This window comes from Vulpes lagopus, chromosome 11 (assembly GCF_018345385.1).
Source record: "Vulpes lagopus strain Blue_001 chromosome 11, ASM1834538v1, whole genome shotgun sequence".
NCBI lineage: Eukaryota > Metazoa > Chordata > Mammalia > Carnivora > Canidae > Vulpes > Vulpes lagopus.
Window position 1 is genome coordinate 76,216,403 of NC_054834.1, and position 54,494 is coordinate 76,270,896.

Below are 54,494 nucleotides of genomic sequence, written 5' to 3' on the forward strand. Positions count from 1 at the left end.
AGAGAGGCAGAGACACAGGCAGAGGGAGAAGCAGGCTCCATGCAGGGAGCCCGATGCGAGACTCGATCCCAGGACTCCAGGATCACACCCCAGGCCGAAGGCAGGCACTAAGCTATTGAGCCACCCAGGGATCCCTCTCTTCCTATTCTCTTTGGATTGATCCCCATCAGATTTTTGTCCCTGTTACACCCCAGTCCCCAATGACCTCACTGCAGCTGCATTCGGTGACCTTTTCTGGGTTCCTCTTACTGGAAGGCACTTCCCTGGGCCCACAGCCTTCATACCAGCTTCTGTATCCTTCGCTGGTCCCCTCCCTTCTCCCCACACTCCTGGGTTTTGGTCCTCTTCTCTACTGTTGGTACAGTTAATATCTTCAAGGACCTCTCCTTGCAAGGCTCAGCTTTAATCCAACTGCCTGACCTTGCAGGCCCATCAGAACAACCTTCTCCACATCCCCACTGGAGCCACTCTGGCCCCAGGGGCACCGTGTCAGCAGACTGCAGGTAGGGTCCTGAGAAGACAGGTAGAGGCTGGCAAAGAGTGAGCATTCTCACCAGAGTCAGCTCTCCCGGATCTCTGTAGAGCCCTGTCGAAAAGGAGGGTAAAATTTCCCATGTCCTTTCCTTTCTAACTCCAGACTCTTGTAAATTCAGGTTCCCATTGGTTGTTTGTTGATCTTTTCTCTCCCAGGGACACTATAGCCTCCGTGTCTGTCTGGTTCTGTGTCCCAAGAACTTGCTTGACTTCCTGTCTACAAGCTGGGGTTGGGGCGCAGGTTATCAGTTCTTGCATTTGCAGGCAGCACAAAGTTGGGTTGGGGGCCCCAAAATATGGCTGGCCAGACAGAAGTGTGGCCATTTGCAGCTAAGGTCCTCTCGCCTCTTGCCAGCTCCCAGAGGGTTTATCTCAGTCTTTTTTTTTTTTTTTTTTTTTTTTTTTTTTTTTGTGGCCATCTTTGAGAGTGGCTCTGGATCTTGGGAGGGTAGTAGTAGCTTTTGCACCCTCTCTGGGGACACCTCTCGCGTCCCTGCAGTTGTTCGATACTGCCAGGAATCTTTATACCTTATCCCCACTGCAACTTAACAAGATATTTGAAAGGATTAAAAAGTAGCTCTACGATCAGAAGTTGGTCACGTTTGAAGCTGATATTCAGAGCCTGATAGGAGCTTTTTTAAAGGTCTTCTCCCCTAAGCTGAAATGAAACTATGTACCCAGAGAGAAAGAAGCCTTTCCAAAGACAAACTAAATTTCTAAATTTAGAACATAGGAATCTTTTGATCCATCTCAGCTGAGGATCTTCTCCCTGATAAAAGAAGCAAATGGAAGATAATATAGCTGGATGGGTGGGTCATCCCCTTGATATCATTAAGGCTGAAAGGCATTTCAAGTCCTGGACTGATGATGGGCTCACCTTGGAAGCGACCTTTCACAGCACAGAGATGAGGCTTGAAATGGAGCCCTTCATCTCCAATTTTTAGAGGTCAGGAAGGGGAGGATCCAGCAAAAGTGGGTGGTTTAGATTATGACTGGGTGAAGAGAGGGTCAAGGAGCAGAGGGTAAGGTGGATGAGCAGGAGCCAGAGGAGAGATGGCACCATGGAAAGGCTTGGGGTCTGCCACCCAGAACCAGCCTTGGGGGAATATCAGGTGTTAGCAGGAGATTGCATATGGCCCAAAAATGGGCACAGGTATGCTGTTTGTCAACACGGGTTTTTCTTGGACTGGGGGATGCACTGTGATCATCTTTCTGGCTGGATCGTGCAGCAGGTTTTTTGTGATTCCTCCCAACCCCCGATGTCCTGTGGTGACAGCAGCTGCCTCTGGTCCCAGGCCAGGCAGGAGAAAGGGCAGGCAGGAGTGCTCACTGTCAATGACTCAGCAGATTCCCCAGGCGGCTCGCAGGGCTGGCAGAATCAAGGCGGGTGACTGGAGGGGGTGCAGCCAGAGCCAGCTGGGTTTGCTCCTACCTCCAGGGTCCCCAGAACTCGGGACACAATATTAATGTGGCATCTGAGCCTCCACTCTCCTTCCTCCCTTCCCTCAGCTCCATGGGCTGAATTCTTTAAGGCAGGATGTCTGTCCTGGGGGAACGTTCTTGGTCCCTTTGAAGGTGTCTGCCAGCCTGCAGCTTGTCACCCTTTCACAAAGCCTTTGATGACACCCCAGTGCTTCTGGGGCAAGACAAGCCGCCTGGAGCCCTCTTCTCCCTGGTCCATCCTCAGAGCCTTCTCTGTGGTGCTACTTTCACGTGGCCCGGGCCTGGCCCCCATAGAACAGGACTCATTGCTGAAATGCCCGAATGCCGTCTTCTCTTGTTTGCTCTTTCTTCTGTCCGAGGGCCATGACACCAGCCCACCAGCACACCAGCCCACTGCCACTACCCCTCCCTCCAAGCTCCTCCCCTGCTGCCCTTGCATGTCCCCCTGATAGCTCTGCCTCTGCAATGGCCCTGAGCTCTTCCCTCAGTCAGATGACGGCCCCATGTTTCCTCAAGGCTGGGTCAGAGTCCTCATGTACCCAGAGCAGGACCGGCTCATCTGTGGAAAGAGCATCACACACCCCACTTCACAGGGATGTTTCCAGGACAAGAAGTTGTGGCTCTCAGAGGATCTTCACCTTCTCCTGACACCCCTACCCCAACACATGTGGTGGTGCCTGGAGTTCCAACTTCTCCAGAACCTCTGAACGTCTGGTTTCTTGAGTGTTTCTTGTTCCAAACTGCTATTCTGAGCAGTTCTGAAAGTCTGGAACTTTCCTTTCTGGAGAAACACGGTGGCCCCACTCCCCCTCACCACTAGCAAATGTGCCCCACATGGGACCATGGGATCAACTCAGATTTTCCCACAGAACAGCTGAGAGATACCTCAACATCTCATGATGATGGTGGTGGTGGTGAGGCTGATACCTAAGAATCATTGAGTCTTTTTCTTTTTTCTTTTTTTTTTTTTTAAGATTTTATTTATTCATGAGAGACAGAGAAAGAGAGAGAGAGAGACAGAGACACAGGCAGAGGGAGAAGCAGGCTCCATGCAGGGAGCCGGATGTGGGACTCAATCCCGGGTCTCCAGGATCACACCCTGGGCTGAAGGCAGGCACTAAACTGCTGAGCCACTGGAGTTGCCCATCATTGAGTCTTTATTGTGTGTTGGACACAATGTTAACTTCACTTCCTGTAGTAACTCATTTAATCCTTCCAACAACCCTTCTAATTAGATATTCCATTCTTTTCTTTTTTTAAGATTTTATTTATTTATTCATGAGAGACACAGATAGAGGCAGAGATACAGGCGGAGGGAGAAGCAGGCTTCCTGTGGGGAGCCTGATGTGGACTCGATCCTGGGATCATGGCCTAAGCCCAGGTAGATGCTCAACCACTGAGCCATCCAGGTGCCCCTCTTTTTATTTTATTTTTTTTAAGATTTTATTTATTCACTTGAGAATGAGAGAGAGCACAAGGGGGTGGTGGGAAGTGGCAGAGGGAAAGGGAGAAGCAGGTTCCCCATTGAGCAGGGAACCTGACACAGGGCTTGATCCCAGGACCCTGAGACCACTACCCAAGCCGAGGGCAAACGCTTAACCAGCTGAACCACTCAGGAGCCCCAATATTCCATTCTTACACCCATTTTACCGATGTGGAACCTGAGGCTCTGAGCAGAGTCCAGAGTACACAGCTACCCTGTTAGGATCGGGACTACAGCCCAGGTCTGTTCAGCTGTGGTAGCTCTGTTTTTAACTTCTGAGGTTGGCTGAAGGCTGCGGGCAGCAGGGGAGGATGCCGGGGAGCCGCTGAAAGCCTCACGGCTAGCGTCCCTGCCCCCTTGCTCCTGTCCCTCTCACTGGGGTCCCGTTCCCCTCCCATTGGCAGCACCTTCCCTCACCTCTCATTTTCCTTGAGCTCATGTGACTCCAATCTCCTAGCTCAGCGCCTCCCCAGAGCAAGCCCCAAGTGAGTCCCTGTCATCGCCCTTTGGTGCTCGGGGCAGGGATCCCTTTGTTTCTCCACGCTGCCAGCTCGGCCTACTCTCCCCCGGACCAGATTTTAGCTCTACTTTTGTGTGGCCAAAAGACTCAATAAGAGATTTCCTAGGACAGAGATGTGGCTTTCCCCAAGCTGACTTCCAGAGTCTCCCCCCAGAACAGCCCATGTCCCCCGTTGCCACACCACATGGGCCCAGCCTCGTCCCCAGCCCCAGGGGGCCCTTGTGCACAAAAGCCTTGCCTCCTGTCCCTGGCATGGCTCCGAACTCACCTCTGGCCTCAAGGCTGCTGACCCGGGGGAGCAGGTTGGGGGGCGTCACCCGCAGTACCCATCGCCCATGGGTACACCACTGGGTGTGGGGCAGGCACAAGCCGCTGGCTCCGTGCCATCGTTGGCAGGTGGCTGGGGCTCAGGGATGACTGTGCCGTGACTTTAATTGGCCCTGATCGGAGCCCCCCTGACTACAGCCCCCCAGACCACAGTCCCCTGCCCAGGTGTCTCCGGCCCCTTGAACAAATGTGCTCTAAATAGGTCAAGGAGAGCGCTGGGCGGCTTCCCTTTCATGTGCCCTGCGGCGCGGGCAAGTCTGGCCTTCCTTCACCAAAGGGACTTCGCTCTCCTTGCTGTGTCTAAAAGATATTTCATGTTAAAATTCAACGGAGAGATGTTAACCAGCCGTCAGAATAAGGCTTGTCAGAGCCCAGGCCTCTCAGACAGGCTGAACTTTGCCTCACTCTGGGAGGGTCTGGCCCACCCTGGGCAGCCACCGGCTGGCACATTTTAACAAGGCCGGATGCAAACACCGCTGCCAGGCCCTGGCGGGGAGCCCCGCGTCCTCGGACCTTCAAGGCGGGGGTCTAGAATCCTTACTGAATAAACCAGATGCTGCGTAGCTGCATTTTAGGGACACCTGGTCCTCCAACAGGGTCCCTGTCTCTTCTTGGTTTTGAGTTGCAGCCTGTTGTCAAGAGCAGTGATGTTAGGCTGCTGCAAGGACAAGCTGGGGGCTGGGAGCAGGTAGGGGTTGGGGGAGGACAGGGATTTTGGCAAAATCCCTCTCATTTTGCTGGAAAGCACAGTGGCGGGATTTGGCCAACAGTGTGCAAACACACTATGCAATCAGGAGTTTACTTTTCTGCTTCTGGGGATGAGAAATGCACAGTCAGAGTTCAAAGTAGCCAGTGCCAGCCAGGTTTATTAACGAACCCGAGAATTCGCCTGAAAGGAGAGACAGTGTGGCCTAAAGGTTATCACACAGACTCTGGAGTGGGTTTAAATCCCTGTTCTGCCCAAGCTGTGTGGCCTTGGGAAAGGAATTTAACTTCTCTGTGCCTCAGTTTCCTCCTCTGTAAAATGGGGCAATCATTGTTCTGATCTCTTAAAGCTCCTGTGAGGACACAGGAGTTGGCGAGTTGGCTATAGCAGCCCCCGGCGAGCAGTGAATGCCCATTACTAATGTTATTACCAACATCTTTTATTTTTCTGACAATGGGAGGAGGGGGGAGACACCTGGGCGCCCCAGGAAGCTAACTTGAGAAGGGTTCATGGGAAGCTGGGGTTGGCCCAGAGTCAGATCAAGCAGGGATAGAAGTTGTTTGAAGGACAGGCATCGATGGCACACCAGTCAGGCTGCTGTAAATCTGGGTCAAATGTGATTCATCTTTTCACATATGGCTGCTATTTGCTTGGCCGTTTTAATGAGGAACTCGTACTTTTTGAGAAAGAGCACCTGTGTGGATGTGAGGGGGGACTGGTCCTCTGGACTTACTCCCTGTCCATGCTGTTTGGACAAAATGCAGGAGGGTTTCAGGGAGACAGGTGGTGAAGGTAGGACTGCTGGGCTCCTGGTTACTTCCTGTCCCCACTGGAGTCTCTGTCACGGGGCTTGTGTCTCCCTATGTGTCTATACCCGATGGCCCTGTAGGCAAGAAATCAAAGGTCAGCCTCCAGCCTTTATATGCACACACTCACACATGTGCACACAGGCACTCACGCACGCACTCACGTGTTCACATATACTCCCGCACACACACACACACAGGCCCTCACACACAAATGCACACACGTGTGTTTGTACACACATTCTCATGTGCATGCACACACTTGCACATGCACACATGCATGCATGGGCATGCGTGCATATATTCACACATGGTGCATACACATGCGTGCGTGCATACATTCATACATGCACACATACACGTGCACTGGACACACACATGCACACATACATTCACACACACACTTGCACGCATGCTCTGCTGGCCTCAGTCGGTAAGATTTGAGGAGACAGAGGGCGTGTTTGCCCTGCAGCAATGAGAACATCCAGGCTTGGTTGGAACTGGACAGTCTTGCCTTCTCCCTCCTTCTCTCTCCTCTGCTTCCTCCTGTCCCAGAGGTCTGCTCTTATCTCAGGACCATTCTGTCCTCTCTTTTGCTGTAGTGTCTCCTGCCAAACCAGTGTCCTCAGAGTCTTGCATTCCGCCATGCGGCCTGGGTGGGGTGGGGTTCCTCACTGAGACAGGTGTATCCCTAAGGGGTCTGTTCTCAGGTCATGTGGGTGCCCCGCCTCCATTGGGTGCCAGGCTCTGGGCCCCAGCACAGAATCGCCAGGCACTTTGGGGTGGGACTTGAGGTCTCCTCAACTTCCATGAGCTGGGTGGGGGTATAACAACACTTAAGAGTGAAGCAAGTTAACATGCTCCTTGCCTACTGACTTAAGACCCTTGATCTGTAACAGAAGCAATTTGCTTTCTTTGAGACTTGCAGACCACTGGCCTTGGAAAATAAGGAACCAGAACATTCCCAGGCCACAGAAGCCAGCAAGTTGGCTTGAAGCTGCCTTGGCTCTAGGATGAGTCCAGCCATCTTTTAGCAAAACGTCTTTTTCTTTTTAAGGTCACACAAATGACTTCACTGACTTCCTTTTGCACATGCGTAGACCTTCCCCCCCCCCCCCCCCCCCCCCCCGCCCCGCAGAGAGAATAGAGTTGTCTTGCACAACCACCCCCAGGGCACTGAGGAACCAGACCTTCTTGCACCACCCTGAGCACCGGAATAACTCTGGAGGTGGCATCACCGAGTCTGCATGCAAGCCAGAAAAGCCACAGATCCCTGCACTCCCTTAACAGATTCACTCCCTTTAGAAATCTCTGGCCCAGGCAGAAACCTCAGAGTTGGCCTTTGGACAAGAGTACACCTTCTCCTGAGGTAGTCAGCCTCCAAAATAAAGCTCATCTTTCTTTCCAATCAAAACCTGTCTCCTTAGTATTGGCCTTTTGGGCCACCAGTGACCTAGCCCAAAGAACATGGTGCCTCCCAGTGATACCATGGGCAGGGACCCTGATCTAACGTGGGTGCCTGAAGCAGTGGTGGGAAGGAGGGTACTTGTGGAGAGGTGGAGATCCCTGGAGACTCTTGGCCACACTCTGGCTTGGGAAGGTGGGGCTCTAGGCTTTCAGCAGGTGGAAGCAAAGAGAATAGAAACACAATGGAACAATGGAATGTCCTCTTTGGCTTCTTCATGCTCTCTTCTCTCTCATTCAGTCATTCATTCATTCATTTATTCAACCAACAATTATTTTTAAAAATACCTGAGTCAGGCCCTGGAGCAAAGTTCTAGGGATGCAGCAAGACCAGGACAGAAGCATTCCTGCCTGTGAGATGGAGGGAGTGGGGAGGGCCAATGTCAGGAGGCCCACAAATTCTCTAAGTGTAATGAAAGAAATCAAGAGGGCATGGGAGTAACAGGGAGGAGTGGGAAGGGCCAGCACTGGGGACTTAGCCAGCAGTGAGGACTCAGCCAGCAGTGAGGATGGCCTCACCGAGGAGAGACAAACACTTACACCTAGACTGGGAAGGGGCCAAGTGGTGAGGGCCGAGCAAGCAGTAGGGCAGCAGTGTGTGGGAGATCCCTGCAGTGGGCAGGACCTGCTATGTTTCTGGTGCCATAAGGGGGTGAATAAGGGGGAAGCAGGCAGGGGATAAAGCCAGGTTACATGGGGTCCTGGGGGGTCTCGTGAGAATCCACAGAAGGTGAGAAGCCACTGGAGGGTCTCCTGTAGGGCAGTGACGGGAGCCCTGGAGAACACGTGGTGGATGGGTGTTGTGGGGGCAGCATTGGGAGCAGGGACCAATGAGGATCTCCTGTGGTGTCTGGGGAGAAGTGAGCCTGGCTTAGGTGGTGGCCTTGATGAGGACAGACACGGTTGGATGCGAGGTACATTCCAGAGAGGGAAGCAGTGAGTCTTGGTGACATGGGGTGAGAGAGGGAGGGTTCAAAGACAACTGCTAAGTCTCTGGCTTCAACACGACTGGAGCTGGGCCATCTTGGGTCTGGGGGAAGGTCAAGACTTCACCGTGGGCTGTGTTGAGATCCCGACGTCAGGAAGGCAGCACAGGGGTTGTTGGGTCCCAGCTGGCTGCGAGAAGGGTCCTGCTACTACACAGATAATCCCAGTCTTGGATAGTCTGGCTGGAGGGGCCTGGGAAAGTAAGAGGCTGGAACCCTGGTGATTGCTCCCACCAAGTGTCTTGTGTGGCTCCTGGTGCAACTGGAACATGAGAGGGGCTTGGCTCCTCCAGACACATTTTATGTGGCCCAAATGCTGTGTTTTATTATTATTTTTAAAGATTTTATTTATTTATTCATGAGAAACACAGGCAGAGGGAGAAACAGGCTACATGTCCGGAGCCCAATGCAGGACTCAATCCCAGGACCCTGGGATCACGACCTGAGCCAAAGGCAGACGCTCAACCACTGAGCCACCCAGACATCTCTTTTATTTTACTTTATTTTTAATGACTTTATTTATTTATTTTGAGAGAAAGAGAGAGAGCATGAGCAAGGGGGAGGGCAGAGGGAGAGGGAGAAACAGGCTCCTCGCTGAGCAGGAAGTGGGATGCATTCGGGGCTCCATCCCAGGACCCTGGGATCATGACCTGAGCCCAAGGCAGAGACACTTAACTGAATGAGCTACTCAGGTGCCTCAAAATGCTGTTTTATTTATTTTTTTAAAGATTATTTATTTATTTATTCATGAGAGACACACAGAGAAAGGCAGAGGCATAGGCAGAGGGAGAAGCAGGCTCCATGAAGGGAGCCTGATGTGGGACTCGATCCTGGGACTCGAGGATCACACCCTGAGCCAAAGGCGGATGCTCAACCACTGAGCCATTCAGGCATCCCCCAACGCTACGTTTTAAACAAGTGAGCCAACATTGAATATTTTGAAGATTTCACATAAAAATTGTGGCCTCTGATTTAAAAACACTCGGGAGATTTGGCCACCCTCGGCTCAAGCTTCAGGGAGATGCTGTCTGGGCCTGAGTGGCCTTGGGGCTGAGCCCCATATTGCCCCTGCCAGCTGGGCTCCCCACAGATGTTTGCAAGCTCACTCCTTACTTGGGGAAAAGGTGTTCCCATGTGGTAAACCCCCATCAGGTGGGCCATTCAGAAAACATCAGTCTTCTTGGGCTCTTCCTATTTTTCAAGCTCCACTCCTGACCTTTCAGCAGATCCAAGGGACTCCATCCAAATCACACCTTTCCTCCAACCACATCTCCGCACAGGTATCCGTGGGCACCCTGGTCGAACCATGTTGTTTCTTGCCGGGTCACGACAGCCACCTGTCAAGGCTCCCCGCCCCCAACTCCCACAGCCCTGACATGGATTCTCTGCTCCGGGACAGATCAGGGCCACCTTTCGGAATCCCAGTCAGATCATGTCAGCCCTCGCTTAAGACCTTACAGGCATCCTTCTCACCCAGAATCCAGTCAACACTTTCCACCACTGCCACTGGCCCTGGAGGCCCAGCCCTGCCACTTGGGTGGCCACAGTGCCACCCTGTCTTCTACACTCACGGCCCAGGAGACACAGGCCTCCTGCCAAGCACGCCTGGCCTTAGGGCCTGGGCTGGGAGCTGTCTTCCCATAGAGGCTCTGCTCCAGGCTCACTTTCATTTTTTTTTTTAAGATTTTATTTATTTATTCATGAAAGACACACAGAAAGAGGCAGAGACACAGACAGAGGGAGAAGCAGGCTCCATGCAGGCAGCCTGACGTGGGACTTGATCCCGGGTATCCAGGATCAGGCCCTGGGCTGAAGGCAGTGCTAAACTGCTGAGCCACCCAGCCTGCCGTCCAGGCTCACTTTCAAACTTAATAAACATCTAAGGCAGTGAAGTACCATAGCCATCAATGATAAGGATGTGTCATATAATATTGAGTTGGAAGAAGTAAGTGGCGGAAGACCATGGAATTCCACGCTGGTGTTGCTACAGCATATTGCTGAGGGATGTGTAAGTAGCAGACACACATACAGGAAACAAGAGGATGCGGGAAGACGGTGTTGGTGGGGCCACACAGGGGCTTCTGAGGACAAGTGAGGCCCCATTTCGTGTACAAAACCATTTGTTAATACTTTTTAGAAGATTTTATTTATTTATTTGAGAAAGAGAGATCGGGAGAGCACAAGAGCACGAGTCAGGGAAGTGGCAGAGGGAGAAAGAATCTCAGATACCGTGCTGAGCATGGAACCCAACGCAAGGCTCAATCCCTTGACTCTGAGATCACCACCCTGAGATTATGATCTGAGCCGAAATCAAGAATCAGATGCTCAAATGACGGAGCCACCCAGGCACCTCGATAATAATTTTAAATTTGATTACCTTTTTTTTTCTTTTTTTTAATTTATTTGTGAGAGAGAATGAGAACATGCACAAGAGGGTGGGAAGGGCAGAGGAAGATGGAGAAGCAGACTCTCTGCTAAGCAGGGACACCCGCACCGTGCAAGGCTCAATCCTAGGATCCTAAGATCATGACTTAGTAGACAGAGCCACCCAGGCACCCAGATTAGTTTTCATATTTAAGTCAATAATTTAATGGGTTTTTGACATAGGTACATACCAATGAAACCATCTTCATAAATAAGATAATGAAATATCCATCACCCCAAAGAGTCCCTGCCACAACTTTGAAATCCATCCTTCCCTCCTTTCCTCTTATTTTGAACAACCACAGATCTGCTTTTTGTGCTAAAGAGTAGTTTGCATTTTCTAGCATTTTATATGCATATATTTTATATGAATTGTAAACCATTGCATAGATACACCAAAAATCTGTTTATCTACTCATCTGTTGATTGACATTTGGGTAGTTTCTAGCTTTTGGAAGTTACAAATAAAGCTGTTGCAACCATTCACGTGCAAGTCTTTATGGGCACAGTCTTCCATTTCTTCTGGTAAATATTTAGAAGTGGAGCAGGTGGGTGGTAGGATTGGCTGTGTATAATTTTTTAGGAAATTGCCACACTGTTTTCCAAAGAGGTGCCATTTTACATTCCCACAGTTGCCCCGCAATCTCGCCAATACATGGTCTTTTAAATTTTTGCCATTCTAGTGGGTTTGTGGTGGCATTTTGCTGTGGTTTAAATATGATGATGTGGTTCATATTTTCATACACTGACTTGCCATTCATGTATTCTCTCTGGTGAAGCATCTGTTGAAACATTTTTAAGTGTTTTAAAACTTGGATTATCTTTTTAATTGTTAAGTGGTAAGAGTTCCTTATATTTTGTGGATAGAAGTTCTTTGTCAGACACAGATTTTTCAGATATTTTCTCCAAATTTGTGGCTTGCCTTTTTGTTTTTGTAACAGTGTCTTTTGGAAAACAAATGTTAGTTTTTAGGAAGCCCAGCATATCATTTTTTCCCTTTTTAATAAAGTTGCATTATTTTTTAAATATTTTATTTATTTATTCATGAGATACAGAGAGAGAGAGGCAGAGACATAGGTAGAGGGAGAAGCAGGCTCCCTGTGGGGGTCTGATAGGGAACTCAGTCCCAGGACCCCAGGATCACAACCTTAGCCAAAGGCAGGCACTCAACCACTGAGACAGCCAGATGTCCCAAGCTCATATTCTTATGTCCTATTTAAGACTTTTTTGCCACGTTGTTTTCTTCTAAAAGTTTTATAATTGTAGCTCTTACAGGTCTATGATACATTTAAAAGTTAATTTTTGTATATGATATGAGTTAGGGTTGAGCTTTCCCCCCTCTTTCTTCCCTCCCTCCTCTCTCCCTCCCTCCTTCCTTCCTTTCTTCTTTTATATGACTATCTAATGATTCCAGCATCATTTGCTGAAAAGATTGTCCTTTATTTATTTGATTCAGCACCTTGGTTGAAAATCAAGCAACCATATACACATGGCTCTATTTCTGAACTCTTGATTCTATCATATCAAACAAAAATTACCCAATGTTGCTCTTCTTTTTCAAAATCAATTTGGCTGATCTAGGTCCCTTGCATTTTCATATACATTTTAGGATGAATGTGTCAATTTATACTGAAAAACAAAACAAAACACCTATCTGCTGGCATTTGACTGAAATTGCATTGAATCTATAGATTAATTTGTGAAGAATTGACAACTTGATGGTATTGAGTCTTCCTATTCATGAATATGGTATATCTCTTGATTTATTTAGGTCTTCTTTAATTTCCTTCTGCAAAGTTTTATATTTTTCTGTTTATAGATCTTGTCTTTCTTTAATTGGGTTTATCCCTAGAAATCACATTTTCCCATGCTGTTGTTAAGTGGTATTATGTTAAACATTTGATTTCTGATTGCTACAAGTATATAAAAATGCAACAGATTTTTGTATCTTGACCTTGTCTCCTGTAACCTTGCTAATCTCATTTATTAGTTCTAGTAACATTTTTGCATATTTCTTAGGATTTTCTACAATTTTGTCATCTGCAAATTAAAGATACTTTCAAGTCTTCCTTTCTTGTCTAGATGCCATTTATTTATTTATTTATTTATTTATTTATTTATTGCACTGACTAGAACCAATATTGAATAGAAGTGGTGAGAATGGGCATCCTAGCTTCCGTCCTGACCTTGACAAGAAAGCATTCAGTCTTTCACCATAAGATATGATGCTACCTGTAGGTTTTTCATAGACATCCTTTGTCAGGTGAGGAAACTCACTAATTTGCTGAATGCTGTTTATCAGGAATGAATGTTGAATTTTGTCAAATGCACGTTCTGTATCCATTGAGATGATCATCTGGTTTTTCCTCTATAGTTTTTTTTTTTTTAAGATTTTATTTATTTATTTGAGAGAGAGCACAAGCGATAGGGAGGGGCAGGAGAAGAAGCAGACTCCAGGTTGAGTGGGGAGCTCAATGAGGAACTCAATCCCAGGACCCTAAGATCATGACATGAGCTGAAGGTAGATGCTTAACTGACTAAGCCACCCAGGTGCCCCCTCCTCTATAGTTTGTTAATAATTTAGTTTGTTAATCTTGATTTTTGAACGTTAAATCAACTTTGCTCTCCTGGGACAAACTCCACCATTGCCCTTCTTAGCGTAATGTTGGATTTAATTTTCTAAATGTTTGTTAAGAATTTTTGTGTCCGGGCGGCCTGGGTGGCTCAGCGGTTTGGCGCTGCCTTCAGCCCAGGGCCTGATCCTGGAGACCCGGGATCAAGTCCCACGTCGGGCTCCCTGCATGGAGCCTGCTTCTCCCTCTGCCTGTGTCTCTGCCTCTCTCTTTCTCATGAATAAATAAATAAAAATAAAAATAAAGAATTTTTGTGCCCATGTTTGTAAAAGATATTGGTTTATAGTTTTTTGTTATATCTTTTTCTGACTTTGGAGTCAAAGGTGATGCTGGCCTCAAAAAATGAGCTGGAAAGTGTTATCTCTTTTTCAATCTTCTGGAAGATCTTGGGCATAACATAATAACTTGGGCATTATTTGTTATTTTTTTGCTTAGTTTGGCAGGATTCACCAGTGAAGCCATCTGGGCCTGTTGTTTCCTCTGTGGGAAGGTTTTAAACCACAACCTCAATTTCTTTCACAGATATAGGGCTAATAATGTTATCTATTTCTTCTTAAGCAAACTTTGCTAGTTCATAGCCTTCAGGAAATTTAATTTCACCTGTTGTCAAATTTATTGGTAAAATGTTGCTCATAATATTCTTTTATCATTTTAATGTCTGTAGGATTGATAGTGATGCTTCCTTTTTCACTCTTGATATTGGTAATGTGTGTCTTTCCATTTTTTTCTCCTAATCAGTACATCTATAAATTTATAATTTTATTGTCTTCTCAAAGAACCATGGATTTTCTTGATCATTTTCTATTTTTCTGACTTCTGTTTATTGTTTCCTTTCTTTTACTTACTTTAGTTTTAATTACCTCTTTTTTTTCTGGTTTCTAAAGGTGGAAGCTGATATATTGAATTTGAGATTGCCTTCCTTTCTAACGTAATCACTTAATGAGATGTTTCTCTTGAATCTCTAGCTTCATCCCACAAGTTTTGATATGTCATTTTTTAAAATTTTCATTCAATTAAAAATATTTTATATTTCCTTTGTGATTGTTTCTTTGGCCCAGGGGTTATTTAGAGTGTGCTGTTCAGTGTGAAGGAGTTTTCTAGATATCCTTCTGCTACTGATTTCTAATTTCTCTCCAAGAGGATCCAAGTACATACTTTATATAATTTGAATTTTTAAAAGTTTATTACACGTGAAGCAAGGCTAGAGATCCATGGGATCCTGTTGATGGAGAAGTGTGATCTTTTTCATGAGCCACTAGAGGGTTTTAAGCAGATAGGGGATTTGATTTGAATTGTGTTTGATTGGTCTAGTGTGCATCGGATTTAGGGAAATGGGGATATTTGTGGCTTGAGGTTTCCCTCAATCATCCAAAGAGAATGGACAGTTGTCTAGAGGGTCTGGCTCTCCAGGGAAGGGTGTGGGAGTAACTCTGTGACATGGCTGCAGATGAGGGTGAGGAGATTGAGGTTCAAGAAAGAGCTTTAGACTGGGAGCCCAGCCAGAGCTCAGCCGTGTGATTCCAACCAAGCATGTCACTCCACCTCTCTGAGTTTTTGTTTCCTCACCTCTAAAGTAGGTGGTCAGTCTCAATGATCCCACAGTTTTAGCAGCATGGGCTGCTGTCAGCACAGGGAGGATCTTTGTGTGAATTAGGCAAAGGTGTGACTACTTGAGACAGACAAAAAACCAAAGGGTCCCCTGTGTTGTGAGGCCTCAAATAAAGGCCTAATACTGTATGCTGCCTTGACATGTAGGGAAATCAGGAAGGTCTTGAGTGATAGAATTGCAAGCCCTGCCCCAACTGCTCCTGTCGTTAAAGTTCCCATAGCAAACAACACTTTTAGCAACCAGGTGCCATTCCTGTTACTCCTGAGCAGGGGGCTTCAGTTCCCTGTCCATGTGTGGGATTCCTTGGACAAGCCAATCACATCCTCCCTGGGGAATAGGGGTCACTCTGCCTTCTTGGTGTTACAAAGTCTGCCTCCCACAGCCCCTGCTAGTTCACGCTGTTTCTGTGTGTGGCACTGCTTCCCCTGGGCTGTGAGTACCTGTAAGTAATGAACACAACAACTGGTCTCAGCTGTCCAGTGTTAGACCATCCCATAATCACAGGCAGGAAGCTCTCCCTTGCCAACGGGTATGTAGGAGGCGATGAACACAACTTCTGGGCCATTGCAGCCTAGGTGGATTTCAGCCTCCACAGGTCTCCTCAGCTAGTGCCTTGGGCAGAGGACAACCTGAACACCTGTACCAGGCAGTTCTGTTGGCAGGTTCTGTCTGTTGGACTCTTGTCTGTGTTAAGATCTGTTAACCCTATCACCCTCCCCCTGCCCCCACGGGTAGGTTCCATGATTATTTCCATTTTACAGATGAGGACTCTGGTAGAGGAGAGACCGGGACCCAGATCAGTCCAGATCCTTCCCCAACACCCCCCCTTTTTTTTTTGTTTAAAGATTTTATTTATTTGACAGAAAGAGAGAGAGAGAGCACAAGCAGGGGAAGCAGTAGGCAGAGGGAGAGGGAGAAGCAGACTTTCTGCCAAGCAGGAAGCCCAATGTGGGGCTTGATCCCAGGACCCTGGGACCATGACCTGAGCTGAAAGCAGACGTTTCATCACCTGAGCTTCCCAGGTGCCCCCGGATCCTTCCCTTTCTGTCCTATGATCTGCTCTGGTAGATCAGAGGTAAGAAACCTGCAGCTCCCAGCTCAGTGAAGTGAGTCAGGAGTTCTGAATGAAGGTGTGAAGATGAGAGCCTGGCAGGGGTTAACAGGCCATCCTGTTAACCGGCCAGGGTCTGCAGGCCTGAGGTTGGGGGAGCATCTGACCAGGATGTGGGGGAAGAGAAGTGAGTCAGCCTCAGTGGATGGCAATGCTGGCGCTCAGCCCAGCAGCCTGGCACCGGCCACGCCAGACCCTCAGGAGTCTCCAAAACGCTTCCACCCTCCACTGGAGAGAAGGCAATTCCCTTCATAGGGATCTTTAGCCAAAGAGGCTCCACACAGGCAGAGTTGCTAGAACCAGGTACTTTCTGTAATGATCACCTCTTGACGCTTGCCCCTGGCAGCTGCTGATTTCCTGGAATTATCGAAAGACAGAGCAGTGGTGTGTGATGAGACGACAGCTCAAGGCTCAGAGGGCAGAAGTGGGGGGTCAAGTCTTATGAGCACATAAGCTCCATGAGATTAGGGTTTGCTTTTCTGCTGGGTCCCCAAAGCATAAGACAGTGCCTGAAACATAGTAGGTGTTCAAAAAAGTAAAAGAGTAAGTCCTGCTTCCCTGCTTCTTAGCTGAGTGTCCTCAGGCAAGTTACATGACCTCTCTGTGGCTTCATTTTCTTGGCAGTGAGATCGAACATAACAGTACCTCATAGGGTTGTTTGGATTAAGTAAGATTGAAGCAGCAGGGTCCCCTGAGTACCAGAGCACCAGCTGTTAGTATTGGTATTCAAGATTTTATTTATTTATTTGTTTCAGAGAGAGAGAAGCAGACTCACTGCTGAGCTCGGAGCCCGACCCAGGGTTAGATCTCATGACTCTGAGATCATGACCTGAGCCGAAGTCAAGAGTCGGACACTCTACCGGTCAATCGACTGAGTCGCCCAGGCACCCCCATCCTTTGTTCCTGCTCAGCCTGTTGACACCCCATGACCACACTCACCCGGGACACAGCAGCCACACTCATGGGGCCTGTGCGGTGGGCCAGACCCTGTTCTCAGTGCTTTAATATAATAGCTTCAATTCGAAAACAGCTCTTTGAGCTTGGCTGGGTTTTGTTTTAACCTCCATTTTGCAAATGAGGAAGCAGAATATCGTAGTGATTCTGGCCATGACATAAACTTGAGGAATGCTCCCTCATTTCTGTTCTCTCAAAGAATGGTGTGAGGGTAGCATGATCTGTTCCAGAACTGAGCTGTTGGTCTGCCTGCCTGGGCCTGGGATTCCTTGTGGCAGTCAGGGCTGGCTCCACCCTCTTGGGTGAGTTGGGTAAGAGAGGTAAGCACATGCCCAGGTAGGAAGGATTCAGTCCCAGGTAGTCTGGTGGCAGAGCCAGGCTCATCGTCTCTACATTTCCCTGCCTAAGGGACGATGGCTTTCTACCTGTAAGACATTGAATCATCCCTTCATCTCTCTGAGCCTCTGCTAAACAGGGATGGGAATAGTCTCTTCCTGGCAGTGTGCTACGACGATTACACCAATTACACGATTATGTGGTTTCAGACACAAGCCTTATGTCCCCCGGGTCGTTGCCCTGAGGCACCAGGATCACTGTCAGCACTCGCACTCGGCAAACTGGAGCTGCTGGTGACATCTGGATGACAAGCCCAGCCCAGCTCCTGTCTCGGTGTCATCTAGCACGTCTCCCTGACCCTTGGGCTCTCCTGTCTGGAGGCTGTGGGGAGACCTGCCCTCCACCTCCACAGCCCTGCCCAGCTACCTCCCAGAAGCCCAGCCCTATACTCCCAGGGTGGCCAAGGATCACTCACTGGCTCTCCAGGTCCTGGATGGTGTCAGGAAGTGGAAGTCCCTGGGTCTCCGGGAGGAAGAGCAGGAGGATGAGGCTGGAAGCGATGGGAATGACACCATAGGAGATGGGGGCGAGCAGGGGTAGGGCCTGGCGAGTCAGCCTGATTAGGGGGCCCAACACAGCCCCCAGACGACCTGCTGACTGCAGGAAGCCATCTGCTGTCATCCTGTGGGTGGAGGAAGGGGGTCCAGACCCATGTAACAGCCATCACTTTCAAGAAGGGGGCTTTACTAGATGGGGGGGGGGGCATGTGGCTGGTCCAGGATGTGCCAGGGGAGGGAAAGTTGGGTGGAAGGAGCTGCACTCCTTGAAGTCTCTTCTAACACCACCTCCTCCATGGAGCCCACCTAGATTTTCCCATCTGAAAGGGGCCTCTGCTTCCTGAGAACATCCAATCCAGTCCTTTCATGGACTCTGTAGGACCCACCCCATTCTCCCTGGTTGGCTGCATGTTCCCGGATGCCCAGCCCCTCCTTGTCCTCCCCACTGGCCTTCCCAAGGATGTCCCCTTCTCTCCCGCCCGGGGTCTGGCCACCTTTCCTGGGTGCAGCATGCAGCTCAGCCTACCGCAGTACAGTTGGGTAGAGTTCAGGCTTGTAGACAGAGATAGAGGTTAAGCTTATGCCAAAGCATCCCTTTCCCAGCACGGCGAAGGCCACGCGCAGGGTCTGCAAATCTGGGCAGAGGAAGAGGGTTGCAGTGGTGTCTGCCCGAGGGGTGGGGGGAGGTTCCCAGTCGGCCCAGAGCAGAGGCGCTGGGTCCTCCTGCCAGGCTTCTTTGATTGTACGCAGGCGCCCTGCAGTGCTAACTGGGTGCCTGGCCGACCAGGGCTGAAGGGGCTGCAGGTGCAGGAGGACATCGCGGTAAGTGGGCTGGATGGGGCGGGGCCAGAACCCAGCCAGGTCTGGGGTGGGGGAGCCGGAGTGGTGGAGGATGGCTCCTGGGGCCTGCTCCCTACAGTGCCACTGTGCTGGGGCCCTTTGGGTCCTGGGTGTGCTTCCTCCCGTGATGGAGAGGGTCATGAGCCGTCTTCCCCCTGCCCTCTGCCCGCCTGTGGGAACTCTGGTTTTTGCGGGGAGCCCGGGCCAGGAAGCCGAGGCCCACTCCACACCGCCAAGGATGCTGGGCCTCAGCTTTCCCTGAGGAAAGGGATTACACCACACGTTGTTGTAATGAAGAGTCTCATGAACTGTCACACATTTGTCTTTGCAAGCTTTCTCCGAGCACTTCCTCTTGCTACTTGTTTAGGAGGCCATCCCTCTGCCTCCTTCCTTGGCCTCCCTCCAGGCTTTGCTATCAGAACTCACGTCCCTGCTCCTCCACCTGGCCTTGAGACATAAAAGGAGACTTGAGAGGGTTTTCAGGGCATTATAGCCTCATTCAGAAAGAAAACACTAAGGCAAGGGCCCTTACCAGCAATTGGCACACAAATGCCTCCTGCTTCTTGAACAAGGGAGAAGAAAGTCACCACGGCCACCAGGCTGGGTGTTCTTGCCTCACTTCAAAGCAACCTATGGGCAGCCCTGGTGGCTCAGAGGTTTAGAGCCACCTTCAGCCCAGGGCGTGATCCTGGGGCCCCGGGAGTCCCACGTCGGGCTCCCTGCATGGAGCCTGCTTCTCCCTCCACCTGTGTCTCTGCCTCTCTCTCTCTCTGTGTCTCTCATGAATAAATAAATCTTAAAACAAAAACAAAGGGCAGCCCTGGTGGCCCAGCGGTTTGGCGCCGCCTGCAGCCTGGGGTGTGATCCTGGAGACCCGGGATCAAGTCCCACATCGAGCTCCCTGCATGGAGCCTGCTTCTCCCTCTCCCTGTGTCTCTGCCTCTCTCTCTCTATGTCTATGAATGAATGAATGAATGAATGAATGAATGAATGAATGAATGAATGAATAAATAAATAAATAAAAATCTTAAAAAAATAAAAATAAAAAATAAAGCCAAAACAAAAACAAAACAAAGCAACCTAAAGCTCCTCACAGCTTCCCCAGCCCTTCCTCCCACCTCAGGCCCAGCCTTTGGCTCAGAAGTCTGGTCCCAGCCCTGGCCCTGTCACTGGCTACCTGAGTGACCTGCAGCACCTGACTTCAGCTCTCTAAACCTCAATTGCCTCAGGGGAACAGGTGGGGGGCCAGTGGAGGGAGGGTTGGATGCCTGAGCTTGCTGTGGCCAAGTGCTCGGGACCTGGGGAGGGGGAGGACCCCAAGGGGCGAATGCAGTGGGGGTGGGGGGCAGGGAAGCCAGTGCCCCAGGCCCTCAGCTAGCTCCTCAGCCCACTCAGGTCACCCCTCCCTGCCTTGGCCTCACCTTGGGGGACCAGTATGTTGGCCAGGATGGAGAGGCCAGCTATGGTCTGGAAGCTGGCCAAGGTCATGCGGCGGCCCAAGAAGCTGAGCAAGAAAGTGGTAGTGGCCCGGGCCAGTAAATCCACAGCTCCGAAGAGGACCTGGAGGAGGAAGATGTCACTCCCCAGGTTTTGCAGGTCAAGGACCAGCCCGTAGTAGGAGATCATCTGGGAAAAGCTGTAGGGCAAAACCAGAAATCAGAACCCTGTCCCACAGGGGAGAGGATACCCCTGCAGTAACGTCACACCTGGGCTGTCCCAGAGGGCACAGGCCATTCTGCACAGGTCACTGCTGGACCCAAAACACCCGTCTTCAGAATGCAGGACGCACTTCTCTAGAGTGAGGCCAGCCCAGAAAAAAAAAGGGCAGGCTTCATTCATTCATCCTAAGCTGGTCACTTCTCAGGATCCCTGGCCACCAGCCTGCGGGGACACTTAACTCTCTGGGCTGACAGGCTGTGTGGGTCAAGCTGAGCTCTAGGTCTGGCCCTAGCACCCTCTGGCTCTGCTTCCAGTCACGGCCTCAAACCATGAGCTGGCCCCAGCTCTGCTAGCCATGAACCTGCGGGAGTCTCTGCCCCTTCCTGGATGCCAGTTTCTTTATCTTGAAAGATGAGATTAATAGTAGAATGAGGTGGGCTGTGTTGTCCTTTTTTCAGGAGATGGAAAGTCTTATTTTCCTAGCCTCTAGGAGTACTACCTCTCAGCTGGGGAGAACATCCCATGACACAGGCCAGAATGAATGGACCAGAAGGGCCACCCCAGCTCCTTGAGCCCTCCATGGCCTTGCTGTGACAGTCCCACCAGGACTGCTCCCCTGCCCCGCTGCTCTCTTCCCTCCCCCAGCCTCCCCATCCCAGTCCACAGGAAGTGATCCCAAGAGCCCTCTCCAATGAACTTCCTGCTCACTGAACTCCATCCCAAGTCTGCTGGCCAGTGGGTGAGGGGGCTGAGGGGGGTGGACATGAGACAGACCACCTGGCCACTGGCTCCAGAGTTCCTGAAGCTGAAATTTACAGTAGCTGGATTTCAGCAGTTTGGAAATTGAATTTGGATCCAGCAGTGGCCACAATGTGAGATAATTCCCTACCACTTTTCAAATTGGTTCCCATCGCTCACCTCAGCCCTCCCCTCGGGCCGCACCTGAGCGCTGCACCCAACAGGCATCTGACACCACCTGCCAACAGCTGCAGACTAAAGCTGCAGTCCCCCAGGAAACAGCAGCGTTTCCTGAAGTCTGCGGAAGCCACGTGGGGGAGGGGCTCAGCTCTGGCTCAGAGTAGTTGACACCGAGCACCTAGGGCCAGTACCAAAGGGGTTAACAGTGGGAGCCAAAAACCCACCAGGTGAGGCAATACCCAGCTTGTGATTTGAATAACAATGGATGCGGAGTAGCCCCTGGGAGCCCAGGGGAAGCCTTGCAGGTTTTGAAAGAAAGGCCCAGGACATTCCTGGCACCAGGCACTAGGCACTCCTCATTTGTCAGAACTTAACCCAGGGGAAAAAAAAAAAAAAAAAAAGGCATTTGATCCATTCTCTATTCTAAGATGTAGCAAATATTTGCCATTAGAACCCATATGTGGTTAAATATAGCATGAAATAAACGCTTTCCTAATCTTTAGTTTTATTTCAAGAGCAAGTATCCATCAAACCTGACCCTGACTTCTCAGTGTGCTCTCTGCAAGTCACTGGAACTGAATTTGTTTTATTAAGGGGCCTTCTCCTGGTCCCAGGTGCCTGTGGGTGCCAAGACCAGGCCTGCTGGGGAGTCGCTGCTCCCTGTGGGCCTGGTGGGCCGCCTAGGGCAAGGAGGTAGCTCAGCCAAGTTTCAAATCCTGTCCTGCCGTCTTGGGCAAGTGACCTGCCCTGATGGGCCCTGCCCTGCCATCCCATCTGTAAATGAACTTGAGGAAAGCGGGCCAGTGGCCCTCTTCAGTGGCTACCGAGGGTCCCCCAGCTCTAGGGACAGGCTCAGCCCCTAGCCTGGGCTTCAGCCTGCCCCTGCCCCTGCCCTCCAGCTGGCTTCCAGCAGGAGCCCCATGGCTCTCCACAGTGCCTGCGGGGACTCCTGCCTCCTGGGGGAGCAGGACAGCCAGGAATGAGGCCCAGCAGGAGTTGTCCCCCCCACTCCCGCCACCACTGCTCCGCCTCTGTCCCCCACTCCCCCTATCTCCCCCAACACAGTACAGGCTGCTTTTAGGCCACAGGCCTGGGCAATGAAAGCCCCAGCAAGGTAGAAGCCCACGGCGACCACCAGGCTGAATGCAAACAGGCCCATCAGCAACGCCCCTCCATACAGCTGTAAGCCCTAGCTGACCCATCAGCCCAGGAAAAAAGTAAAGTTCCACAGCTTCCCCTACCTCCTCCCCCTCCCGGTTAACTCCAGCTCCCCCTCACCTCCAGGCTGTCCTGCCTGCTGCTCCCCTGCAGTGTATTCGGTAAACCCCTAACTCCTTTGCTCTGCCTTGGGGGCACTCTTTCACCGCCCTGATCCAAACCCCCCTGATCCAAACCCCTGGCCGCTGGCCTCCACTGATCCAAACCGCCCCCTCCGTCCTCAGCCCTGCCTCTGGGAGGGGTGGGGGGGGGGTGTCGTACCTCACCAGGAACATGCTGCAGCTTCGCCAGCGGAGCACGGGCACTAGAAACAGGTCCAGCACTGACTTGCGGGCCTTCGAAGAGGCCACCTCCTCCTCCATGCTAGTCATGAGCACCTGCGGGGAGGATGGGGCATGGCGAGGGGTGGGAGGGCATTGGCCCCCTGCTCGGAATGGTGTCCAGGTGGGCAGAGTGACAGGAGGAGCCCAGCCTTGGCTTCAGGAAATGGGAGAGCCTTGGGGTGGGGGCAGCGATGGAGAAGGAAAGATTTCTCTCTGTTTTGTTTTTTTTTTTAACTCCCCGCTGAGCAGGGAACCTGACATGGGCCTCCATCCCAGGACCTAAGCAAAGGCAGATGCTTAACCTCTTCTCTTCTCTTCTGCGGGCCTGGCCCACCTACCCTGAGCTAAGGAGCCAGTCTCACGGCGCAGCTCTGGCCCTCTGAGCTGCCGGCTGCAGGCTGCTCTTGGCAGTTACTACACAAAGCCCTGCCCACCCTGTTCTTCATGGCTGGCATCAGGGCGTGCCTCCCCCTCCAGCCACACTGGCACCCCACTGCCCCAAAGTGCCCATCCAGACTCTTCCTGCACCCCTGGGCCCTGCCCGCCCTGTGCTCAACTCAGTCTTGGTCAGCTCACTTCGTCCTGGAAGCCTTCCCCAATCCTCCTATCCCTATGCTGTTTTCTTGTTTCTGACGGTACATCCTCCCACATCTACTTCCTTGAAATAATTACCGTCAGATGGGCACATCCAGTTTTCCAAACACTGAAAAGCCCTGTGAGGTGAGCATGCACTGTGTGTGGTTGAAAGCAGTGGACAGGAAGGCAAGGTGGGTTGTTACTGCTGTTATTGGAGTGGATAGCAGTGAAGTTGATGGTGAGACATAAGTGACTGTCCTCTCCCTGTCACGTCCCCCATTTTGGGTCACAAACAGTAGCATCTCACCTCTACAGTCAGTGACTTCGTGGCTTCCTTGTGGCCATTTATCCTGGACACCTTTTTGAGCTCCTGAAGCGCTTGTTCTGGTTTGCCCATGATAATCAGCCATCGGGCAGACTCTGGCAGCCACCTGTTAAAGAAGCAGATGCTTGGAATGCCTGGGTGGCTCAGTGGTTGAGCATGTGCCTTCAGCTCAGGTTGTGGTCCTGGGGTCCTGGGATCGAGTCCCACATTGGGTTCCCTGCGAGGAGCTTGATTCCCCCTCTGCCTGTGTCTCTGCCTCTCTCTGTGTCTCTCATTAAAAGGAGAAGGAGAAGGAGAAGAAAGAAGATGAAGAAGAAGAAGAAGAAGAAGAAGAAGAAGAAGAAGAAGAAGAAGAAGAAGAAGAAGAAAGAAAGAAGAAGAAGAAGAAGAAGAAGAAGAAGAAGAAGAAGAAGAAGAAGAAAGAAAGAAAGAAGAAGAAGAAGAAGAAGAAGAAGAAGAAGAAGAAGAAGCAGCTTGCCTGGGCTTTTTTCCTGCATCCTGGGCCTTCTGCGCCAGGTCAGAAGGGGAAGGGAGCAGCAGCTCCCCCAGCTGCAGTGGTTGAGAGACGCCAGCCTCTCTCCCCTCTGCACTGCTAGGGCCAGGCTGGCAGACTGGCAGTCCCTCATGCTTTCAGAATAAAGCTGAGTCCCAGGGCCTGGCCACCCTCTTTGCCCCTCGCCACTCCATCCGGCTTCCTGGCTGCCAGGAGCCAGCCTGCCTGAGCCTCGCATACAGCCAGTGCACGGGCTGCCTAGACATACAGTGGTTCTGAGCCCATTTCTATGACAGAAAGCTCACATCATGCTAAATTTAAGACACACACACTAAAAACATCCCCAGCCAGAACTGCGCGGTTTTATAAATGTAGTCTGCTTCTTCCCAGCCTCATGGTAGGGAGGGGCATCTCCTGGGTGAAAGGACTGGAGTTTCCCCAGCCTAGCAGGCTCAGGGAAGCTAAGAATTTCCGGAGGCATAGTGGTTCAAAGAGGCGGCCTGCTGGGGTTCAAATCCTGCCTCTGGCACTTACCAGCTATGTGGCCTTGGCCAAGTCATTGAACCTCTCTGAGCCTTAATCCCTCATCTGAAAATGGTGGTCACTATATCATCTTCCTCACTAGAAGTTAATACACATCTGGTATGACCACCGGCCCCTGGGATGCACCCAACCAGTGTGACCAGAGTGGCCTAATTAAGTGTGACTATGGGATGTCTCTCTCCTCACTTACTGATCCTGTTGCTATGATAAAACTCCTCAAGATCAGTGGCTTTTGATCTGTTTTGTCTGCTGACGTGTCCCCATGACCTGAAACCATGTCTGGCACAAGGCAATAAATACTCGAGAATGAACGAATGAGTCCTTGCTACTCTCTAAACCGCACAGTCGACTTGGTGCAGGTCTGCCCAACCCTGGTTCACGGGCACAAGAACAACTTACAGGGTTGTGAATTTGTGTCTGTTTCCTTATCTCTTCCTCCAGCCCTCACCCAAGCAAGTGTTGCCAGACCTCAAGGAATTTTGCAGCACTCCAAATAATCGTGATAATGGTATCTTTTCACATCCAACACCAGTCCTCACTGACTCAGATGCCCAAGGGCGGGCAAGTGATGTGAAGGGATGGGGCAGCTGGTGCCGAGGAAGGGCAGGCCTAGGGGCCAGTGGGCCAGCTGGGAGCCTCAGACCTCCGGCTAAAATGCCCACCCTGGAACTCTGAACCTCTGAGATGTCTCTCCTTAGCAGGGGCTCTGCACACATCGTGTCTCGCCATGGTTCTCCGCATCTCAGGATCCCCCGCCAGCTAGGGTGGTGGGGGTGAGGGACACCCTGGCACTCCCCAGCCTCCCTCCTATCTAGTGATGTTCTCCCCAAGGGAGAAGGCCCCACACTGTACTGACCAGGAGATCAGGAAGATAGCAAAGAAGGGCGTCGACATGGCCAGCTGGAGGGCTCGCCAGTCCCGCAGGACGAACGCCATGGCCCCCAGGGTCATCTGGCCCAGGCTATAGGAGCATCCCACGATTGTTATGGTGACAGCCCTTCTGCGGGTCGTGGTCCACTCCGCCACTGAAAGCCGATGCAGACATGCAGGTAAGGGCCTCGCAGTGACCTTGAGCCCCATCCTCCCCACCCCATGGTGGCAGGTGCAGGCCGAGCAAGGACTCACCAAGTGTCACTGAGATCATGATGATGCCGGCCACTCCAAAAGCGCTCAAAAACCGGAGGCCACAGTAGATGAGGAAATTGGAAGCAAAGATGGTGCTGGTGTTGGCCAAAGCCACCTGCAGGCAGCACCAGCTCAGCATCGGCTTCCGCCCAAACCTGTGTCAAGAGACAAGCACCGTGGGGGCCTGGGGTGGGGCCCTAGGGACTTGGGCATAGAGGACTTCCTCTCTTGTGCTTCGAGGGAAGGGAGGGTTCAAGAGGATGGGGTGCCTACTGGGGCCCAGCACCGTGCACCCAGTGTGCTTGTTATAAAAATGACCTCATGGTCAAGAATGGGCTTTGGTTGGGATGCCTGGGTGGTTCAGTGGTTGAGCATCTGCCTTTGGCTCAGGTCTTGATCCCCGGGTCCTGGGTTGGAGTCCTGCATCAGGTTCCTTGCAGGGAGCCTGCTTCTCCCTCTGTCTATGTCTCTGCCTCTTTCTCTGTGTCTCTCATGAACAAATAAATAAAATCTTAAAAAAAAAAAAAAAGAATGGGTTTTGGTTGAATCACTGTATTTTTTTAAAAAGAGATTTTATTTATTTATTCATGACAGACAGAGAGAGAGAGCAAGAGAGAGAGAGAGTCAGAGACACTGGCAGAGGGAGAAGTAGGCTCCATGCAGGGAGCCCGATGTGGGACTTGATCCAGGAACTCCAGCATCACGCCCTGGGCCAAAGGCAGGTGCTAAACCACTGAGCCACCCAAGGATACCCGAATCACTGTATTGTACAACCAAAACTAACATTACAATGCATGTTCACTAACTGGAATTTAAATAAAAAGTTAAAGAAGATGGACCTTGGCATCAGAAGCTGGGTTTGAGCCCAGCTCTGTCCTGTCTGGGTTGACCTGGAGCACACAGCTCCATGTCTCTGAGCTGCTGTGAAATGGGGGGTGTGCATGACGACAGCCTCCCAGAGTGGTGACAATCATGATGGTGAGGAAGGGGGCTGCACCAGTCAGCTCCTCATCAGCCTGCACAAGGGGACCTGAGCTCTGGGGGAGACCACCTCAGCTCTCCACCTGCACACTCACTGTGCTGCTACTGCCCCGAGGCTGGCTCAGCCCAAACCACCTGCATTTAGCTAAACCGTGTGTCAGTCCATGAGATAGATGTGGGCAAAGCTCGGCCCTGCCTGTCTGAGCAGTGCCCAGGAACAAGGACATCTAGCCCAGACCCAGGGCCAGGTCGGGATGCTGACTCCTGGCCCTGACACCGGGCTTACTGGGTAACCTGTGGACCGGCGGGGATTTGGCTCCCTGTGTGGACAGCCTCTGGGGAATGAGCCATATAGCTGCACGGCAGCTGGTCCTCTGAAAACGCCACCTGGACCATGTCCTTCCCTGCTGCCCCAGCTCCCCACCACATTCAGGATAAAATAAGGCCCGCAAATAACGATGGTAGCAGAGCCACAGCACGAGCCAACCCCGTGCCAGGCCCTGACCCAAGCTCTGTATGTGATTAATTAACCCACAACAACCCCATGGATAGAGCCAGGTCCCCACTTACAGGAAGAAACTGAGGCACAGAGAAACCACGAACCCGCCTTCTAGGGAGCTGGGCAAAGAGGGGCAGGGATTAGAAGCTAGTGGTCAGATCCCCCAACCCGGGGCCCGCAGGGTCAGGAGAAAGTTGGGAAGCCATTCACTCATTCACAAAATAATGATTGAGGGCATTCCGTGTGCCGGATGCTGGGGTCACAGCACCAAAGCCCCTGCCTCCTTGGAGCTGTGTCTTGAGGGGACACACACAGTAGATGAGCTAGCAGGTGAGTGAGCAAGTACTGCCAGAGTGGGTGCAGTGATAAAGGAGAGAAGGCTCAGGGTTGGTGCCTGGGCCAGGGCGGGGCCTCCAGCTTTTGGTGGGAGGAGGCTGCCCTGGGTTGAGGCCTACATACTTGGCATTAAGAAACCATGGGAGAACCTGCAGAGCAAGGCACGGCCACGACCCCTGGCCACCAACCACCTCAGAGCTCTGTACTCCCCGGATGCCGAGGACGCTCCCAGGGGGGCTGGCAGGGCTGTGCAGGAGAAGCTGAGTGCCAAGCAGGGGTGGGTGAGGATGGGGGAGAGGCAGAAACTTCCTCAGGGCAGTGGCCCTGGAGGACTTTAGGCTGGCATCAACCAGATCCATATAAGTTTCTGCAAAGTCACTCTGAATGGAGGCAAGAGACCCTTGAGGGGGCCAGGGCCTTCCCTGGGCCAGAAAGGCAGGTGGCGTGGCCAAGGCGACGGTATGGAGGAACAAGACGTGGGGCTAGGGGGTGTTCTGTGGGGCTGGGGGTGAGGGCAGGAGCACAGGGCTGGCTCCCGGGGTTGGGTGTGTGCCATGGGCTGGGGGGCTGTTTTCCTGGATGGAGTCTGGTGTGGAGGGGCTGGCCGCGGGGAGTCAGTAGTCCAGCTTCAGCTGCGGCAAATGTGAGGCAAATGCCCCTCCACATGGAAACTCCAAACAGGCAGCTGGGTTTACAGGCAGAGTGGCAGGCCTGCAGTAGTGGGGTGTGCGGCTGGCCAAGAGAAGGTATGGGGCTAGGTCCTGGGGGCACCACCTCAGAAGGATGAGGGGCAGAAAGGGGAAGAGCCAGAGGAGGGGAGGAGAATTTCTATTTCACAACATGTCATATACTTGGAGTTGGAAGAATATACTCACCGGTCAGAGAGGAGGCCCCAGAAGACAGACCCCATCAGGACCCCGGCCATGTAGATGGACTGGCCCATGGGCTTCAGGCCCTGGTATTCACACACTAGGTCCCACTGGAAGAGAAGGGGGGCACAGCAGCTTGGTTCAGGGGCTGTGGACTAGCAGAGCCTGGCTGGCAGAGGGAGGTCCAGGTTGGGAGGTCCCTGCCAGGAGCACTTGGTCAGCCTGGGTCCTGGGGGAGGGGGGTGCCCCAGAGTCCTAGGGCCAGGAGACAGAGGTAGAAGGGGTGTGCTGGCAGGGGCCCCAGCTCTGTCCTCCCAGCTAGCTGCATGGCACACATGTGACACAGCCACTTGGGGCAGGCGGTGGTAGGCAGGGGTGGGGGGTAGCTGAACTACAGTCTGGGAGTTCTAACTCTGCTGATCGCTGGCTGGGTGAGCCTGGGGAGGTCCTGCACCTGGCTGAGCCTGTTTTCTCACCCAGAAGCGGGGCTGTGCAGCTGCTTCCCTCACAGGGCCGCCAGGATGGGCAGAGATTGCTGAGCACGTGTCACCATAATTTTTGAGTGCCTCCTGCCCAGGCCAGGGCATCCATCACCTGAACAGCCCCCACCAGGCAGCCCTACAGTAAGGCCTCACAGCTTTGCTCCATTTCTACCTTTCCACCTCTCTTGCCAGGGCCACTGCTGCAGGAGTCCCCTTTCCCCCAGGACAAAGTGATCTCTGGAAAATGCAAAGCAGATCACTCACTTCCTTGCCCCAAACCCACCCTCCTGTGACTTTTCTTTGCACTTGAAGAAAGTGCTCTTCATCCACCTTCCCCCGCCTCGTGGCCTAGCCCCTGACCTTTTGTGCCCAGACACACCGGACCCCCTTCTGCTCCTTCAATACCCTAGACCTGCTCCTTCTTGGACTTCTGTCCCCAACCAGCTTTTTCCCCACTGTCATGTGCCTGATTCCTTGTCTCCCAATCCAGGTCTCACCTCCTGAAAGGCAGGATGGGACGTGATGGAGACCCAGACTCTGGATCCTGACGGTCTGGGCTGAGCCAGGTTCTGGAGGGTTCGAGCTGTATGTCCTGGGCAACTGATTGCACCTCACTGTGCTTCTGTTTTGTTCTTTACCAGATGCAGACTGTAACAATCCCCCCACCCCCATCTGCTCATGACATGGGAGTGAGACTATGGGGACAGCATCCAGAATAGAGCCTGCAGCTCTCCCGTTAGTGTGGGTTTAAATGTTGATTGATTCTGAATCTGCCAGCAGAATGTAAGCTCCTCCAAGGCTCCCTGCTTCTCCTGGAACTCTAGCCTGCGATCAGGGTCTGGGCAGTGAGCAAATATGTGGGGAGGGAGTAGTGTCAATGGAAACCGTTCGATCCTTCCAGGCATGGGTGGGTGGCCGTCACTGGGGGGTCAGCTAAGAGAGCCGTGGGGTTGGTGGAGGGCGGCCCTTACCTCCGACACGATGGTGGAGGTGAAGGTGCTGTGGTCATACACCCAGCCATCCACGCACGGCTCTGTGGCAGCCTCGCTCCAGTTGGTGGCCGTGGCGTTGGGGTCCAGGAGCTGCCACTGTGGTTGGCGGAAGCGGAGACACTGGTGGGGCTCGTGGTTGGGGCCTGGTGGGATGGAGATGGTCAGGAGGGCCTCGGAGGTGAGGTTTGCAGGGGCTTCAGAGCTATTGTCCAGCACATGGGCCCAGCAGCGGTGGCCGGGAATGGCAGCCGAGAAGTTCTCCATCAGCAGCTGGGGAGGCACCAAGATGGAAGGGAGCAGGAGAGTGAAGACCTGCAGGGCCTGGAAGAGACCCCCTCCCCCTGCGCGCTCCAGGAGCTCAGCAAACGCCATGGATAGAGCTGCAGGTGGCTATCCTGGGGCCAGGGAGCCAGCGAGGGTCCAGCTACTGCCAGGAACCCCTAACAAGCCCAGGATCCCTGGGCCATCAGACCTCACCCGCACTAGCCTGCCGCTGGGGTGGGACAGCGGGCTAGCCACCGGCAGTCAGTCCCGAGATGCCTGGATGCTTTGCAGAAACGCCTCCTCATCACCCTCTTTCCTGGAATGACCACTTGGGTGCCCCACCCCTCCAGAGAGGGGACACTGGGGACAAAGCTCACTGTGCCCCGGCTGCCTGGGGCATCAGTGGGGCCCTGGTTCTCCAGCACCAAGAGTAAAAGATCAAGCAGGTGTGAAAAAAATAAGATGCAATATGCTGCGATGTTACTGAGTTACAGTTGTGGAGGGAAATAGCGCTTGCCCTTGGCCTTGGTTAAAGTTTAATCTTAGCGTGGGCTCCTGGGCAGGACAGGCAGGAGGGAGGCTGCCACAGCTCTCTGCTGGGGGGCTGCTCGCATTCCTGAATCCCAACTCTCAGAGCAATCCTTTAAATCAGGAAACTGTTGGCCTCAACTTCACTCATGCTGGACTACCATTTCAGCCTGTTTTGCTAAAGCCCCGAGGCTTCAGGGAAGTGGGTAAGCTCCAGGTGGGATGGAGCTGGTGAGGGCCCTGCCCCGCCCCTAGCCTGTGCTCACTGCCTCCTTTCTGCACCCCTCCCGCCAGGCAGCTGGCAGACACATTATTTGGGGAAGCTTCTATTTCGAGGTTCCAGGCTGCCTTTATTAGACCGGAAGCTCCCCCAGGGTGGAAAGCATGGCTATGATCTCCTGACAGCCCTTCGAAGCCCCTCTTGGGCCTGGAGCTGAGCAGGGGTGCAGACGGTGAAAGAGTGAAATCAAGCCTCCCCACTCCCGGTATCTAACTCTGGCCCAGCTCAGTGTGGGGGAAGGCAGCCCCCTCTCCACCACTCCCCCTAGGCTGAGCCTCTTGGTAGCAGTGGCTCCTGGCACCAAGGGCTTGCTGTGTGCTGACCGTGCTGTCCATACCCTCTCCTCTGCTCCTCACAGCAACCCACAAGAGAGTTGTTGCTAATTCCTCTAGACAAAGAAACTGAGGCTCAGAGAAGGCAGGCAGCTTGCCCTAGCTCACACAGCAGAACAGCGATTGGAACCCGACACCAAAGCCTGAGCTGTTTCCAGTGCCCCTGGCCAGCTGCCACATGGCCTCTGGCCTGTCAAGGTCCAAATCCCAGTTAAAGGCAGGAATTCGGGATTGGAGTCAGAATTAGGGCCAGCCAGGGAGCGGGAAGTCATCTCCCAGGCTAGGAAAGTATGGGCTGGTCAGTTCCGGAGAGAAGTCTAATGAGTGCTAAAAGTGTGGGTGAGGTAAGGGTAGGTGTCTGGACTCTGAACTTCCCAGAACCTCCCCAGAGGGCTTGTAGAACCTGGTCATTGTGGCAGAAGGCTGAGGAGCCAGGGTTCTGGGCCTGGATTTCAAAGCCAGGGCTGCTTCTATATTCGGCCTCTCTGGGCAGGAACTCATTATGAAATTTTTAAAAAAATTTTTATGGAGACTTTATTTGTTTATTCATGAGAGACACAGAGAGAGGCAGAGACACAGGCAGAGGGAGAAGCAGGCTCTCTGCAGGGAGCCCGATGTGGGACTTGATCCCGGGACCCCAGGATCATGATCTGAGCCAAAGGCAGACGCTCAACCACTGAGTCACCCAGGCGCCCTCATTATGAATTTTAAAGTAGCGAATAGAGAGACGTGGAGAGAGAACCAACCCGTCCTAGAGCAAAGGAGGCCATAAGCAAGGGGCCCATTGGGCACAGCCCTAGTGCAGAAGCCCGAAGGCTGAATCTCACAGTGAAAGGCTTTAGGCCATGGTTGTGCAAATATCATCCTCACAGGGGAAGGCCTGCTCCCCCTACCCCGGGGTCAGTGACTTTGAGGGCGCCCATTTCTGGCCCCTGATTTCTGGACCCTGAAATGCAGTGCTGCCATGTTCGGGTTTCAAAACTGAGCATGAGTCAGAAACCATGGGAACACTGGCTGAAATGCAGTTTCCCAGGTCCTGCCACAAGGAGAGGCCCCAGAATTTGCATTTAAAAATAAGCCCCCAGATGATTCTGGGGCGCTGGGACCTGGCCTCACTTGGAGAATTGTGGGGCTAAAGGGAGCTGCTGGAATCCACGGCACCTGTGGGAGAATTCTTGTCTCTATTTCCTTTTTCCATATGCCTAAAAATGTTCTCTTTTCCCCTGCCCTTTGCCTGTCATGGACGCCCCTAGGCTTTACTTACAGCAGAAGGTCAAACCTCCCAGATTTGCCAGAAGGCTCCCGGAATCTCCAACTGACTGTCTGCTTCCAGGCCAAGGAATTTTTAATTTGGGTTTTGGGTTTTTCTGGGGTTGCCTGGGGGCAGGGCTTGGTGCAGCTGCGCCGCCACCTCCTGGTCATATCCGGGACTGCAGGACTCCCAGCTCCTCGCACAGCCTCTCCTGCCCTAGGCACCTGAATCCCCCAAGGGCTCCCAGGTGGAGGGGGGCTAGCGGGCGTGGGGGAAGGATGCAGGGATGCAGGCAGCCTCAGATTATAGCTGCCAAGCCTCCAGTGTCTCACTGAATTAATTAGTGCAGCGTGAACCCCCACTGGTTCTTAAAGAACCAAAATTGCCATTGGGCTGACTTTTCTAGCCAAGGGTTCGTGCAGGTGAAATGGCAGGGGCAGCCAGGGTGCTCAGCTCCAAGCGCAGGCCTTCTGCCTAAGGTGATAAATGAAATGGGATAATGGATGGGCCTGACCTGGAATATTAGCCATCACCTATCAGCCCTGCCGTTCCCTGGACGCCTTCTCCTTTCTGTTTTCTTTTCTGGCATATCAGATCCAGCTGGGCTCCCTGGACCTGGACTCTCCCTGCAGTAGCAGAAAGACCCAAGATCTGGATGGGGAAAAGGTGAGGTTCTCTCCTAGATTCACACAGCAGCGGGCCTTAAGCTGGTAGCACTTCTTCCCTCCCTTTGAAGATCTCCCAGGTCTTAAACGTTATAAAACCCCATCTGTGCAGACCCTCCTAAGTTCAACCAAGGGACTTTTTTTTTTTTTAAGATTTGTTTATTCATGAGAGACAGAGGGAGAGGCAGAGACATAGGTAGAGGGAGACGCAGGCTCCCTGCAGGGAGCCGATGTGGGACTCGATCCCAGGACCCCGGGATCATGACCTGAGCCAAAGGCAGATGCTCAACCACTGAGCCACCCAGGTGCCCCCAACCGAGAAACTTTCTGGAGGAAGGAGGATGAAGGGAACCTCTTCACTCAATTCCCTCATTCTTTCCTATGGTGGGCATGTTGTAAGAGTCCCAGCCTCACGTAAGGAAAGCTCCTTCTCTGTACCCTTGGTCCCAACAATGCCACTCCCCAGGGGAACCCATGGGAATGCACCTTCTATGTATTTGCAAGCACATCAACATAAATCATTATAAATGGTTGTCTTTAATTCAGAAGTTGTATGTGTCCATGGCAAACAACCCAATGGTCCAAGACTGTGTAAAATGACAATTAAAAGTCCTTCTCCACTGCCACCCCCCTGCCGCCTCAATTGCCCAGAGACAACTGCCACCAACAATGTATATTCTTCCAGAAAAGTCTTAGAGCATCTTCAACATACGCAGTGTTTTATTATTTTTTAAAGATTTTATTTATTTATTCATAGACACAGAGAGAAAGAGGCAGAGACACAGGCAGAGGGAGAAGCAGGCTCCACGCAGGGAGCCTGACGTGGGACTCGATCCCAGGTCTCCAGGATTACACCCCAGGCTGCAGGTGGCTCCAAACCGCTGCGCCACCGGGGCTGCCCTGCAGTGTTTTAAAATTGTTGAATAGGCAGTAATTTCACACAGTTCAAAGAGATCGTGAAACAAAGTATATGATGGAGAAGCTCTCTTTGTCCCCACCCTTTGCACCCTTTGCAAGGGTCCTACTTGCCGCTCCACTTGCAGGAAACCAGTTTTAGTTTCTTGTGCATCCTTTCAGATTGTCTTTCTAAAAACATAAACAGGTAAATGTGCATTCTTACTTCATCCCTTTTGATGCAACAGTTTTTCACTTTTCATGTGCTTCCCATGGCATTACCCCCGCTTGTACTTGGGAGCGTGGAGCTTCAGTTTTTTCGGCTGCAGAGTATTCTACTATATAGATTTACTATAATTTGTTTAACTGGCCTCCTGTGGCCAGTTGCAACATTTGGGTTGCATCTAATATTTTGATAATAAAAAGGTCCTGAAATCAGGAACTTTGCACATATACTCTTTCCAATGTGTGCTACTGTAGCTGTAGGATAAAATTCCAGAAGTGGTATCTTGGCGATCATTTCATAATATGTGAAAATATCAAATCACTACATATACCTGAAACTAATAGGAGATTGTAATAGCAATTTTACTTCAATTAAAAACAAAATCTAGGGATGCCGGGTGGCGCAATAGGCTAATCATCTGACTCTTGACCTCAGCCCAAGTCTTGATCTCAGGGTCATGAGTTCAAGCCCTGCATTGAGCTCCGTGTGCTGGGCATGGAGACTATGTAAAAAAAAAAAAAAAAATCCAGAAAGTGGTATTGCTTAGTTGAATTGTGAATTATAAGTGAGTCTATGACTTTGGAAGGCAGCCCCGCTGCCCTACCCAGGGCCACAACCACTGCTACTGTCCCAGCCCCCTACCTCAGGGCACCATTACCACACTTACAGGGCTTGACCTGTATCACAGAAGACATGTGGGATCTCAGCATAGCTTTATTTTGCATTTTTTTAAAGATTTTATTTATTTATTCATGAGAGACACACAGCAAGAGGCAGAGACACAGGCAGAGGGAGAAGCAGACACCCTGCAGGGAGCCCAGTGCAGAACTCCATCCCAGGATCATGACCTGAGCCAAGGGCAGACGCTCAACCACTGAACCACCCAGGCATCCCTGCATTTCTTTTCTTATGAGCGAGGGTGAGCAACTTTTAACATATTTAAGATGTATTTCCAATTCTTTTTCTGTGAGCTGCTTCTTCACATTTTTTATCAATTTTTTATTGCAGTTTGTAATTTCTGTACTAATTTCTATAATAAGCCCCTAGATAGTAGGGAGGTTGGCTCTTGGCCTGTGGAGAAAGTTGCCAGTACTTTTTTCCAGTCTGTCTTTTGACTTTGTTACTGTGCTGTTGTTACTGGTTTGTTTGTTTTTTCTTTGTAAAATTTTTTTTGTTACCGAATTTTCAATCTTTTCTTATGTGACTTTTGGATTTTGCATCATAATTAGAATAACCTTCTCTACTCTGTGGTATTATTTTTAAAAAGATTTTATTTATTCATGAGAGACAGAGAGAGAGAGGCAGAGACACAGGCAGAGGGAGAAGCAGGCTCCATGCAGGGGGCCCAATGTGGGACTCGATCCCAAGACTCCAGGATCACGCCCTGGGCCGAAGGCAGGTGCTAAACCTCTGAGCCGCCAGGGATCCTCTACGCTGTGGTATTAAAGGAATCCTTTCATGGCTTTCTTTAAGAAAAAATGTATTTATGGGGTGCCTGGGTAGCATAGTCGGTTATGCATCAGACTCTAGGTTTCAGCTCAAGTCATTGATTTCAGGCATGATCTCAGGGTGATGAGATTGAGCCCCATGTCAGGCTCGTGCTCAGCCTGAAGTCTGCTTAAGACTCTCTCCCTCTCCCTCTACCCTCCCCATCTTAAATAAATAAATAAATAAATAAATAAATAAATAAATAAATATTTTTTAAAAAATATATTTTTTAAGTAATCTCTTCACCCAACGTGGGGCTTGAACCCTCAACTCTGAGATCGAGAGTCACAAGGTCCACCAACAGAGCCAGCCAGGTGCCCCATGCTCTGTCTTTTTAAATCCAGAATGGCTGTTGAGGGGCCCCTGGATGGCTCTGTCGGAGGAGCATGTAACTCTTGATCTCAAAGCTGTGAGTTCGAGCCCCACGTTGGGTGGAGAGATTACTTAAATAAATAAAACTTAAAAAAAAATCTTAAAAAAAATTGGTTATTGAGTCTGTCATACCACCTTTCAGCATCGATAAAATTCATGGTATGACTTTTCTTATTAAACCCATGAATATGGGGTGCCTGGGTGGCTCAGTGGTTTAGCACCTGCCTTTGGCCCAGGGTGTGATCCTGGAGTCCCAGGATAGAGTCCCATGTCGGACTCCCTGCATGGAGCCTGCTTCTCCCTCTGCCTGTGTCTCTGCCTCTCTCTCTCTGTCTCTTATGAATAAATAAATAATTTTTCAAATCCACGAATGTGATAAATTACATTCATGAATTTCCTGAATCATATTAATGAATTTTCCAAAATATGCCAAACCACCCTTTCATTCCAGGAGGGAACATGCTGAGACAAGTTGTATTATTCCTTTAACGCTCTGCTGGATTCTGCTTGCTAATGTTTTCTTTAGTGTTTTTCACGAATCTTCACATGTGACACTGGGCTGTGATTTTTCTACCTACCCCCATTCTCCCTCCTTTCTTCTTTCCTTCCTTGCTGGTCTTGATATTAATGTTATACTCACTTGATTGAAAATAACATAGCTGTTAAGTTTTCTTGCGCCCTGCCTCAATTTACAATAAGGGAGGGCTTTTCTTCCGTCCTCTGCCCACTCTAATCATTGTTCCATAAACCTCTGTGGTTTAACAAGGTCTTGAGAGGCTCTGGGAGGGGGAAGAGAGATGGTGGTAGAGGGTGAGGGCCCAGTTTGCATTTCTGGGAGGCAGGATTTTGACCAGACTTATACCTGTGCTTCATTTCCTGAAGTGGGTCTGGGCTGCCAAGTGCTCATTTACAAGTGCACGTGTAGGGGTTTCTGTCCCATTCTCCAGTGCACCCTCCTCACTGTACACCTGTCTGAGCTCTGACCCCATGCAGGAACTGTAAGGGCTGGAGGGTCTGTAGATACCCCATTGCAACCTTTGGCCTTGTCCACTGGCCTTTCCCAAAGTGGGTGGCCCGATGTCTACAGTCTAGTCTCTAGATCATGTGAAGATGATTTTATTGGACCAACGGTCTTTGCAGATGCCATGAAGTGAAAGATCTATTGATGAGAACCTCCTGGGTTATCCAAGAGGGTCCTAAATCAAATGAATGACAAATGTCCTAATAAGAGACACATGGAGGGGCACCTGGGTGGCTCAGTCGGTTAAATGTCTGCCTTCGGCTCAGATCATGATCCTAGGTACATGGGATCAAGCCCCACATTGGGCTCCTTGCTCAATGGGGAGCCTGCTTCTCCCTCTGCCCCGCCCCCCCCCCTTGTGCTCTCTCTCTCTGTCAAATAAATCAACAAAATCTTAAAAGAGAGAGAGACACACACACACACAGAGGAGAGACACAGGAGGAAAATAGGCCATATAAGGATGAAGACAGAGACTGAAGTTCTGCAGCCACAGCCAAGGAATGTGGGAGTCACAGGAACCTGGAAATTATCCCCTAGGACTTTGGAGGGAGCATGGCTCTGCAGATGGACATATGGATCTTGGACTTCCAGCCTTCAGAACTGTAAAGGAAAAATGTTGTTGTAGTTTGTGGTACTTTGTTCCAGCAGCCCTCGTCCACACATTTAGGCATTCCACTTTGTTCTTGACGTCATTTCCCAGCAATTTCCCTCCGCCTACCAAGACTCAGATCCTCAAGGCAGTGGGAGAATTTGTCACTATTTTGGCTCCCCAAACACATATTAAATGCCTACTGGAGTTAGGCCCCAAGCTGGGCCTTGGGGACCCAAGATGAATCAGCAAGGAGGCACATCCAGGGGAAAGACTGATGCAAAAAAAATTGTCCCAACACCGTCTGTTCATGCAAGATCAGCTGGACCCAACACACAGGGAGACAAAGCGGAAGACATTAACTGTCTGGGGGACTGGGCCAAGCACTGAGAGGGTGCGAGTCTGAGGGCAGCGGTGGGATGAATGTTCTGGAAATGGGCAAAGGTCCTGAGCTTGGGAAGGAGGGATGGAGAAGAGGAGCTGGCCCTAGGAGGACGTGGAGGACTGCAGCAAGACTGGGGCTTGGGTACGCCCCACAGGCCGTGAGCAGCAACTCCAGCAACGGAGGGATGTGGGTACCTTTGCAGTTTTGAAAGATTTTGGTCACAGTGTGGGGATGGACTCGGGTGAGGCAGGGCCAGAAGGAAGAAAACTAGGAAGAAGCTTTTGCCGGGCACAGGACCGAGCCTGAGCTGCAGATGGTGAGGACCGGGTAGATCCAGTAAGTGTGGAGGTGAACTGACGTGAACCACTCACAGAATGACGCACTGGGCCTGGCAAAGTCTCCCCAGAATAAATATCCTAATGTACAACTTCTTCTTCCTCCTCTTCCTCCTCCTCCTCCTCTTCTTCTTCTTCTTTTTAAATTTTATTTATTTGAGAGGCCAGCGAGAGAGAGAGAGAGAGAGAGAGAGAGAACGAGCAGGGGGAGGAGCAGAAGGAGAGGGAGAAGCAGACTCCCCGCTGAGCAGGAGCTGACCCAGGGGCCCTGGGATCATGACCTGAGCTGAAGGCAGATGCTTAACAGCCTGAGCCACGCAGACGCCCCAAGGTACAGCTCTCCTGCAGATCCTGATGGCATGTATAGTATGTCAGAGTTTTGAAGTATCTTTTCAGTGATGGGGCAGCATCCTGGCCTCTGGCCCCCACAGAGCAAGCCTGTCTTGGTCACATGCTGGATTAACCTTTAAGCCTATTAACCAGGGGCCAGCAGCCCTCCCCACACACATCTTCTGTCTTGAAAGCCATTCTAGCTATGTGGATGGGGAGAGGCTTCTCAGCTTGCTTCTGAGGATGTCAGGGCCACTCACAGCCCATACAGGCTCTGCCACCACCCAGGAGACTTTACCTTGACCCGGCACGAACCCGTGGGAGCCCAGCATCTGCTGAATCATTTGTCCCGAGATAACCGATGGTTCTGGGCAACCCCCACCATGTGTACTCACTCTACGCTCAAGTCTCTGTACTCCCAGGAACGTTACTACAAACTCTGAAACCTGAGGACCTCCTCTGATGAGACCCTTCACCCGGAACAGAACCAGCCCCCAGAGGTTCTGAAGAGGGGTCTCCCATACCCCAGCTCTGAAGCTGATGGGTGCTGTCCCACCCAGGCAAACCCACCCCCCAGCGCTTTCCCTCTGGGGTGGCATGAAGGGCCAGTGAGATGCTGGGTGGTAGAGACCTAGAGTCTGGCTGGCTCACCAACAAGGTTCAGGTCTGCCGTTGGGCATAGGGGTGAACATAGCACCTCCATCTGAGGCTGCAGGGTCAGCTGTGGTCCTGGCAGTGTTCCCACGGGTGCCCACATAACCCTCAGCATAGAAGCCAGTGTGTAGCAGGAGACCCTGTTCTCCTCCTTCTCTTGCTACTCAAAGTGTGGTCCATGGACCACGAGCATCAGCGGCATCCAGGAGCTTGTAGAAACACAGACTCTCAGGCTCCACCACAAGCCTCTTGAGTCAGAATCTGCATTTGCTAAGATCCCCAAGTAATTTTTTTAAAGGTTTTATGCATTTATTCATGAGAACACACAGAGAGAGAGGCAGAGACACAGGCAGAGGGAGAAGCCGGCTCCATGCAGGGAGCCCGACGTGGGACTCCATCCCGGGATTCCAGGTTCACAGCCTGGGCTGAAGGCGGCGCTAAACCACTGAGCCACCCGGGCTGCCCTCCCCAAGTAATTTGTATGCCCATTCAAGGTCAAGAGGCACAGGCCTAGGGACACCTGGCTGGCTTGGCAGTTGAGCTTCTGCCTTTGGCTCAGGGTGTGATCCCGGAGTCCCGGGATCGAGTCCCACATTGGGCTCCCTGCAAGGTGCCTGCTTCTCCCTCTGCCTATGTCTCTGCCTATCTCTCTCTCTCTCTCTCTCTCTATGTCTCTCATGAATTTTATTTTATTTTATTTTATTTTATTTTATTTTATTTTATTTTATTTTATTATTATTTTATTCATGAGAGAGAGAGAGACAGAGTCAGAGACACAGGCAGAGGGAGAAACAGGCGCCTTGCAGGGAGCCCAATGTGGGACTCAATCCCGGGACTCCGGGATCACACCCTGAGCCAAAGGCAGGCATTAAACTGCTGAGCCCCCAGGCATCCCAATAAATAAAATCTTTAAATAAAAAATAAAAAAGGCTCAGACCATTTTCCACAGCCACTACTCACCCAGCCCTCCCACCTCCTCCAAGGGGGGTTGTAAGAGGGGCTTGGTTGTTATTTAAACCACTGTCTCTTCACCAAAATATAAGCTCCTTGTGAATAGGAAACTTGCCTCATCCTTAAACTGCCCAGCACCCAAGCCCCTACTTGTACACAGGAGGCACTTGCTCAGTGTTTGCTGAATAAAGTGGGGGTTCAGTGTGTCAGAAGGGTTGAACACAGAGTGCCGTGTCATGTCGACTTCTGTTCTCTGCCGCATCAGGCAATGGTATAAGGAGCCTGGATGACACGGGAGGGCAATGGGATGCGTGTCCGCCCCTGCCAGTGCCGAGCTAGAATGTGTTCTCTGCACAGAGAGCCATAGAGACAGATGCCTGGGGTCATGTACCTCTCTGTTCTCTCCAACACATGCTTCCTGCCTGGCAGCATGTAGTTCCCAATCTGCTCATCACTGGCCACAACGCCATCACAGATGGAACCCCCTCAGCCAATTCTTCCCTAGCGAAGGAGCTTGACTTAAGGAACCTGTCCAGGGGCATCACCCAGGGGACACAGGATGCCTGAGGCCCTGCTTCACACAGCTCTCCTGGGCCTTGTCTGGTTTCCCAGGGCACGAAGCTGGGTGTGAGGTTCAAGACAACTGGCCAAGCACTTGTTTCTCTCTCCACCGCCCCCAAGTCCAAGTGGGCTGAGAAGTTAAGAAAAGACAAAGTAGGAAAGGAAAATGGATAAGATATAAAGGTCATGGGACAGATGGGCAAGTAAAGCCACAGACTGAGAGCTGGCGAAATGTCTAAACCGCAAGAATAGAAATGAGTTTCTACACTGAGATCCCACCACGACTCTTCAACATGTAAGAGACGCTGGCCTTCATTCATCCATCCCTCCATCATTTCAATCACAAGTCTTCATTCAGGACCTGGGTCCTATGCCGGTTACTATGGATGTAAAGGTGAATAGAGCAGATGTAGATCCTGACCTCACAGAGCCCAGACAAGAAGACTGGGGGAGCACAAGGGAGATGGACAGAGAGGCCTGGCACCATGGTCAAGGACATGGGGCTCTGGAGCCAGACTGCCCAGGTGTGCTTCCGGCTCTACCTCTTATCACCTCAGTGACTTAACCTCTCCGTGCCTCAGTTTCTGTTTCTGTAAAATGGAAATTATAATCGTAGTTCCTGCCTCATGGGTCATTTTGAGTTTCCTAGTAGAGTGTTTAGACCATGACTTGCACATAGTAAAAGTGAGTACCATGTAAGTATTTTATGCAGACATAAAGGCAGTGATAAAAGCTAAAGATCAGGGATATGGGAGCATCAGGGAGGTGCCTGACCCTTCTTGTAGATCTGGGGGGTCCTGCAGGTGTGTGAGAGAGACACCCTCCAGCCCCCTCCGCCCAACTGGCCTGGATGTGGTCCTGCTGGAAGATTTCAGACCAGGTTCCCTGAAGCAAGAACCAGTCCTCTTCCCCAGGACCAAGCCTTATGGTCCACCCAGCATATGAAAGCACATCAGGCTGGCTGCCCAGGGCCCTGGGCTGTCACAAGCTGTCAGGGAGATGCTGACAAGGACTGCAGTGTCACCAGGGCCTGAGGAAGCAGCCCTGGCACCCTGGATGTTTCACATTTCATTAGGTGTCATTGCTCATCCACAACCTGACTTTCTTTCGGCACATCACACTTCCTCAGCCCCAAGGCCAAGGGCCAAAGCCAATTTATGGGCATTGAGGGGCCTGAGGGATGAAGGGCATGGGGGGTGGAGCGGCCATTGTAGTCATCTGGAAGCGAGGAGGAAAGTGGCCTCTGAGAGGGGCTGCCACTCAGGCTCTGGGTGAAAACAGGAGGAGAAGCAGGGCCTCTGGGGTGCAGGCAGCCAGGAGAAGGGGCTTCAGGTCCTCCTGCTTCTGGACCACTGAATGCAAAAGACAGATGTGCCTCCCAAGGGGTTGGGTATGTGTTCAGGGGCCATGCAGCCCAGGGTTGGAGGCTCCAGGCTAGTACAGGGAGAGGTAGGTCCCATGGTGCTTGAATGATCCGAGGCCACACTGTCAGGTCTCCCACAGTGGCCTTGGGTCACTGACCACAGCCCTCCAGGGCTCCCTGTAGATTAGGGGCCTCCCGCCACTTGCAAAGCTGGGAAGGCCACAGTCTGGAACCTGGAAGAAGAGCTAGAGCCTGTTGGAGATCAAAGACAGGATATCCCAGTGCCCAAGGACCCCAACACTTCTGGGCTTTCTCTAGGCTTCCCTTCTCTGTGGTTTTTCTCACCAGGACCTCGCTCCAATTTAACCCCAATAATCCTACTCACTGTCCTCCATGTCCTGTGGTGTCTGGCAGCAGAAAAATTTCCAGGAATGGGACGCCTGGGTGGCTCAGCTGTTGAGCACCTGCCTTCAGCCCCGTGCGTGATTCTGGAGACCCAGGATCGAGTCCCACATCAGGCTCCCAGCATGGAGCCTGCTTCTCCCTCTGCCTGTGTCTCTGCCTCTCTCTCTCTCTCTCTCTCTCTCTCTCTCTCTCATGAATAAATGAATAAAATCTTTAAAAAAAGAAAGAAAGAAAAAGTTCCGGGAAGGAGAAGAGCGCCCCCACCTCCCAGCTGGCAAAACTGGGAAGGACATGATAGATAATGGGAGGGCAGGAGGCCACGTGTCCTCCTGTGACCCTTCAGGAGCCCAGCCAGGCTGTGTTCCTAGAGGGGAGACTGGCAATGCCTGGTTCATGTTTCAGCAGCAGGACTCCCCTAACTCTGCCCTGGAAGGAGGATGGGGACAACCGGACTGATCTGGTTCATGGGGCTGAAATGAGGTAATATTAGCAAAGCAGTCAGCATGGGGCATGGCCCCCCAGAAAGTGCCATGTGCCCATTTAATACAGAAATACTTGTTTCAGGCTTCTGAAACCCCCTGGACCCAGGTCCAAGGCAAGGGAGGCCCAAGAAGAAGTCAGGAGCTCCTGACCCAGCAGGCGACAATCTTGCCTCAGAGCAGCGATTTCCAAACTTCTGTCATTGACATGTCTCTCTGGCTCCTGTCACATCTTCTGTTTACTCGTATTGTTATTTAATTCATGCTTTTTTCTCAGCCAACCTACTTCTAAATAATGTAGCTTCCGCAGAATGTCAACTAGCATCACTGGAAAATCAGCGTCACTTGTCAGAGATAGAGGAAACTGTAAAAACACATCCTGTGGAAACAAACCGAACATGTGATGTTCTGGCTGGATCTCCGCCCACCAAAGGCTCTAAGCCCCCCTGGCTCTCTCTTTGCTTCTAAGAAGAAGGTATTAGCAAGGATAAGAAGATTCTCTCACTTCAGCCAATGTGGGGGGTGGCGGGGAGGGTGGCGCTGAAAGAGTGTAGACCCAGAAATAAACTTCTTGCTCCCCCTGGGACGCCACCCTGCCCCACCTGGGCCATTGCCCCCATCTTGGTGGGGATTAGGCTGGCAGCAGAGGAGCGAGGTTTACTGCCACTCCCTCGGCCCTGGGCAGCATCATAGGGGGGTACCCAGGGTGCCGACCCAGAGGTAGGGCCACAGTGGAGGGCAGCCACAGGTCGGGGCTGGGTTTATGAAACTTGAGAGCCTTGGGAGCTGCAGGCCCAGCCTCCTGCAGAGGACCTGGTGAAACAGTTGTCCCCCCTCCATGGGCACCCCAGGATATGAAGACACGAAGCAGCCCTGCTCTGCTCTGTCACCTCGTGGCCCAGGGCCCTATGCCTCTGGAGACTCCTTACCTTTCCCAGGACCTGTCAAGCTGGCTGTACCCCTCGGCACCCCAACAGTCCTTCCCTGTCAAGCCCAACAGATGTGAACACTACTCATTAACCAGCTCAAAGAGGAGAGAGGGACGGAGCCCCGAAAGCAGCACTGGAGCCTCACCTGCCCAGAAAACTCACCTGGGCACCCAGGTGATAAGGAGCACGCTGCTGGCACCCAGGCACGGGTCCAGAGCCTGCAGCACCTGCGGTCGGTTTACCCAGTCGTGCGCTGCATGGAGCAGCGCCCAGGGCAGAACACATTGCGGCCCAGCTTGCTGGCGGGGGGACCTTGAAGGACCAACCAGGGAGAGGTGCATAGGCAGAATCTGCCAGGGGTGGGGACAGCCTCAGGCGCCCCAGCCCCACAGACTGCACAGGAAGGGAGGAGCTAGGGTGAGCCCAGGGCTCTGCGGTTCGGGAGAGCTGCGTGCTCGTGGACCGAGGTCTGAGCAAGCAGCTGCTTGCCAGCAGCAGCCAAGACACCGCGCTCCGAACTGCCAGGCCTTGGCCTATAACTACCCGCTTCCCTAACTTCGCCCCGCTTCCAACTTGGGAACAACCAAAGAAAGCCAAAGCTGCTCTTCTGACCCATCCCACGGGCTGCCCCCTCCAGGCATCACACCTTCTAAGGGGTGCATGCTGGAGGAAGTGGGTGGCATGAAACTCAGGAACAAGGGCTCCCTGGCCCCAGGTCTGTGACCTGGATGCTGGTCCAGGGTCCCCTCCCACTCCCAAGGTCCTCATCTCAGGGAGCAGGCAGAGCACTGGGGATGAACTCTATAATTTGTTCATTCACTCATTCAGCAAACACTTCCTCCAAACATGGAGCCTTCTTTCCACCAGAGGAGGAGTGACAACACATGATAAACACTCAAACACAGAATGGAGGGCTGGGGATATAGCAGAAGGGGATGGAGAGGTGGCGAGTCCACTAACAGGTGCTGAGGGAAAGCCCCTCTGAAAGGTAGCAGCCCCTGTCCCCCCCTGGAGCCAGCAGCAGATCTAACTCCCCGTGCCCAACCGGCATCGCACCTGCACTGACACTGCCTCAGAGCCCCACCAGCCAGTACTTGGCTCCCGAGGCATGGGAAGGACAGAAGGTCACTGGCATTGACCCACAAGGGCAAGGAGAGCAAGTAAAGCAGCAGTGCTCTCTGGAACTGGGTGCTTTGGGGGGACTCCCAAGGTCGGTTCAAGGCTATATGAGCCAATGAGTGAGGGCTTCACAGGGTACGGTGAGATAGCGGCCTGCATGTGTGTTTTCTGACTTCCTGTCCACAAGTCAAGGACTATGGCTCAGCTTTGAAAAGAGCGAGTGGAATCTTGCTCTGTCACCGTGTGACATGGGGCCAATTATTTAACCCCTTTAAGCCTCACTCCCAGCCCCTGAAACTGAGATGCAAAAAGTAACCCTGTCTCCAGGCAGCTGTGAGGTTTCCATGAAATAACAACACATGTGACGTCTGCGGCATGGAGCCTGGGGCCCCCAAACCCCCCAATGACTGGCTAACAGTGCTACTGGGTTTATGTCAACCTGACATCCAGCAAGGCCAGGAGCTGCAGGAGTGAGTGACATTTGTTCCCATGGAGGAAATTGAGGCTGGAGGGAGCAGACCATAACTCTGTGAGCAGGGCCCTGTGATCCTAAGCCAGATCACCTCTCAACCTGTCCAGGGTCTGTCCTGAGTAGCACCCCCAGAGGAGGCTGTGGCTCTCCCTCACCTGCTGGCACCTTGCCTTCCACAGATTTGTCTGTGTGGGTGTGTATATTCTTTTCTTCCTCCCTTTTACAAATGGTGGCCTCTGGCCATTTCCACTACCAGTATTTCTTGGAAGTCATTCCATAACAGGAATCTATGTAGAGCTTCCTGATTCTTCTTCAAGCCCAAATAGTACCCCCATTGTATAGATGAATTCCCCAGAGCTGCATGGCCAACTTGGAGGGTGCGCATGTTTGAAATTCAGAAGCATTGCCACCACAACAGATGAGCTGCCCATCTCACCATCAAAGCACACATGTTCACACTTGTGGATCTTGGCCAGCCCAACAGAAGAGAACTGGTATCTCAGTGTTCTTTAACAGACAGTTCTCCTATGATGAGTGAGCATTTCTCATTTTTTCACCTGCTCAACGGCCACTCGTGGTTCTTTTCTGTGAATCTCTTATGCCTATTTCCCTCCCAGCTAGGCTGTTGACGTTTTCTTATTGATTTGTAAATGCTCTTTATGTGCTAGGAAAATTAGCCCTTGTCTGTGAGATGACTTACAGATATTCTTACAGTTTGTCATTCAGAGCAGCACTTCTGAACTCTCTGCTAAAGACTATACCCTCTGCTATCTCTCTTTTTAAAAATTCCCACAGCATCTCACCCAGTTCTTTGCCCACAGTAGATGATCGATAAATGCTTGTCAATTAGATCAACAATGCCAAAGGTTTCTTTATTCATTGTCTTTATAAAGATGATATTTTAAAAGATTTTATCTTTATTTATTTGACATACACACACAGAGGACACAAACAGGGGGAGTGACAGGCAGAGGGAGAGGGAGAAGCAGGTTTCCCACGGAGCAGGGAGCCTGATGAGGGTCTCAATCCCAGGACCCCAGGATCATTACCTGAGCTGAAGGCAGATGCTCAACGGACTGAGCCATGCAGGTGCCCCATACAGATGATGTAAAAGCATTGTCTTTACCATTTGCTTTTATTTAGTTATAAATACATACTACTATTCCTGTTCTAATATCTTAAATATAATATAAAAGATATTGAAGAAATGGAAACGTAAAAGAATGAGCTAAGAATAAATAATAGGTGGAGTTGCGACATTATTTCCCACACCACAACAAACTGTCTTGTACCTCCCCCTGTGCATATCACCCTCTTTTGGAGACCTCTGGATTGGACGCAGTGATGTGGACTCACTCCACCTACTGAGAACTTCAGTTTAACCTGGATGTGAATTGGTGTGGCCTCTGGGTTTGTTGTGAAATGTTTGACTTGTCTCCCCCAGTCTAACACCAGGGGTCTCTGGGCTGTCACATTCCCCTGGCCATATTCGCCAAGACTACAGGAAGGAGGGTGCTGGGGTGGGGTGGAGAAGGTGAGATATAAGAGGTAGCAGTCTGGAGGCAGCAGCCTCAGGCCTCCAGCAGTATGAGGCACACCAGTTGTGACAGGTGATGGTGGCCACCATGGTGACTCCTGCCCAGTTTTCAATCTACCCCCACACTGGAAGGAATCCTGCAAGGGATGGCTGCCTTAGGGGCAGGTGGGCAAAGAAGAGGACCAACAGCCCCCATGCCAGGCCCCAGGGTGTGCTGCGTACAGACTCACAGAGGCTGAGAGCTCATTATCTTATAGGCCCAGCCACTGACAATGGCACCATTGTCAAGTTCAGGAACCCTACACCAATGACTGAAGGCGGATACCAGGGAGTTCTCCACCAAAAGTAGAATATCAGGAGCTGCTAAGGAAGATGATGCCTGGAATCTCTTCAGAACTCCCACGTGGTCCAAGAGGTCAGCAAAAGCCCTGGGGCCTTGTGCTAGAGCTCTGGCATCAAGGAAAGCCAAGAGCAAGGAAGCCTCAGTGCAGGTGTACCAGTTTCCTGTTGCTGCTGTGACAATGACCAGCAATGCGGTGGCTTACAATAGCACTCGTTTCTTCTGCGACACCTGCAGCCCAGAAGCCTGCAACTCACTGGTCTGAAATCAAGGTGATGGCAGGGACTTGCTACCTCCAGAGGCTCTAGGGGGGGAATCTGTTTCCTCACCTTTTCCAGTTTCTAGAACTGCGTTCCTCGGATTCAGCAGCATAGCAAGCTGCTTCGGCGCTCACACTGCCTCTCTCTTTCATCAAATCTCCCTCTGCCTCCCTCTATTAAGGAATCACATTGAGGCCCCACCCAGATAATCCAGGATCATCTCCCTTAACCTCAAGAGCCTTAATTTAATCACATTCCCAAAGTCTCTTTTGCCAAGTAAAATAATCTTCATAGGTTTCAGGGATTAGGGCATGGATATCTTTAGGGGCCATTATTCTGCCAACTGCAGAGGACAGCACCAAGTGGACAAGAGGCTTCAAAGACTGGGGTGGAGAGTGGGGATCAGGGAGTGTCCAGGCTTGCCCCTCCCTCCACTGAGGCTGCAAGGCATGAGGGCAGGGACCTTCTGGGCCTCCCAGACCTCTGTAGTGGCCCAATGACTGCTTTGGGGAGTACCTCTAAGTTGGGGGTGCGGAGGGGAAGTCAGAAGGCTGAATTGGGGGTTCACATGACCCCTAGGCAGGCAACACCTGCCATACCTATTGCCCCATTTGTCTCCAGTGTTGGCAAGTGGGTGGCTGCTCGGTCATCCTCCCTTAAGCCTCCAATGTCCGACTCCAAGGATTTTCCTGGTGTTCTTGAGGGAAGCTTAGGGCAGAGAAAATACTTCAGAAATACGTCGGTTTTTAAAGTTTTCTTTTAAATTTAAATTCCTATTGGTTGACATACGGTTCAATATTGGTTCAGAGGTAGAGTTCAGTGGTTCATCACTTACATACAACACCCAGTGCTCATCACAACCAGTGCCCTCCTTAAGCCCCATCACCCATCTAGCCCCTCCCCGCCCACCTTACCTCCACCAGCCCTCAGTTTGTTCTCTATCATTAGGAGTCTTTTATGGTTTGTTTCTGTCTCTCTCTTTTTCTACCCTTCCCGAATGTTCATCCACTTTGTTTCTCAAATTCCACATATTAAGTGAAATCATATGGTATTTGTCTTTCTCTGATTGACTTATTTTGCATAGCATAATACACTCTAGCTCCATGCACATTGCAAATAGCAAGATTTCATTCTTTTTTTAATATTTTATTTATTTATTCATGAGAGACACAGAGAGAGAGGCAGAGACATAGGCAGAGGGAGAAGCAGGCTCCATGCAGGAGCCTGATATGGGACTTGATCCTGGAATCCTGGGATCACGCCCTGAGCCAAAGGCAAACGCTTAACCACTGAGCTACCCAGGCGTCCCTATATATTGCTAATTTTAACCATTCTGACAGCGTGAGGTGGTATCTCTGTATAGTTCTGACTTGCATTTCCCTGATGCTGAGTGATTTTGAGCACTTTTTCGTGTGTCTGTTAGTCATCTGGATGTCTTCTTTAGAAAAATGTCTGTTCATGTATTCTGCCCATTTCTTAACTGGATTATTTGGGTTTTGGAGGGTGAATTTAATAAGTTCTTTATAGATATTTGGATACTAATCCTTTATCAGATACGTCATTTACAAATATCTTCTCCCATTCCATAGGCTGCCTTTTAGTTTTGTTGACTGCTCCCTTCACTGTGCAGAAGCTTTCTATCTATCAAGCCCAATAATTCATTTTGCTCATTTCCCTGGACCCTGGCAACATGTCCAGTAAGAATCTGCTACAGCCGAAGTCAAAGAGGTTGCTGCCTATGTTCTCCTTAAAGATGGTTCTTAAGTCTTTATTCTTTGTCGAGTTTTTAAATGCAACTTACAAATCCTATTCTATGAATAGATGCAGACAATTTTAACAATCATCTTTAAAGCGAACTTTGATTAATGTTTGTACCATTTACCTACTTAGTTAATTAAACTCCTTTAAACATTTTAAGCTGCAATCAGAGTTTATTATATTCCATATCTAAGTTTTTCAATTATCTGACTAACAAATCTTCCCAAGTCCTTAAGTGATTCTTATCAATCAGATACACTAAACTTACAATTATGGGGATTTTGAAATATTCAAAACCTGTTTACCAACTTAGTAAGATTTCAACTTATAATCACAGCTCAAAGTCAACGACTAGAGCACATTTAAAATTAGAATCAAGGGGGGATCCCTGGGTGGCGCAGCGGTTTGGCGCCTGCCTTTGGCCCAGGGCGCGATCCTGGAGACCCGGGATCGAGTCCCACATCGGGCTCCCGGTGCATGGAGCCTGCTTCTCCCTCTGCCTGTGTCTCTGCCTCTCTCTCTCTCTCTTTGACTATCATAAATAAATAAAAATTAAAAAAAAAAAATTAGAATCAAAAGTCTGATGTGAACATTCAAATATACCCAATTCTCCTAAACTTTATAAGTCCTTAAAATGCCAGAGCTATAAAGTAGATTTCTGTGCTTAACACAAAAAGATGAATGCAGGGGCACCTGTGAGACTCAATGGTTGAGCATATGCCTTTGGCTTAGGCTGTGATCCCGGGGTCCTGAGATCAAGTTCCACATCAGGCTCCCTGCAAGGAGCCTGCTTCTCCCTCTGCCTATGTCTCTGCCTCTCTCTCTGGGTCTCTCATGAATAAATAAATAAAATCTCAAGAAAAAAAAAGAATGCAGTAGGTTTGATCTACTCTATCATACTGGATTCTAAATTTCCCTGAGTTAAACCTGTTCCCCAAACAGATTTGGGGTTCCCTTATCAAGCACTTTCCTTCTCAATTGGATGAGGGTTCTGTTTCAACCCCAACTGCTGTACAGTGAGTCAATTCTGACATGAATTTTATTTCCATTTTGTGAATAGTCCAAACTATTTCTCTATTGTCCAGAACAAGGCATCAGGTTGTTTCCAATTTGGAGCTATCATGAATAAAGCCATACTGCGTGCTCATGTGATATCCCAGTGGGCATATATAAGCATTTCTGTTGGGTATATATGCAGGGGAACTTGCTGAGCCAGTGAGCCAGCCTCCAGCTTTCCCAGACTCCACCGAACATTTTTCCAAAGTATGCACTACCAATCTTCCCATTCTTGAGAAGGAAATCTCCGAGCAGAAAGGACTCAGGGCCCCAGCTGCAGTTTCCCCTCTGTCTGCCTTATGTCAATGCCCTCCCATAGCTCACAGATCTCTCAGTTCCTTGGGGTTTGGAACTTGAAAGTGCCCCTCAAATCCCTGCCACGTTGCACAGTCTCAGAACCACTGTGCACCAGGCATTGTGCTGACCCAGAGGGCGTATCTGAGCAAGACAAGGTCCTCATCAGGAGCTGGGGCAGTGAGGCAGGCAAGCAAGTCAGCCACTAAGGACTTAACACAGTCAGTGTCAAGGCTGACATACATGCCAAGGGCTGTGGATGCCTACAGGGCACCAAGACCATGCTGGTGTGTTAGAGGGGCAGGCGTAGACTTGGGCAGGTCCCCAAGCATTGAGCATCCCTTCCCCTTGTACTAACAGCAGCTCTTGGGGGACCACTCAGCCCCCTTTCGTGTGGACCAGTCAGAATCAGTTTCTGTTGCATCCACAGGATCCTGGCTGATCTCAAAGATTTTCCATGGACAGCGACAGACAAGCAGGACCCTGAGAGAATGAGTTGGAGGATGAGGGGTGGGAGGGAGGGTGTCAGGTAGAAGGAACCAAATCTGCAAAGGTGAAGAGGCCAGAACCCACTTGGAACAAGGAGAGAGGATGAGGGTGGAATGCAATTCTCTCCATACTCTGGGGAATGAAATGAGAATGAGCAGTAGGTCCTGAGGCGCTGCTCTGTGAAGCTGGGGTTCCAGGGCTGCCTCCCAAAAGGTAATCCAAAGCTGTTACAGAATGTTAAGCAAAAGGGAAGTGACTTGTTCAGCTTTCTGCCTTGGAAGGCTCATTCAGGCCACACTGCCGGGGGCCAGATGGAGGTGGGAAACCAGCCAAGAGGCAGGTGGCATGGACCGAGGCCAGGAGGACCAGTGGGGACAGAAAAGGATTGGCACCAGGTCACTGGGGACTTCTGCGTCAGGGCTGATTGGACATGAGGAGTGAAAGAGGAAGGCAGTGGGTCTCAGACTAGAGCCCCAGGAATGGGACTGAGGACCCTCCAGACCTAGTTCACCACAGTGTTGAGCTGACAGCCATTCCCTGAACCCAGTGAGCCATAGCCTTTCTCAAAGGTTCCTAGCTCTGCCCTGCCCCCAGAATCTTTCCTTTCTCTGGCTCTTTGCCCCATGCCCATAAGTTGAATCAGCTGCCCTTCAGCTGGGACAGCAAGGAGAAATACTTGGTCCTAGTCCCTAGAACCTATAAATGTTACCTTATATGCAAAAGAGACTTTGCAGATGTGACTGAGTTAAGGACATTGAGATGGGGTGATTATCCTGGATTATCCAGTGGGCCCAATGTCATCACAAAGGTCCTTGTAAGAGAGAAGCTGATGCAAAGACAAAAGCAGAGAGAGACTGGAAGCTGCCACCCTTCTGGCTTTGAAGATGGAGGGCAACTGATGCTGGTACTGGATGAGACCAGGAACAAATTCTCCCCTGGAGCCTCCAGAAGGAACGAGCCCTTCTGGCACCTTAATTTTAGCCCAATGAGACCCACTTCAGACTTCTGACCTCCAGAGCTATTAAGCTCAATTTACATTGCTTTTCAGCTACTAAAGTATGGTAATTTGTTACAGCAGCAGTAAGAAACTAATATACCAGAGTAACAGAAACAGGTCTCCACCAATGGGTGAGGACTCTTTCTCTGCACACCCACACCCCCCACCAACCAATCTGGGCTCTACAAGGCAGCACAGTGCCCTCTATCTTCTCTCTGTGGGATCAGTTAGGGGTGTGGCCAGCCAGCCCTGCTGGGAAAGGTTGGACATGCCCCCCACCCTACCTCCCACAGACTGAATAATAAGCTCAGCGTGAGAAATACTTAGCCACATATGGGAATTTGAGCTGATATCTGGTTTCTCCATGTGCCAGTTCCCCTGGCAGTATTCTCTCAGGGGCACTATAAGCTCATAGTAAATAAATCCCGAGGCACGTCCATGTGGGGACTTGAGCCCACGCTTTTTTTTTTTTTTTTAATTTTATTTATTTATGATAGGCACACAGTGAGAGAGAGAGAAGCAGAGACATAGGCAGAGGGAGAAGCAGGCTCCATGCACCGGGAGCCCGACATGGGATTCGATCCTGGGTCTCCAGGATCGCGCCCCGGGCCAAAGGCAGGCGCCAAACCGCTGCGCCACCCAGGGATCCCAAGCCCACGCTTTTATACCCAGATGAAGGTGAACATGATTCTTCTAAGCCACTTAGGACAGTCCAGTTACCCATATTCCCAGCTCCCTTTGCAGTTGGAGGAAGCAGAACGTGACTCAGGGCTGGACAATGAGACATATGCAGAAGTCCACTGGGAGGGGTACCTGGGTGGCTCAGTTGGCTAAGCATCTGCCTTCAAGCTCAGGTCATGATCCCAGGGTCCTGGGATTGAGCCCCAAGACAGGCTCCCTGCTCAGCAAGTCTACTGAGAGTATCTGGGGAAACTTGTTTCCAGATGCTGCTGGCACCCTCTTCACCGCTGTATTCTTCCTGTTCTGAAAGCAGAAATGAAGCCTGATACCATGGTAGCCACCTTGTAACCAGGAGGTGACAGACATGATTCAGACAATGGGTGCAAAGAGAGAAGAACTTGATGCCTCGTGGCATTGTTAGGTAACCAAACCAATGCCAGAAACTGTCCACTCTGGATTTACTGATTGCAAAAGAAACCTTCACTGTCTAAGGCATAGCTGGGTGGGTTTTCTTTTCTTTTCTTCTTTTTAACTTATTCAAGAGAGATACAGAGAGAAAGAGGTAGAGACATAGGCAGAGGGAGAAGCAGACACACCCCCAGGAGCCTGATGTGGGACTCAATCCCAGGATCCTGGGACCATGACCTGAGCCAAGGGCAAATACTCAACCACTGAGCCACCCAGGTGCCCCTGGTGGGTTTTCTACTTGCAGCCAAACACACTCACACATTCTATACATGGATGAACAGTGCATCAATGGAACAGAACAGCCTACCAGAAACGATGGGTGTATCATACTCATCGAATTGGGCAAGGGTGGGTCTTTAGAAATAGCACCAGACAATTGGTCAACAATATGGCAGAAGAAAGTTGGATCCATACCTCATATCACACATGAAAATAACTGCACATATATTAAAGACAAGGAAAAAATAAACCATAGAAATCTAGAAGTAAACAAAGCTAAATCTTCCAAATGGGAAGTACTAAGTAAAGATAAATCACAAATCAAACAGACTATATTTGGTGGTGGGAAAGGCACAGTGGATACATGCCCCTAATCACAGTGATTTTTCATCCCACACACTCAAGCCATTCTCCTGCACCTGCTGTGTG

General features: G+C 51.0%; 1 protein-coding gene across 3 annotated transcripts; it reads right to left on the minus strand.

The window, feature by feature from the left end:
• Window positions 1-15,398: 15,398 nt before the first annotated feature.
• Window positions 15,399-32,758, minus strand: SLC22A11 (solute carrier family 22 member 11). 3 transcript variants are annotated; one of them, XM_041722874.1, is made up of 11 exons: window positions 32,741-32,758; window positions 30,052-30,342; window positions 28,605-28,708; window positions 25,914-26,068; window positions 25,645-25,813; window positions 23,735-23,858; window positions 22,790-22,905; window positions 20,155-20,369; window positions 18,420-18,528; window positions 17,812-18,018; window positions 15,399-16,403 (listed from the first exon to the last, which is right to left on the minus strand). In XM_041722874.1, exons 2-11 carry the CDS (start codon window positions 30,334-30,336, stop codon window positions 16,340-16,342), a joined length of 1,548 nt encoding a protein of 515 aa, XP_041578808.1. In that variant the 5' UTR covers window positions 30,337-30,342; window positions 32,741-32,758; the 3' UTR covers window positions 15,399-16,339. The 3 variants fall into 3 exon arrangements, with proteins under 3 accessions (XP_041578808.1, XP_041578807.1, XP_041578805.1); XM_041722873.1 differs by lacking the exon at window positions 32,741-32,758 and adding an exon at window positions 30,550-30,807; XM_041722871.1 differs by lacking the exon at window positions 32,741-32,758 and having other exon boundaries at window positions 30,052-30,807.
• Between the last annotated feature and the right edge of the window lie 21,736 nt (window positions 32,759-54,494).

Excerpts from the sequence above, each read along its gene's own strand:
- SLC22A11 (XM_041722871.1), bottom strand. The coding sequence starts at position 30,444 with ATGGCGTTTGCTGAGCTCCTGGAGCGCGCAGGGGGAGGGGGTCTCTTC. Across the intron at positions 20,370-22,789 it reads TGCAGCATGTTCCTGGTGAG|CTTTTCCCAGATGATCTCCT; the intron begins GTACGACACCCC and ends TTTGCCCTACAG. Across the intron at positions 18,019-18,419 it reads CTCTACCCAACTGTACTGCG|GATGACAGCAGATGGCTTCC; the intron begins GTAGGCTGAGCT and ends CTCCACCCACAG.